This window comes from Salmo salar, chromosome 01 (assembly GCF_965601325.2).
Source record: "Salmo salar chromosome 01, fSalSal1, whole genome shotgun sequence".
In the NCBI taxonomy this organism is placed as follows: domain Eukaryota; kingdom Metazoa; phylum Chordata; class Actinopteri; order Salmoniformes; family Salmonidae; genus Salmo; species Salmo salar.
Window position 1 is genome coordinate 170,518,762 of NC_138291.1, and position 72,089 is coordinate 170,590,850.

Consider the following 72,089-nt stretch of genomic DNA (forward strand, 5'->3'; position numbering starts at 1 on the left):
GGCAGGGCTTACAAACCATTACACACTACAGATGTGTACTGCGAGCATGTGCTGCCCAACTGGAAAGTGTCTTCACTGACATTTTCAACCTCTCCCTGTCCGAGTCTGTAATACCAACATGTTTCAAGCAGATCACCATAGTTCCTGTGCCCAAGAACACTAAGGTAACCTGCCTAAATGACTACAGACCTGTAGGACTCACGTCTGTAGCCATGAATTGCTTTGAAAGGCTGGTCATTGCTCACATCAACACCACCATCCCAGAAACCCTAGACCCACTCCAATTTGCATACCGCCCCAACAGATCCACAGATGACGCAATCTCTATTGCACTCCACACTGGCCTTTCCCACCTGGACAAAAGGAACACCTATGTGAGAATGCTATTCATTGACTACAGCTCAGCGTTCAACACCATAGTGCCCTCAAAGCTCATCAATAAGCTAAGGACCCTGGGACTAAACACATCCCTCTGCAACTGGATCCTGGACTTCCTGACGGGCCACCCCCAGGTGGTAAGGGTAGGTAACAACACATCCTCAACACAAGGGCCCCTCAGGGGTGCGCGCTCAGTCCCCTCCTGTACTCCCTGTTCACTCATGACTGCACAGCCAGGCACGACTCCAACACCATCATTAAATTTGCAGATGACACAACAGTGTTGGCATAGCATGGGTCCTCAGATCCTCAAAAGGTCTACAGCTGCACCATCAAGAGCATCCTGATGGGTTGCATCACTGCCTGGTATTCAAAGTGCTTGGCCTCCGACCGCAAGGTACTACAGAGGGTAGTGCGAACGGCCCAGTACATCACTGGGGCTAAGCTTCCTGCCATCCAGGACCTCTATACCAGGCGGTGTCAGAGGAAGGCCCTAAAAACGGTCAAAGACTCCAGCTACCCTAGTCATAGACTTTTCTCTCTGCTACCGCACGGCAAGCGGTACTGGAGCGCCAAGTCTAGGTCCAAGAGGCTTCTAAACAGCTTCTACCCCCAAGCCATAAGACTCCTGAACATCTAGTCAAATGGCTCCCCAGACAATTTGCAGTGCCCCCCACCCCCTCTTTACACCACTGCTACTCTCTGTTGTCATCTATGCATAGTCACTTTATTAACTCTACCTACATGTACATACTACCTCAACTAACCAGTGCCCCTGCACATTGACTCTGTATCGGTACCCCTCTGTATATAGTCTCGCTATTGTTATTTTACTGCTGCTCTTTAATTACTTGTTACTTTTATCTCTTATTCTTATCCGTATTTTTTTTAAACTGCATTGTTGGTTAGGGGTTCGTAAGTAAGCATTTCACTGTTGTATTCGGTGCTTGTGACTAATACAATTTTGATTTGATTTGAAACAATTTGAAGTTTGTGGAAATGTGAAATTAATGTCGGAGAATTATAACATATTAGATCTGGTAATAGATAATGTAAAGAAAAAAACGTACGTCTAAAAAAAATTGTATCATCTTTGAAATGCAAGAGAAAGGCCATAATGTCTTATTCCAACCCAGGCGCAATTTAGACTTTGTCCACTAGATGGCAGCAGTGTGTGTGTGCAAAGTTTTAGACTGATCCAATGAACCATTGTATTTCTGTTAAACATTTCATATTAAGACTGCCCAAATGTGCCTAATTGGTTTATTAATAACTTTTCAATTTCAAAACTGTGCACTCTCCTCAAACAATAGCATGGTATTCTTTCACTGTAATGGCTACTGTAAATTGGACAGTGCAGTTAGATTAACAAGAATTGAAGCTTTCTGCCATATCAGATATGTCTATGTCCTGGGAAATGTTCTTGTTACTTACAACCTTATGCTAATAGCATTAGGCTACGTTAGCTTAACCGTCCCGTGAGGGACCCACCGATCCTGTAGAGGTTTTTACACCACTGGGAGAGAGAGAGACAGAGAGAGAGAGGATATGACAGAAAGAAACAGAGAGAAAGAGGGGCGAGACAGAGGGGAGACAGAAAGAAACCGAGAGAGAGGGGAGAGACAGAGAGAGACAGAGAGACAGAGGGGAGAGAAAATGAAAGACATAGAATGGAGCGATAGAGAAAAACAGAGAGAGAGAGGGGGGAGAGAAAGAAACAGAGAGAAAGAGGGTGTAGAGAAAGAGAGACAGGGAGAGAGAGAGGGGAGAGAGCGAGATGAGACCCGAGCTGTGTGTGTGTGTGTGTTTGTTGAGGGCCCCGTGCTGCAAATTGCATCTGTTCCTAATTACAGAGTGCTAATGAAGGCCTGTGTTCCTGGTGGGCCCACTGAGAGACAGCCTGGCCCCAGCCTCTGTGTCATAGCATAGAAGAGAGAGAGGAGAGGAGGGGGAGGGAAAGAAAGAGTGGTGGGGGAGAGAGAGGGGGGGAGAGAGAGAGGAGACAAGCAGGGGGAGAGAGAAAGAGGGGGCAGGGAGAGAGAGGGGGGAGAGAATACAACCCATATTTATGTTTATTTGTTTTTGTACTTTCACTATTTGCTCATCGTTACAACACTGTATATATACATAATATGACATTTGAAATGTCTTTATTATTTTGGAACTTCTGTGAGTGTAATGTTTACTGTTAATTGTTATTGTTTATTTCACTTTTGTTTATTATCTACTTCACTTTCTTTGGCAATGTTAACATATGTTTCCCATGCCAATAAAGCCCTTGAATTGAATTGAGAGAAAGGGGGGAGAGAGGGAGGGGGCAGGGAGAGAGAGAGTGGGGAGGGAGGGAGAGAAGGGGCAGGGAGAGAGAGAGAGAGAGGGGGCAGGAAGAGAGAGAGGGGGGAGAGAGAGGGAGACAAGGGTTGGCTAGTTAGCCTTTCACTAACAGAAAGATTGGTGAGTGATAGTTTGATTTGGTTAGATTGGTTTGGCTAGCATGGTTTGGTTAGCTTGGTTTGGGGTTGCAAGAATGTTGAATGTACACCACATACATGTAGTCAATTAAACACAACACACACTAGCTTACCCTCACAGTAGATGTGACCCGTGTCAAACAAGTTCTCATTTGCACTGTATGCCAGAGGTCTTAGGGCCTTGGCCCAGTGTGTGTGTGTGCGTGTGTGTGACCCTAATGAAAGCAGCAGGCGTAATTAGCAGGGATTTCTCAGCTAACGAGTTTTCTCCCCGCAGCCAGGGGAGTGGTGTTAGTGGGGTGGCCCGTGTACGACATTCCCACACCCTACTGAGAGGGCAGGTGGCCTCCACACTCACCCCATCCTCCCTCCCTCCCTCCCTCCTTCCATCCTCCCTTCCTTCCCCCCACCCTCCCTCCCTCCTCTTCTCATCCTCCCTCCCTCCTTCCACCCACCCTCCCTCCCTCCCTCTTCCCATCTTCCCTCCCTCCTTCCAACCTCCCTCCCTCCCCCTCTTCCCTCTCTTCCTCCTTCCCTCCTCCCTCCTTCCCTCCAGCCCAACATTTGTGAAAGGCTTTCAAAACCACTCCTTCCTTTGTCTCAGTTCCCTGATGTCTGCTACAAGTTTGCAAGATATTTGTTAGCAGCAAGTCACAAGAAATTAGATGTTGCTGGCAGTGGCTGGCAGGTCAGTGTTCATGAAAGAGAGGAAACAAGGAAAGGAAGCTATTTAGAGAAGCTTTTGCATTGATCAAACTACCTTCAATATATCTTCTACCCTCAATATACCCTCTCCATGTTCTTATTTACTGTAGTGTGTAATGGTTGTAAGATACTCAGCTAGATAGTGCCAAGACACTCCCCCTTTGGTCTACAAGGTTACACATATTCCGACCACTGTCATTCGCCAGCCTGTCTTCATTTCCCGGGACCCTCCGAGTACCAAACTGTCAATGCGACACATGCTCTGTGTAATGACGACAGTGTGTGTGACATACTGTGTCTCTCCCCCCACCCCCCTTTGACAAAGGGATCAGCCTGTATCTTATCCCCCCCCTCCCCTCCAATTACTTGGGGTAACTCGTGTAAACAGACCACCCCCCCCCCCTGTCCCTCCCTCCCCCTCTCCTCATACCCCTCCCGGGCTCAGCTGTCATGCTCCTTTGATCAGGGCCCCCGGCTCATTAATGCCCTTATCTTTAGCCTTAATTAGCGCCCAGGGTCACTATGGCCTCTAGAAACAGACGCGGGACCTGCTGCGCGGCGCGGCACGGCCGCCCCTCCGTTAGACTGTTAGACTCTGATCCCAGCCGATGGGGTCATTGACCTCGGGTTAGCGTGGTGGTGTGGGCTGTGGGTGGGTGTCATGTTGACAATAATGATGATGATGCGGTGGCCAACTGAGAAGCGTTTGGCTGAGAAGTGCAGAACTCCAAACTTCAAGTCAGGGTAGGTCATTGGTCATAATTCAAAAACTCTGCTTTGACTGGCTGTAAAAGGTCTTGCTTTAACTGATCCCATTACTTTTGTGATTGCTTCTGGGAAGGATGAATGGATGATGGATGGATAAAAATGGTTGGATGGGAGGGACACTGGAGGAATAACACTGTCAGACCCCAGCATGGCTCTCATAGACCACTAAAATTTTATTGGTCACATACACGTGATTAGCAGATGTTATTGCAGGTGTAGCGAAATGCTTGTGCTTCTAGTTCCGACAGGGCAGTAACATCTAACAAGTAATATCTAACAAATTACACAACATATACCCAATACACACAAATCTAAATAGGAATGAATTAAGACTATATAAATATGGACAAGCGATGTCAGAGCGGAACGGACTTAGATACGGTAGAATAGTATAGAAAACAGTATATACATATGAGATGAGTAATGCAAGATATGTAAATATTATTAAGTGAATGAGATACCGTAGAATAGTATAGAATACAGTATATACATATGAGATGAGTAATGCAAGATATGTAAACATTATTAAGTGAATGAGATACCGTAGAATAGTATAGAATACAGTATATACATATGAGATGAGTAATGCCAGATATGTAAACATTATTAAAGTGACTAGTGTTCCATTATTAAAGTGGCCAGTGATTTCTAGTCTATGCCTATAGGCAGCAGCCTCTAATGTGCTAGTGATGGCTGTTTAACAGTCTGATGGCCTTGAGATAGAAGCTGTTTTTCAGTCTCTCAGTCCCAGCTTTGATGCACCTGTACTGACCTCACCTTCTGGATGATAGCGGGATGAACAGCAGTGGCTCGGGTGGTTGATGTGCTTGGTTATCTTTTTGGCCTTCCTGTGACATTGGGTGGTGTAGGTGTCCTGGAGGGAAGGTAGTTTGCCCCCGGTAATGCGTTGGGCAGACCACACCACCCACTGGAGAGCCTTGCGGTTGTGGGTGGTGCAGTTGCCGTACCAGGCGGTGATACAGCCTGACAGGATGCTTTCAATTGTGCATCTGTAAAAATGTCTTTAGCCTCCTAAGGTTGAAGAGGCTCTGTTGTGCCTTCTTCGCCACACTGTCTGTGTGGGTGGTCCATTTCAGTTTGTCAGTGATGTGTACGCCAAGGAACTTGAAGCTTTCCACCTTCTCCACTGCGGTCCTGTCGATGTTGATAGAGGGCTGCACCTTCTGCTGTTTCCTGAAGTCTCTATTACTGTTGTGTCATCTGCAAACTTGATGATTGAGTTGGAGGTGTGCTTGGCCACGCAGTCTTGGGTGAACAGGGAGTACAGGAGGGGGCTGAGCACGCACCCTTGTGGGGCCCCAGGGTTGAGGATCAGCGGAGTGGAGGTGATGTTTCCTACCTTCACCACCTGGGGGCGGCCCGTCAGGAAGTCCAGGACACAGTTGCACAGGGCGGGGTTCAGACCCAGGGCCTCAAGCTTAATGATGAGCTTGGAGGTACTATGGTGTTGAATGCTGAGCTATAGTCTATAAACAGCATTCTTACATAGGTATTCCTCTTGTCCAGATGGGATAGGGAAGTGTGCAGAGTGATGGTGATTGCATCATCTGTGGATCTATTGGGGCGGTAAGCAAATTGAAGTGGGTCTAGGGTGGCAGGTAAGGTAGAGGTAATATGATATGATCCTTGACTAGTCTCTCAAAGCACTTCATGATGACAGAGGTGAGTGCTACGGGGCGATAGTCATTAAGTTTTGCCTTCTTCGGTACAGGACCAATGGTGGCCATCTTGAAGCATGTGGGGACAGCAGACTGGGATAGGGAGAGATTGAATATGCCCGTAAACACACTAGCCAGCTGGTCTGCGCATGCTCTGAGGACGCAGCTAGGGATGCCGTCTGGGTCGGCAGCCTTGCGAAGGTTAATACGTTTATATGTTTTACTCACATCCGCCATGGAGAAGGAGAGCCCACAGTCCTTGGTCCTTGGCCACGTCGGTGGCACTGTGTTATCCTCAAAGCGTGCGAAGAATGTGTTTAGCCTGTCTGGAAGCAAGACATCGGTCTCGGCGACATGGCTGGTTTTCCTTTTGTAGTCCGTGATTGTCTGTAGCCCCTGCCACATACTTCTCGTGTCTGAGCTGTTGAATTGCGACTCCACCTATCTCTATACTGAAGTTTAGCTTGTTTGATTGCCTTGCGACGTGAATAACTACACTGTTTATATTCTGCCATATTACCAGTCGCCTTGCCATGATTAAATGCGGTGGTTCGCACTTTCAGTTTCGTGCGAATGCTACCATCTATCCACGGTTTCTGGTTAGGGTAGGTTTTAATAGTCACAGTGGGTACTACATCTCCTATACACTTCCTTATGAACTCAGTCACCATATCCGTGTATGCGTCTAGATTATTTTTGCAAGCTACCCGAAACATATCCCAGTCCATGTGATCAAAACAATCCTGAAGCATGGATTCCGATTGGTCAGACCAGCGTTGAATAGTACGAAGCATGGGTACTTCCTGTTTGAGTTTCTGTCTATAGGATGGGAGGAGCAAGATGGAGTCGTGGTCAGATTTGCCGAAAGGAGGGCGGGGGAGGTCCTTGTAAGCATTCCGGAAGCAATGAATAGCAATGGTCGAGAGTCTTAGTAGCGCGAGTAGGACAGTCGATATGTTGATAGAACTTCGGCAGCCTAGTCCTCAGATTTGCTTTGTTAAAATCCCCAGCTACAATAAATGAAGCCTCAGGATATGTGGTTTCCAGTTTGCATAGAGTCCAGTGAAGTTCTTTGCGGGCCGTTGAGGTTTTGGCTTGAGGTGGGATGTAAACGGCTGTGGCGATGACGGAGGAGAATACTCTTGGGAGATAATATGGTCGGCATTTAATTGTGAGGTATTCTAGGTCGGGTGAACAAAATGACTTGAGTTCCTGTATGTTCCTAGAATTACACCATGAATCGTTAATCATGAAACATGCCCCTCTGCCCTTCTGCTTCCCGGAGAGATATTTATTCCTGTCTGCGTGATGTACTGAGAATCCTGCTGGCTTTACTGACTCCGACAGAGTATCCCGAGAGATCCATGTTTCCGTGAAACAAAGTATACAGGCCCCGATGTCTCTCTGGAAAGAAATCCTTGCTCTAAGCTCATCAACTTTGTTATCCAAAGACTGAACATTAGCGAGTAATATACTCAGAAGCGGTGGGTGGTGTGCGCGCGTCGTAAGTCGAACCAGCAGGCCGCCTCGAGTGCCTCTCCTCCGCCGGCGATGTTTTAAATCGGCCTCTGAAATAAGATCAATTGCTCTGGGGAGAGTGAACAAAGGATCTGCTCCAGGGAAGTCGTATTCCTGGTCGTAATGCTGGTAGTTCTGGTGAGTTACCGTCACTCTAATATCCAATAGTTCTTCCCGGCTGTATGTAATGACACAAAACATTTCCTGAGCTAGTAATGTAAAAAATAGTACATAAAAAAAAAAAATACTGCAAAGTTTTGTAAGAGCTAGTCGCTATGCTGCCATCTTCATTGGCAACTGACTCTGCTGTAACTTCAGGTCAATTCAATTCAAGCATAGATTAGGTCCTGAGAAAGGCCCCAGAGTCTTGCCTTGGAAGACAGAAGCATTGGAAGACCCACAGTTAGGGTCTTCGGTGGAAATATATTCAGTTTTCTCATTCATTAGTGATCGTGAAATAAAATAAACCAGGAAAGAAATGTTTTGTTGTTACAATGTATGGACCAGCCCGACACAACGGAAAGAGAAATGTAGAGATTCATACTCACTTTCTCTCCACCCCTTTCATTTTGTAACGTCACCAGAATCCAGAGACCTGAGTGAAGAACCAATTAATTTAATATGCAAATCACTCCCTTGTCAGTCCGTGCGATTTCTGTTAATTAGTTTCCAGGATCCCCAGATTGAGATGGAAAGGAAGGATAGGGGGCAGAAGGTTGGTTCCCTGGGGGGAGATTGGAGAGAAGTGGAGGTGGTGGATCCTGTGAAAGGAAAGGGGCCCAATGAGAGTATCAGAAACAACACATGTCAGGTCTAATTGGTACAGGTGTGTCCCAATAGTCTATAGTGGCATCCTCTCCTTGTCTTTTCTCCTTCGTGTGTACCTCATTTGAGGTCACAGGAAAGGGAGAGCCATTTGCTGGATGCATACCATGTTTTCCATACCCAAGCATGTTTCTATGTTTTCCATACCCAAGCAGATGAAGGAATGGAGACAAGGAGAGGAAGCCATTTTAGACTATTGATATGCACCCCTAGAAAAAATGTGATAGCATTAGCTAGTGAAGGAGAAAGGTCTTCACTCTCCTAGAACAAAGTAGGAAAGTCCGACGGGAGGGCAGACTGATTCTCACCAGACACACAGACAGACACATCCGTACCCCCGAACCATTTATCATACTCTCCAGTGAGTGTGCAGTGTTGCATCCTAGCATTTTTTAGGATACATTAGTAACTGCCAAAGCCCTCTGACAGTGTGTCAATAATGATTCATTTCATTAACAGCAAATGTGTTGGAATGGAAAGGTGTATGTGTGTATACAAGAGAGAGAGAATGAGGGTGTGTGTGTGTGGAGTTATTTGGGAAGAGTGCACTGTGTGGGAGGTGGGGTGTAAAAATCAAGCGGGGACCCTCAATGTTGCTAATTCATTTACAGATTTAATTAGATGGATGGAGCCCTTGCCGTTATTAAAACAGGGGGGAGAGAATGTTGCCAGCACTACAGCACTTTTTAATTACGACTCCACAGCCCCGCGTGCTGACGTCTGGGGAACCAGTTAATTAAAATGCTCATTATTTTACTTTTAATTAGTTCCCCCCTCTTTTGTTTCCTCCCGCCATATGGCCATGTTCCGTGGTCAAATCAACTTAATTGAGCTAATTAAGTTGATCAGTTTAATTATTCAAAGCGCTCTGATTGGATGGAATTGTTACCCCATACCCCCCTCGCTCCAAACCCCTCCCCACCACTCCCACCCCCTACCCATAAAGTTGACGGAGGAATATTGGTTTCTGTTGCTTACTGATAGTTTGGCGCATCTTATCGCCGCAGTGCATTCACGTATGGAAATAGAAACTTAATAAGTTCAGTCATATCTATTGAGCGCAAACAAAGCCCCTTCAGCCGAGAGGGCCCATTAAAATATGGGAGTTTTGGCCCACTGTCAACAAATCGAAAGGCAGCGGCCCCATAAGTTTTGTCCTTACCGCTGACCCTAAACAGTGCTGACATATGATACTCTTTATTGATCCTTCGCCAATGTTATTAGCTTAGCGCTACGCTGTCTTGCTGCCTGATGACTGAGGGCCCACTAGGCTAGCTGCATTCATTAAGCTGCTTTACAGGGTCAGTCTCTCCTCTGGCTAGGCTAATGACTCACGTTAATGAGAGCTGATTCATCCCAGTCTGTTGCCAACAACACCTCACAACTTTCCTCTCTCACCACCTCGTTTGTTTTTCCGTCTACAATAAAAAACATAATATGTATTTTTTAAATCCACCCTTTCTGAGCCCGGGACTTCCAACCACTTCCTCACAGCCCTGGACCGTGACCATTGGTGCGGTAACTACGGCAGCACCTACCATGGTAAGACTTCTCAACCCGGGCAACTTCAGAGTTCAGACAGACAGCCCTTACCACTCTCTATCTAGGTTCCTTGATTCTTCTTTTTCCATTTACCTTCCAATGTTTTTTCTTTCTTCTCTCTAGCCATAATTTCCCATCTTTCCATGTCTCTCGCTCTCTCTACTCATCTTTCCTAATCTTTCTCTCTACTCGTTCTTTCCCATCTCTTCTCCTCCCTCTCTCGCTCTGTGGCAGTCTTTGGCACGACCATTCATTTCCACTGTTGCGGCCTTGCGGGAGCCAAACAGCTGTGGGAAAGGGAATGAAAAGCCCAGCTGGTATACTACACTAGTAACACTGGTGTGAGGTGGGAGGTCTACACAGACTAGCCTCCATTTACCACGAATGAGTAGGGGGTTTTGAAACAGGGTGACACAGGGAGTTACTACTACTGAACTTGTCCAATAAGAACAAAGATTGTTTTCCATTATTAAAACGTTTTGCTGAAGATAACCCATGCTTCGCCTCACCTAGGACCCAAACAGACAGAGTAAAGGCTATGACTCCAGCATCTTGCAAGGTGTTATGTCATTAAGCAGGATGAATGATTGAACCGGCTAGCTTTCATACAGTGAACAAAAATATAAAGTGTTGGTCCCAGGGTGGCAGGTAGCCTAAGAGCGTTGGGCCAATAACCAAAAGGTTGATGGTTTGAATCCCTGAGCCGACTAGGTGAAAAATCTGTTGGTGTGCCCTTGAGCAAGGCACTTAACCCTAATTGCTCCTGTAAGTCGCTCTGTATAAGAGCATCTACTAAATGGCTAAAATGTAAATGATTCATGCGATGAAATCAAAGATCCCAGAAATGTTCCATATGCACAAAAAGCTAAGTTCTCTCAAATGTTGTGCACAGATTTGTTTACATCACTGTTAGTGAGCATTTCTCCTTTGCCAAGATAATCCATCCACCTGACAAGTGTGGCATATCAAGAAGCTGATTAAACAGCATGCTCATTACACAGGTGCACCTGGGGACAATAAAAGGCCACTCTAAAATGTGCAGTTTTGTCACGCTATACAATGCCACAGATGTCTCAAGTTTTGAGGGAGCATGTAATTGGCATGCTGACTGGAGGAATGTCCACCAGAGCTGTTGCCAGAGAATTTAATGATAAAACTGTCAGAAACCTTCTCAGGGAAGCTCATCTGTATGCTCGACGTCCTCATCAGGGTCTTGACCTGACTGCAGTTCGGTGTCGTAACCGACTTCAGTGTGCAAATCCTCACCTTCAGTGGCCACTGGCACGCTGGAGAAGTGTGCTCTTCACGGATGAATCCCGGTTTCAACTGTACTGGGCAGATGGCAGACAGCGTGTATGGCGTTGTGTGGGCGAGCAGTTTGCTGATGTCAACATTGTGAACTGCATTTTATCGATGGCAATTTGAATGCACAGAGATATCGTGATGATTCTGAGGCCCATTGTCGTGACATTCATCCGCCGCCATCACCTCATGTTTCAGCATGATAATGCACCACCCCACCTCACAAGGATCTGTACACAATTCCTTGAAGCTGAAAATGTCCCAGTTATTCCATGGCCTGCATACTCACCAGACCTCAATGTCACCCATTGAGCAAGTTTGGAATTCTCTGGATTGACGTGTTCAAGTTCCCGTCAATATACAGCAACTTCACACAGTCATTGAAGAGGAGTGGGACAACATTCCACAGGCCACAATCAACAGCCTGATCAATTAAATGCGAAGGAGATGTGTCGCGCTACCTGAGAAAAATGGTGTTCACACCAGATACTGACTGTTTTTCTTATCCGCGACCCTACTTTTTTAAAAAAGGTATCTGTGATCAATAGATGCATATCTGTATTCCCAGTCATGTGAAATCTGTAGATTAGGGCCTAATGAGTTTATTTAACTTGACTGATTTACTTACATGAAAATTGTTGCATGTTGTGTTTATATTTTTGTTCAGTGTAAATATTCTGAAATAACTGCCCATTTCAGAGTTTGTAAAGAGAGACTTGAGATAGGCATGGTGTAACGGACTCCACACCCCACATATAAACAGTGTAGTTATTCCCAACGCAAGGCAATCAAACAAGGTATAGGGACAAAGTGGAGTCGCAATTCAAGGGCTCAGACACGAGCCGTATGTGGCAGGGTCTACAGACAATCACGGACTACAAAAAGAAAACCAGCCACGTCACGGACACCGACGCCTTGCTTCCAGACAAACTAAACACCTTCTTTGCCCACTTTGAGGATAATACAATGCCACCGACGTGGCCCGCTACCAAGGACTGTGGGCCCCCCCTCTCCTCCGGGGCCGACGTGAGTAAGACATTTAAACGTGTTAACCGTCGCAAGGCTGCTGGCCCAGACAGCATCCCTAGCTGTGTCCTCAGAGCATGCGCAGACCAGCTGACTGGTGTGTTTACGGACATATTCAATCTTTCCCTATCCCAGTCTGCTGTCTCCACATGCTTCAAGATGGCCACCATTCTTCCTGTTCCCAAGAAGGCAAAGATAACTGAACTTGATGACTATTGCCCCGTATCACTCACTTCTGTCATCATGAAGTGCTTTGAGAGACTAGTCAAGGATCATATCACCTCCACTTTACCTACCACCCTAGACCCACTTCAATTTGCTTACCGCCCCAACAGGTCCACAGACATTGCAATCACCATCACACTGCACACTGCCCTATCCCATCTGGACAAGAGGAATAACAATGTAAGAATGCTGTTCATTGACTACAGCTCAGCATTCAACAACATAGTATCCTCCAAGCTCATTAAGCTTGAGGCCCTGGGTCTCAACCCCGCCCTGTGCAATTGGGATCTGGACTTTCTGACGGGCCGCCCCCAGGTGGTGAAGGTAGGAAACAACATCTCCACTTCGCTGATCCTCAACCCTGGGACCCCACAAGAGTGTGTGCTCATCCCCCTCCTGTACTCCCTGTTCACCCATGACTGCGTGGCTACACACTCCTTCAACTCAATCATCAAGTTTGCAGACGACACAACAGTAGTGGGCTTGATCACCAACAACGACGAGACAGCCTACAGGGAGGAGGTGAGGGCACACGGAGTGTGGTGTTAGGAAAATAATCTCTCACTCAACGTCAACAAAACAAAGGAGATGATTGTGGACTTCAGGAAACAGCAGAGGGAGCACCCCCCTATCCACATCGACGGGACAGTAGTGGAGAAAGAGGAAAGTTTTAAGTTCCTTGGCGTACACATCACGGACAAACTGAGATGGTCCACCCACACAGACAGTGTGGTGAAGAAGGCGCAACAGCACCTCAGGAGGCTGAATAAATTTGGCTTGTCACTTAAAACCCTCACAAACTTTTATAGATGAACAATTGAAAGCATCCTGTCGGGCTGTATCACCGCCTGGTATGGCAACTGCACCGCCCTCAACCTCAAGACTCTCCAAAGGGTGGTGCGGTCTGCACAACACATCACCGGGGGCAAACTACCTGCCCTCAAGGACACCTACAGCACCCAATGTCACAGGAAGGCCAAAAAGATCATCAAGGACAACAACCACCCGAGCCACTGCCTGTTCACCCCGCTACCATCCAGAAGGCGAGGTCAGTACAGGTGCATCATAGCTGGGACAGAGAGACTGAAAAAACGCTTCTATCTCAAGGCCATCAGACTGTTAAACAGCCATCACTAACACAGAGAGGCTGCTGCTTTCATACAGACTCAAAATCATTGGCCACTTTAATAAATGGATCACTAGTCACTTTAAATAATGCCACTTTAATAATGTTTACATATCTTACATTCCTCATCTCATATGTATATACTGTATTTTATACCATCTATTGTATCTTGCCTATGCCGCTCGGTCATCGCTCATCCATTATACATATATTCTTATTCCATCCCTTTAGATTTGTGTGTATTAGGTAGTTGTTATGGAATTGTTAGATTACTTGTTAGATATTACTGCACCGTCGGAACAGGAAGCACAAGCATTTCGCTTCACTCGCATTAACATCTGGTAAACCATGTGTATGTGACCAATAAAATTTGATTTGATTTTGATTTGATGATAATGAGTGGTTCTGCTTTGTGATGCACCCCTCTGCTGGCCTCAAATCAAGCCATTTCTCCAGGAACCTGGAGAATAGTTTGAATTTTTCGCAAGTGAGTTGGCCCTTTTGGGATAGGCACATTGCATAATTGACCAGAAGGGATGTTTCAGAGGTAGCGATTTCACGACAGAAAGATCACTGTTTGATGGCTTGTAAAAAATAGTCTCATACTAGACAGTCTACACAAAATCCAATTTACTTGACATCTTCACAGTTCATTATCTGCTATAAGCAAGTTCACAGTATCGAGCTAGTTACAGATTTTCACGCTTGCACCTCAATAGTTACCTAGCTATAGTTTTGTCTGTCACTGGCAATACCGTTGCATTATACCTAGAGCTACAGCTACTCCTGGACTCCAAATTGTATGTGCAGAATGGCAGAAAGCTCTGTGAGTTAGCTAGCATTGTGTCCTTGGTTAACCAAGGCGTCTGCAGGCAACAGGATGACAATGTCAGATACATTCATGATTTTACACCATGATATTGTTTAGCTAAGACAATACACGGCATTAGCCTTGACTGTCTGTGTGTTCAGATAGGAAAGGCATTGACGCTGTCAAGGAAATTGCATATGAGCTCTGTCATGTAGACAAAAGATGCTAGGAGCTGATATTTGGTTATTGCTCTACCTCTGAATAGCTTTTGTATAACTCCAAGGACACCATTCCTAATTAACAGGATGTTAAGAATCATACAGTGCCTTGAGAAAGTACTGACACCCCTTGACTTTTTCCACATTTTATTGTGTTACAGCCTGAATTTAAAATTGATTAAATTTAGATTTTGTCTTACTGGCCTAGACACAATAACCCATAATTTCAAAGTGGAATTATGTTTTTAACATTTTGTACAAATGAATACAAAATTAAAGGCTGAAATATTTAGAGTCAATAAGTATTCAGCCCCTTTGTTATGGCAAGCCTAAATAAGTACAAGAGTCAAAATTGCTTAATAAGTCACATAATAAATTCAATGGACTCACTGTGTGCAATAATAGCGCTTAACATTATATTTGAATGAATACCTCACCTCTGTACCCCACACATACCATTTTCTGTAAGGTCCCTCAGTCGAGTAATGAATTTCAAACACAAAGACCAAGGAGTTTTCCAATGCCTCGCAAAGAAGGGCACCTATTGGTAGATGGGTAAAAACAAAAAAAGCAGACATTGAATATCCCTTTGAGCATGGTGAAATTATGAATTACACTTTGGATGGTGTATCAATACACCCGACGCTGGGCCAATTGTACGCAATCCTATGGGACTCCTGATCACGGCCGATTGTGATACAGCCCGGGATCAAACCAGGGTCTGTAGTGATGCCTCTAGCACTGAGATGCAGTGCCTTAGACTGCTGCCCCACTCAGGAGCTCTAATACTAACATGTATTGACTCATGGGTGTGAATACTTATGTAAATTATTTATTTCTGGCTTTCATTTTAAATAAATTTGCAAACATTTCTAAAAACATGTTTTCCCTCTGTTATTATTGGGGATTGTGTGTAGATGGGTTAGAAAAAAACATATATTTAATACATTTTGAATTCAGGCTGTAACAACAAAATGTGGAATAAGGAGTTTGAATACTTTCTGAAGGCACCGTATGCCCTCATTTCCCAGTGTGCCATGTGAAGGCCGGGGCATTTGGTGCAAGGCTTAAATTGGTCTTAGAAATGTGAATTACATCCGACGGATTCCCTGATAAATTGAAGGGATGTCGTATTTAAACTCAGCAAAAAAAGAAACGTCCTCTCACTGTCAACTGTGTTTATTTTCAGCAAACTTAACATGTGTAAATATTTGTATGAACATAACAAGATTCAACAACTGAGACATAAACTAAACAAGTTCCACAGACATGTGACTAACAGAAATTGAATGATGTGTCCCTGTACAAAGTAACAGTCAGTATCTGGTGTGGCCACCAGCTGCAGTACTGCAGTGCATCTCCTCCTCATGGACTGCATCAGATTTGACAGTTCTTGCTGTGAGATGTTACTCCACTCTTCCACAAAGGCACCTGCAAGTTCCCGGACATTTCTGGGGGGAATGGCCCTAACCCACACCCTCCAATCCAACAAGTCCCAGACGTGCTCAATGGGATTGAGATCCAGGCTCTTCGCTGGCCATGGCAGAACACTGACATTCCTATCTTGCAGGAAATCACGCACAGAACGAGCAGTATGGCTGGTGGCATTGTCATGCTGGAGGGTCATGTGAAGATGAGCCTGCAGGAAGGGTACCACATGACGGAGCAGGATGTCTTCCCTGTAATGCACAGTGTTGAGGATGCCTGCAATAACAACAAGCTCAGTCTGATGATGCTGTGACACACCGCCCCAGACCATGACGGACCCTCCACCTCCAAATCGGTCCCACTCCAGAGTACAGGCCTCGGTGTAACGCTCATTCCTTCGACAATAAACGAGAATCCGACCATCACCTCCGGTGAGACAAAAATGTGACTCGTCAGTGAAGAGCACTTTTTGCCAGTCCTGTCTGGTCCAGCAACGGTGGGTTTGTGTCCATAGGAGACGTTGTTGCCGGTGATGTCTGGTGAGGACCTGCCTTACAACAGGTCTACAAGCCCTCAGTCCAGCCTCTCTCAGCCTATTGCGGACAGTCTGAGCACTGATGGAGGGATTGTGCGTTCCTGGTGTAACTCGGGCAGTTGTTGTTGCCATCCTGTACCTGTCCCGCAGGTGTGATGTTCAGATGTACCGATCCTGTGCAGGTGTTGTTACACGTGGTCTGTCACCGCGAGGATGATCAGCTGTCCGTCCTGTCTCCCTGTAGCGCTGTCTTATGCGTCTCACGTTGCGGACATTGCAATTTATTGCCCTGGCCACATCTGCAGTCCTCATGTCTCCTTGCAGCATGCCCAAGGCACGCTCACGCAGATGAGCAGGGACCCTGGGCATCTTTCTTTTGGTGTTTTTCAGAGTCAGTAGAAAGGCCTCTTTAGTGTCCTAAGTTTTCATAACTGTGACCTTAATTGCCTACCGTCTGTAAGCTGTTAGTGTCTTAACGACCGTTCCACAGGTGCATGTTCATTAATTGTTTATGGTTCATTGAACAAGCATGGGAAACAGTGTTTAAACTCTTTACAATGAAGATCGGTTAAGTTATTTGGATTTTTACGAATTATCTTTGAGAGACAGAGTCCTAAAAAAGGGAAGTTTCTTTTTTTGCTGAGTTTATGTATTGTAGGGATTGTGTTACAAATGCAGGAAAACATCTGCTGATAGGATTTGTTAAGAATGCACTTTGGAAGGTCAGCTTTCTATGGTATTGGGTCTCGCCTCCTCAAAATGCATTGTCTCCTCCCGGGGACCTTTTCTTAAATGTGTTTTGAAAAGGAGGCGAGGAGAGAGGACACGAGGAGAGAGGAATCGAGGAAAGGCAATTGAGGAAGAGCAAGGTGTTCCATCTGTGTGCTGTGTGGCTGATAGTGAGCCTGCAGGCCTCACACTCTGCTGGTGGCATCACCTCTCTCACCTGGTCCCTGCGGTGAGGGGCAGGTCTATGGGACATCTGTCTTTCTCTCTCTGGCATCAGGTAAAAATATCTTCGCTGTTCCATTGCTTCCCTGTTTTTTTCTTTCTTCACACAACATGAGGTGACGAAACAATGCAATTACACCAATTTGCATGTGTTAATTTGATTAATTAGTGAATTGAGGAAAGAGAAAAAAAAGTGAACTCTACTTCTCTCGAGGAAGGAACATTGCACATTGCAAAACTGTGCACCTGAAAACTTTTCTTGTTCCAGCTCAGCTCAAAAAGAAAAGCTGTGCAGCGGAGAAGCTATTTGAGAGACCCGTTAATTGGTTTTTGAATATGTTGAGCTAATTAGTTATATGCAGATTAGGCTTGATTGGTTTGAATGCAAAGTGTAACTTGCACCACAGAGGGGGATTGGTAGATTCCCTCCCCCCTTTTACTTATCAAGATATAGAGATAATTGCAATTAGGGTCATTTGCATACGTTAATGAATTTGTCTGATGCTTCTCAAAATCACAGACGTGGGATAAATAATTGATACCATATCAGCACTTCAGCACATGGGCTGGGGATGTCAAGCTGCCAACCTACAGAAGGGTGTGGAGCTACAAATAAAACCTTGCCTTCACTGACTGACTGACGATTGCTATTCATTATCTCTGGCAGATATATTGAGTCAAAGAATTGCAAATCAGCAAAAAGTGTTTATTTATGGAATCCCCTGTGAATAAGATACCCGATAATACAATTGCTTCAGTTTCTTGATCATTTTCAGTGTCTATCTTTAAACCTAAACTGAACAGTTAAGAGGAATTTTCTGATAAGTTTTCCCATGTATTTTCATGAGATGACTGGCCAAGTAATAGTCAAGCTATTGGATCAAATGGTATTTAGACTAGGTATACAAATGAAACATTGTGTGCCACATTGGTTAGAACAGGTATAGAGACGGTTTGTGTGGCTGTTATCAGTAAGTAATACTCCTACGTTTTAAAAATTAACAGATTTTAAAAAATCCACACTGATCTAAAATGACTGGATAGGTACCTCCAATGCAATAACAGGTTCTACAATATGTCAGATAGGTGCTTCTGTAGGTGTTCTTATATATATTGGGTATATTGCTTTCCCTTACGTAGTTCTTTCAGATCAGGTTTATTCTGGTTATTATGATTGAACTCCACTTGTGTCTATGGAAGTATGGGAGTCCAATTAGAAACAAACTGAAGAATGCCAAAAATACCTTGACAAAAACGGGTTTTTTTTTTTAAAGATTTGAAACTCATGCTCAGGTTTGGATTATGTTTGAAGAACCCGAGGAATGTGTTCATCCTTTAAAACCATTCTACATCATTACCAAAGAAATGCTGTGAAATCCGGCCATTGTTATTTTGAGTGTGAACCTAATTGGCTAACCCTAAAAGAGTAACTGCTGAGGCACCGACACACAGCACAATGCTTATGGTAGAGTTTTCTCTGGGAACATTCATTTGAAAAGTCACAGCTGGCTACTTCAGTGGTTTTTTTCTGTCTTCTTTGTAGGCCTATTGCATGCTTGGTTTTAATTTCTCTCTGTAGAAAAGTCACGGAATAAGAAATAAAAGAAGATCATAAAAGCTGACTGTGATTTCTAGGCCAAAGGTACCTATAAGATGGAAATTTAATTATCTAATTAAATAAACAAGATCTGAGGGGGTGTTTTCATGCCAAAAAACAATTCTGACATGCCCTTCAGTACTATATGTAGAGGCCCTATACCCTAATTTCCAAGTAAAGAACTCAACAAAGGAGTGAAAATGTCAAATTCATACGCAGTGAAGAAAGAAAAGTTATATGGAGTTAAAGGTAAGAGAAAAAGGGTTGGCTTATTTCTTTCAGTTTGTTGTTGCATTGTGAGCCCTGTAAAGTCAACAGCTGGACTGCTCTACTCAGCACCCACAGGAAAGGGGTCCCTCCCTTTAATTAGGCCAGCTCACCAGATTAGGCCTCATTAGACTCCGGCACAGGACTTCAGCTAAAGCCTGGGCCTCCAGCGTATCCCACTTTAATTGCTTCTGTAATGGCCCCAGCTCAAGCCTTTGAAATTCCATTCCTGAGGGTAATCGGCCATGTTTGTCTGAGTCCGGGAGCTTTACCTTTCGGTGTGAAAGCGCTATTTGTCACACCTCGCTACACACGCGCACACACAAACGGCAGGTAAATATTATCCAAACACTCATTACAGACACGACACAGGTGACTGGCAATATTATGATTATTATAGTTATTTAGAAAGTACTTTTTTTCTCCATATAGATGTTTTAGGCCACACAAAGACTCAATTCAACCATAGACCACAATACAATAATAGCACTAGAAAAGATATGTACAGTTATTACTTCTCTCCATCCCTATGCCGCTCCCGTCTTCCCTCAACCTGGGTCGTGTTCATTAGGTACCAAACGGAAGAAAACAGCCTGAAACAGCGAGGGACTACATGGCCTCTCCAATAACAAACACTTATTTTTGTTTTCTATCTACAGTGAGCCCTACTCAACACGACCCTGGTTATATGTGGACCAGTTAAACTTTGACCTTGTCCTCTTCAACCACCACACAACAACAATACATTTAAGACGTATAGAGCACTGCTGCAAAGTCATGTTGGAATAACAATTCTCACCGGCCACATTTTTTAAACAACAATTACAAATGCATATTTGTATGTTCCCATAAACAGGAGTACATTTACTAACCCCAGGAACCATCTTCACCTGAAAACATAACTAAATATCAAAGACAATCGAGAAACACAAGGCAACCACTTGCAGTAGAAAATAATCATGGGACTAAAAGGTATGTTTTGATGAATATTCTACAGGCATTCTTCATTTAGTACACAGAGAGTATATTTTTGAAAGTAGACAAGACATCCAGGCAGGTGTATTTGATCATTCCTCGTTCGGCCCAACTCGACAGTTCGAGTGAGCCAATGAGAGTTCAGGAATGAGAGTTCAGGAACGTCCAGGGGGCAAAAGCTATGGTCGCATAGCACTACAACCAAAGAATTTCCTGTTTCCCTCAATCCGACACATGAAAGGGCCTAGAGTCTGAGCTCAGAGAGTGTGTGTCTGTGTATTCATGTGGCGATCTTGTTTTGAACACACTCTTCGTGTTTTGGGAGTCATTAAACTGTAGCTTGGTTGAAACAGCTCCGGACGAGAACCAGTTTATATTTATTGGTCTGTGGCATCTTCCTCTCCCTGTAGTTTTATGTGCTGGCTAGGGAAAGGTGCTACATCAAGGATGGTCCATCACTGGAAATGCCATAGTCCTCTCAGGGCATTACAAGTCAGTCTTATGCAAGTCAGTCACCAATGGACTTACCGAAAACAGACACTGGTTTGACAGTATAAATCATCCTCTTCCATCATCAACAGTCTTTCCCTCCTCCGCATCTTCCCCTTGAAGCAGGAGACTTCAATTATGTCAAGGTTGAGAACATGATTCTCTATGACCAGAATAAACATTATTTTGGGGGAAATGCCGTGTTACTGGGAAAGATAATGGACACTGGCAGCAGTATCCGGAGTACGGATATGGGAATATCTGAACGATGGGATGGATGGTGCAGGACAAAGTTATTGGTGGAAAATGAAGAAGAGCAGATGGAGGAGGCGTGGGAGGAGAAGGCACATGTTGCTTTGTAGCCCATTCTTCTTCAGCAGACCTGAGATCAGGAGAAAGAGGTGATTATTGGTACACATTGATTATGCATAAATACAAGACTGCAAGAACAAAGACAGCAAGAAGACCACAGTCCAACACCACTTTGAACAGCATTTCTAAAAAAGCACTCTTGGAGACGTCAGAATGCACATTCATTAATTCAATCACATGGATTGGACTATCAACCAAGGGCTGTGTGGCTCTATCAGAACCCATCCCTTCACCTTCTGGTCGGGCATCATGCCGTTCCCCTGCAGCGAGGTCAGGTGACTGCTGAGCAGGGCGCCCCCTGGCCGGTCGTGCTCACAGAAGATGGTGCCATTGACATAGTGGAAGCGGTCGCCCGGCACCAGCCGGTTTCTACAGGTGGCACAGGTGAAACACTGCAGAAAGCGAGGGACATAAGGAACTTTAAGAAAGAGCAACAGAAACATGGGTTTATCGCTGAGTCATATCACTGTGTTATAAAGGGCCTCAATAAAATGTATGTGGCTTCTGTTGGCATCCCACTGGGCACAGACGTCAGTTCAACGACTAGTTTTCATTTACATTTGGTTGAGTTGTCAACTAACGTGAATTAAACCCCAAAAAATCCCCCATCATTGGATTTAGGTTAAAAGTTGGGTGAAAAAATGATAAAATTCCCTTACGTTGATGACTTTTTGCAAATCCAATCAGTTTTCCACGTTGACTCAACGTCATCACATACATTTTGTTGTTGTTGTTATGAAGTGGAAACAATGTTGATTCAACCAGTTTTTGCCCAGTGGAATGAGTCTTTACTTTTAGGCTGAAGTTCCTCTTACCTTGAGGTGGTACACATTGCCCTGTGCCCGCATCACCATCTCACTGGCAGGGATGGACTGACCACAAGCGCTGCATGCCCCGCTGTGCCCGAACAGCCTGTGGATGAACAACCCATGTCACACCACTGCAACCACTCACACCACAAACACTTCAACACATTACCCCTCTGGCCAAGTAACACCTCCTTTTCACAATGAAAGCAATGCTGTTGTTCAGCACCACACTTCTTATATCTGATTCTGAATCAGCTCACCCTTTTCCAATCCTAAATAGAAATATCTCGAGCAATAAAAGGAAATACGTCCCAGACCAGTGGTTGAAGTCATAAATAAAGTAAAGTATAGGTCTAGATTCTAACACAGGGCTGTCAAACTCATTCCATGGAGGGCCTAGTGTCTGCAGGTTTTTCCTGTTTTTCCTTTCAGTTAAGACTTAAGACAACCAGGTGAGGGGAGTGAAAACCCGCTGACACTCAGCCCTCAATGGAATGAGTTTGACACGTGTTCCAGCAGGACTGAATTGGAGGGATGCAGCATTGAATAGTGTTGGTGGTGGTGCTGAGACATGTGACTCAGGTCTTATGAGTGCTCAGCCGGCGGCCACAGATTCCATGTGGGGTTTGAGCTGCAGATGAAGTCCATGGCAGGCTACTGGGAGAGCCAGGAAATATGTTACAGCTGATACTGGTGAAGAACCCTGATGAAGGGCTTTTTCTCCACAAGTCACGGAATACCTTCTGTAGATGCTGGTGATGTCATTGTTTGGTGTGAAGCGTAAGACAAAGACTATGGTCCACTACAGGCCTTTTGGTGAAGCAGACATTGCGATGCTGATGTCGAACAGTTAACCTCATTGTTAGAGCGTGACCAGGTAAGTCCATTTTGTGAAACTTCCACACCACATTTAGTAGACTACCCAGATCACATTAGCCCATCCCTCAGAGAGCCTAGTGTGTAAACAGTTCAACTGTTCAGTCTTAATAGAAAGCCTCTCAACCGCTCTCACCTTTATTACACCCCCTCCTTGTGACACCTACCAGACTGGTTTGGCTGCTATACCCCCCCCCCTCCGGTTCCCTATCAGTGTCCCAGCTCTGACTGCACACTGTAATGAATTTTTGATCTTAATCCAAACAGTAATTTAATAAGCGAGCGCCCGAGAGGAACCCTGTTCTCCCTAATTAAGACTCCCTCTCTCTCTCCCTCCCCTCTCTCCCTCCTCCCCTCTCTCTCCCTCCCCTCTCTCTCCTCTCTCTCTCCCTCCCCTCTCTCTCCCTCCCTCCCCTCTCTCTCCTCTCTCCCTCCCCCTCTCTCTCCCCTCCCTCCCCTCTCTCTCTTTCCCCTCCCCTCTCTCCCTCCCTCCCCTCCCCTCACTCTTTCCCCCTCTTTCCCTCCCCTCTCTCTCTTTCCCCCTCTCTCTCTCCCTCCCCCCTCTCTCTCTCCCCTCTCTTTTCCTCTCCTCTCTCTTTCCCTCCCCTCTCTCTTTCCCTCCCCTCTCTCTCCCTCTCCCCTCTCTCTCCCCTCTCTCTCTCCCCCCCTCCCTTCTCTCTCCCCTCTCCCCCTCTCTCTCCCTCCCCTCTCTCTTTCCCTCCCCTCTCTCCCTCTCCCTCCACTCTCTCTCTCCCTCCACTCTCTCTCTCCCTCCACTCTCTCTCTCTCCCTCCACTCTCTCTCTCCCTCCCCTCTCTCCCTCCCTCCACTCTCTCTCTCCCTCCACTCTCTCTCTCTCCCTCCACTCTCTCTCTCCCTCCCCTCTCTCCCTCCCCTCCCCCCTCTCCCTCTCCGCCTTTATCGGACCTCAGCGGCACAGCGCCACTCGGCAATGAGAGCCTTGCCCTTTTCCACTAACTGTATTATACATTTGATAAGCTTCCGTACTGCATCCCGTTCTGCATTAGAAATATCTGCGAGGATGGACCTTGAGCGTACATGGACACAAGGTGCTGCACTATGTTAGACCATCGTTAAGCAGCAGTGCACAAGTACCATATACCCCTTAAAAAATATGAACGGTGTCATTCCATATTGCTGATTAATTAACAGAGCACTTTTTAGGGCAAAAACACCTTTATATTTTTCTTGTGCAATTCCCATTTATTCATGTTGGCTGCAAGCATTGTAATGAGGAGTTATTATTGGCACAGGCGTCAAGGTGATTTTTAAGCAATACATAGCTAGTAGGCCTACATTCAATTTTGCAACCATACATCTTTCGGTAGATCACATTGTAGGGAAGTAGAAGTGTGCTATTTATTCTGGAGGGAGTGGCTTTAAATCCTCTGTATTCTTACTGGGCTGATGTACAGTGCCCAGTGTCTCTGCTCTACCCAGCAGGCCTCCCTTCGTGCCGGCGCTCTTGGGCTGTGTGGGTTTCCAGACTACACCGGATCTGCCCCAGTGTTTGCCCTGGAGAGCACCGGGGCCTGAGAAGTGCCAACACAGGCACACACACAATCCCAGTCTGTGTTGGACCAGCCAGCCTCTTGCTCTCTCTCTCTCACACATAGTCCAGACTGGACAAGACATTATTAAGACAAACAGTGTAGGAGCAATGCTGTGGTGATGGAATTGGCTAATGTGCAGTCTTTTCCTGGTTTCCCCTCACCTTACGCAACTTCTTAGGTTTTGTCATTAAAATGTGCAAAAAGTAGTGAAATACAGAGTTGGTCATGTCTTGAGAGGATAGAGTAGCTTTCAGAATCTCCTTGTTCCCCCAGCCCCCTACCCTACCCTGCTGTGAGCATATACCTCTTTCATAACACCCTCCAGTCTCTGATGTCCTGCCTTCCTACCCTGCTGTGAGCATATACCTCTTTCATAACATCCTACCCTGCTGTGAGCATATACCTCTTTCATAACACCCTCCAGTCTCTGATGTCCTGCCCCACCCTACCCTGCTGTGAGCATATACCTCTTTCATAACACCCTCCAGTCTCTGATATCCTACCACACCCTACCCTGCTGTGAGCATATACCTCTTTCATAACACCCTCCAGTCTCTGATGTCCTGCCCCACCCTACCCTGCTGTGAGCATATACCTCTTTCATAACACCCTCCAGTCTCTGATGTCCTGCCACACCCTACCCTGCTGTGAGCATATACCTCTTTCATAACACCCTCCAGTCTCTGATGTCCTGCCACACCCAACCCTGCTGTGAGCATATACCTCTTTCATAACACCCCCCAGTCTCTGATATCCTACCACACCCTACCCTGCTGTGAGCATATACCTCTTTCATAACACCCTCCAGTCTCTGATGTCCTGCCACACCCAACCCTGCTGTGAGCATATACCTCTTTCATAACACCCTCCAGTCTCTGATATCCTACCACACCCTACCCTGCTGTGAGCATATACCTCTTTCATAACACCCTCCAGTCTCTGATGTCCTGCCACACCCAACCCTGCTGTGAGCATATACCTCTTTCATAACACCCTCCAGTCTCTGATGTCCTGCCCCACCCTACCCTGCTGTGAGCATATACCTCTTTCATAACACCCTCCAGTCTCTGATGTCCTGCCACACCCTACCCTGCTGTGAGCATATACCTCTTTCATAACACCCTCCAGTCTCTGATATCCTACCAAACCCTACCCTGCTGTGAGCATATACCTCTTTCATAACACCCTCCAGTCTCTGATGTCCTGCCACACCCAACCCTGCTGTGAGCATATACCTCTTTCATAACACCCCCCAGTCTCTGATATCCTGCCACACCCTACCCTGCTGTGAGCATATACCTCTTTCATAACACCCTCCAGTCTCTGATGTCCTGCCACACCCAACCCTGCTGTGAGCATATACCTCTTTCATAACACCCCCCAGTCTCTGATATCCTGCCACACCCTACCCTGCTGTGAGCATATACCTCTTTCATAACACCCTCCAGTCTCTGATGTCCTGCCACACCCAACCCTGCTGTGAGCATATACCTCTTTCATAACACCCTCCAGGTCCTCTGATATCCTACCACACCCTACCCTGCTGTGAGCATATACCTCTTTCATAACACCCTCCAGTCTCTGATGTCCTGCCCCACCCTACCCTGCTGTGAGCATATACCTCTTTCATAACACCCTCCAGTCTCTGATGTCCTGCCACACCCTACCTGACCGCATTCACACCCAAACACCTGGTTCCTTTATGCGTGCGTAGAACAAACAAAAAGAGAGAAAAAAGACTTGACAAATTCCTCCACTTCTCCAACTGCTTTCAGAGCTGTCTGTGCTTGTCTGGCCTAGCATTAACAGACCCATCAGGCGGGATCAGTTGTGGAAAGTGGATTTCCGTTGCACTTTCACTATTAACTCGTTATTGAAGGAGAAGCTCACTAAAATTGACTTTAGGTTGTAGGCTAACCATCTCTCAGCTGTTTTAGCTATCTTCAACCATTTTTGACCTGGGCTGTGTTGAACATTTAAAACACTTTAATTTCCACTTTGTCAACATAGCCTTGGTCCAAAATGGTTGATGTTACCTAAAACATTTGAGAGACCGTTAGCTTACAACCTATGGTAATTTCAGACTATATAACATAGGCAAATCATTTCCCCATGTAATTCCCCTTTCCCCACCCCTATGTCACTCTAGTATGGTAGTTTCCAATCAAATCTTTTTCCTCCATCTGCATGACCAATATGGAGGCAGACGCTACACCTGCCTACAAGAAGGTGAGGAGGACCATTATCATGCTGCATCCACCCCCCCACCCAGTGTCCTTTCTGATTTCAACGCTTCCTTCCCTGAAGCTCACCTGATGTAGTCGTTCTTGCAGAGGATCATGCCACCTTTGCTGTAGCAGGTGGTGCCAATCTCGCCCAGCTGGGCGTGGCAGCAGGAGCACTTGAGGCAGCGCGTGTGCCAGTAGCGCTCCATGGAGAAGAGCAGGAAGCGGTCGGCGATGCGCCCACCACAGCCCGCGCATGACCTGCCTGCCGAGCCACCGCCGCCCCCCGTCACCGCCACGGCTGATGCCTCCACCCGGCTGTTCACCATGGTTGGCCTGGAGAGAAGATATAATGTCGCCTTGAGTAAGGATGATAACAACAAGGCTGGGCGAATGGAAAAGTGTCTATTCAGCAGTACGAGAATGTTTGAGCTTAAAACATGGACAGATGGAATGATATTTCTGTTTTAAAGACATTAACAGTCCAGGAAATAACACCACTGACACTTTTATTAACAAGCTTTCTTTCAATTTAGGGTATTTGGTTGATGTTTACCACAGCTTCTACATTCTATTCCGGAAACCCACGGAACATTCAGGAAATCAAGCTTCCTCCCCGTCTTCCACGTTATCATGGTTACCCTAAATACATCTGTGCCATACCATACTGTACACCCACCTGGAACGTACCATACTGTACACCCACCTGGAACGTACCATACTGTACACCCACCTGGAACGTACCATACTGTACACCCACCTGGAACGTACCATACTGTACACCCACCTGGAACGTACCATACTGTACACCCACCTGGAACGTACCATACTGTACACACCACCTGGAACGTACCATACTGTACACCCACCTGGAACGTACCATACTGTACACCCACCTGGAACGTACCATACTGTACCCACCTGGAACGTACCATACTGTACACCCACCTGGAACGTACCATACTGTACAACCACCTGGAACGTACCATACTGTACACCCACCTGGAACGTACCATACTGTACACCCACCTGGAACGTACCATACTGGAACGTACCATACTGTACCCACCTGGAACGTACCATACTGTACAACCACCTGGAACGTACCATACTGTACCCACCTGGAACGTACCATACTGGAACATACCATACTGTACACCCACCTGGAACGTACCATACTGTACACCCACCTGGAACGTACCATACTGTACACCCACCTGGAACGTACCATACTGTACACCCACCTGGAACGTACCATACTGGAACGTACCATACTGTACACCCAACTAGAACGTACCATACTGGAACGTACCATACTGTACACCCACCTGGAACGTACCATACTGTACACACCAGGGGTAGGTAACTAGATTCAGAGCAGATGGTCGGGGGACCGAAACGTAATTATAATAATTTGTACACTGTAAATGAACCACAACCAAGCCCAAAAAGAGATTGTATTTGAAAATAACATAATATAATACCTTAATTAAATTGTGACACGATCACATACGTCTTGCTGGTGATTTTAGTATTTTTTTGGACAAAAACTAACACCCCCCCCCCCCCCCAAAAACTAATATTATGACTTTGAGGGGGGTCAAACAAAATACTTGTGGGCCGGTTTTGGCCCATGGTCCACCTTTAACCGACGTCCGGACTGTATATCCACCTGGAATGTCCAAACTGTACTGTACACCCACCTGGAATGTCCAAACTGTACTGTACACCCACCTGGAATGTCCAAACTGTATTGTACACCCACCTGGAATGTCCAAACTGTACTGTACACCCACCTGGAATGTCCAAACTGTACTGTACACCCACCTGGAATGTCCAAACTGTATTGTACACCCACCTGGAATGTCCAAACTGTACTGTACACCCACCTGGAATGTCCAAACTGTACTGTACACCCACCTGGAATGTCCAAACTGTACTGTACACCCACCTGGAATGTCCAAACTGTACTGTACACCCACCTGGAACTTGGGTGACGAGGAGAGAGAAGCCCCACAGACAGGAAAGAGCGAGGCCTCGGATTCCCAAATGTGAGTTTTGGCACGGCAACCAATCGGTTGGCTCTGGTACTTGTTGGCAAAGAGAGCTTAGGCCTATTCATTTAAGGGATATGGCGGAAGGGGGGGGTACAGTTTCCTGAAAAATATGCGCCTCTGAGGCGACTGGCACCCTGGAAAGCAGCTGTCCCACGACAACTTCCACACAAACCTCTTCTTACTAAACAAAGCCGCACTGTCTTTGAGCCGGCTGCAAATATAACCTCTCATTGCAACTTGATAATGTGTCTCAGAAGAGAGGTCTTTGATGTTGCAGAGTCCTGCTCATTGAATAATGTTGTTGGGTTGCACTGGGTGAGTAGACTAGTCGACAGAGGTTTTTTGAGTGATTACAAATTATGCAAAAACTTTGGTTAGGGTTACAGAGTTGACACTCTGCTATACCAGTATATAAACCTTCTCGTGGTGTAATGGAGAAGACATATGGAGTCCCATATCCTTTGAGACACCAGACAACCAATGGTAATCTACATGATGTCTCCACATTCCAAGTGTGCTGTTATCGGTTCATTTCTACTGTATATCAGAACTTCCCACTTTTACGTTTCAAAACTGAACTGATTTCATGCACAGCTGGGGATAATATTGCTTTCAAATCACACTAACAAGAACCATACCAGCGTGCAACTCAGCAATGAGTCAGCCATTGCTTTTCACCGGCTTCATGATTCATAATTATGGCCAACAACAACACTAAATAATTGCAGCGACGGATTTCATTTTCCAAATTAACAACAGCGTCCTAATTTGTCCTCCAGTGCTTCTAATTTAAATGAGGGCATGTTTTGCTTTACGAGTGCCCTTCCCACAAGACATTTCAGTCCGCCGCTGGTCCACCACAGTTATGCACTCTCGGCTTTGGACACCTGGCTCCAATCAAGGAGAGCTGAGCTCCATAAGAGAGGCCCAGGGCGATGCTGGACTGACCCCAACAAAGTGCCTTCACATGGGGCACCAACCCTGCACCTCAGGACCCATACAGAGGAACACGACAAAGAGCTGCGGGACCAAACCCTGGCGGTAAAGCTTTTTCCACAGTGCTACTCTACAGTATCTAGTTCAATAGATGCACGTAGCTGTTGTAACCAACCCATCTATTGGCATTTGGACAGGTGAGATATTTTTTATACATTCTTGACATAGGTCAGCACTTGACTTATCACAGGCTTATCAGTACGTGCAGTACATGCACACAGACAGACACACACAGACACACAGACACACAATATCAATCCGATCGTGAATATCGGCACAAGACATTTCTCCGTTTGATTGATGACCGTTACACTAGGCTGTTTCCACAAGCCCCTTTTAAAAAGGCTGCTGTCAATTTCTCTGTGGATTTGAAAGAGTCCCTGAACCAGGCAAGGCTGGTGGAAGAAAGGGTGAAAGCTTATACTGTTGCCTTAAATCCAAGGTATTGCACGAGGGGGAAAGAGAGCTTGGCGTCTGCATGTGGGGGATTGCCTGCCATCTGGGACTCTATCACATGTTATTTCCTCTAGCTGTTCTTCCACCGAGGTCAAGAGGCAACAGACAAGAGATGCCCTGGGGAGTTCAAAGGTCATCCACAGAGCTGCTCTGATTGGGGATGTCAATCAGGGGTTGGGGAGGTCCAAGTTGCCACAGGAAGGCAGTGTGACCCCTTCCTGGAGGGGGGCCATCCCGGGGCACATTTCAGCCTTTACCAGTCGGTTTCAAATGCCAGCTGGCAATGTGCTGTCTCACAGTCAGGGTCAAAGGCAACCCTGGCAAACTGGAGACCAGAGGCAGCAACTCCAGAAAAAAAAACTTAAAAAATACCTGGGGGCAACAACATGGTTTTCCAACTTACTCCTAGCAATGGGTCCCACAGCTGCATCCTAGGATGGGGAATTGAAATCAAATTGAAATGAAAACACTTGATGCCAGATTTGTTCCGGCAATGTGGGGCATCATAGTTGAGGGGATGGATTATCCCACCTAAGGAACAGTAAGGGAAACATTTAACAGTACTGGGCAGGGGGGCAGAACCTTCTGCAACTATCATAACGGCATATAGCTATAAACAATTATGCAATTAGTGCAATGAGGTCATTGTGTATGATGAATACACAGCTTGTCTAGTTAATTTACAGTTTGGAACACAAGACACCTTACATGGCCCACTTCTGCTTGCTGCTTTGCAGTCCGTTTCCTGTGTTCAGAGCCAGACTCCTCGGGCAGTGAATTACCAGCGTGAAATCAATTACTATACCCCGAAATACAAGAGCCTCCACCCTCGTGAAATAAAAAGAGGAATTCTGGTCAAATCTAGGAACAGAGGCGCCAGTGTGACCTCCCTTTCTCTTCCTCTCTCATAGACATGCACTTGAGTATGAGCTATACCCTGTTTTTCTCTTTTAAAAGAAGGACTTGGGTAAAGTGTCTATATGGTATGGAAACATTTCCTCTTGATTACAATATGTCAACAAGTCCTAAGCCTCAATGCTTTTTCTGGCCATCTGGCAATTTTCCTGTAGAACCAGTTAGTCTCCCTTGACTCCAAACAGATCATAACATGCACCGTAAAGCCACGGCAGACCAAGTCCAACCTAAGGGGAGAAGAGGCTACCCTTAAATCAATGATTATTTCCCTGTTTGTTTGCCTTCCTACTGAAGTCTCAGAAGAACTGCTGCAGTGCAGCTATGTGAAAGTCTCAAATGGGTGCAGAAATACTTCTCACTTTTTTTGCATTCCTCACCGTACCTGCGACAAGTTGCGGCAGCACAGCGAATGCAATCACACAGACACACACCTGCAGAAGCCTCAGCCGTAAGCGAAGACGAGCCAAAATAACCTCACCAAAAAAAACTCACTGATCTCATGAAAATGCAAATCCTACATTTAATCATCTTTCGCAGCACACGGCAAACTCTGAGACAATACCTGAGCCATGCCCTGGGGAATGTCATGAGCATCGGAGGGGGAGCCAGTGATATTTCAATGCAGAGCAAGCCCCAACAATTACATTACCCTAAACGGGACTTAGACAAGCTTATCCCCCCGCTGAACACAGTAGACACCCACCTATTTTGGAGGGCGTAAGGACTTAGTGTTCCTTCTTATCAACACCCTGCAGAACTTTGGAGAACGCCATATCTTCATAACGCTGATTTGTAACCAAAGCCTATCGCTAAAAACAAGCTAGGGCATTTCTCCTGGCAAAGGAGCATATTGGCTTTCTAAAAACAAAGAGAAAAGGGGGTTAGGAAAGTCTATGCAAGCCAGATAGATGAACGAGTGGCACACAATGAGGGCAAAGTTTAGAGGGGGTGACGGAAAGAGTTATTTTTGTTGAAATGAGTTTTGGAGTCCGCCCGAGTCTGTCCTTGACTAGGCTACTACTTACGCTCCTTCCATTGATAAACTGGAGTCCTTGTTGAGCGATAAGAGTCTGTGGGCTCTGATTTGTAATAAGCTCGGTCTCCACTGCTGCGTTTAATGATAAATGAATGATCAGGCAAAACAAAGGTTAGTGAGGAGGAGAGACAGCTGTGTTCCGCTCTGGTAATAGACTGATTGATGAAATAACCATTAAAAACAGAGGCTAATGAGGAGGAACACAATACCTTGGCTGTCTGAGGACAGACTGATGGATTGCATGTGGTTTCGGGTTGACAGAGCAAATAATGGTTCACTCGCCATTACCCAATTGCATTTGGCTCTTCTTCATTGAAATACTCACTTGTTGGTGATAAATACATTGTCAGCTCCCAATCATTTAGTCTTCTTGTATTGCTACGCTTCTTTTGGATAGGAACCTACATAGATAGCATAGGCCTAATAGGCTGAGTTTACACAGGCAGCCCAATTCAGATTTATTGCCCAATTTATAAGCAAAAGAGCTGATCTGATTTGTCCAAAAGACCAATTAGCGGGACAAAAGTCAGAATTGGGCTGCCTGTGTAAATGCAGCCTTATAACCTTATTTGTTCAACATATGGTGAATACTAAACTGTGTTTTTATAAGACCACTAGGCATTTTTAGGCTTGGGCATAGTTTCTTTATCTTGTTGATGTGCATCAACAAGTCCCATATCTCACCAAAGTGTCTCGGATCAAATTTCACATTACACCAGTCACTTTGTAGAGAAGTATTGCTCCCTGTGCCTTTGGTAAACCTACACTAATTAAAACCTGTCAAAGCCCAACGCCCATCCCCCCCAGTTTAAATGAACAAATAACCCCGCTCACACAAGCAAGGGGAAGTCGTTTGTAATTAAAATAAATAAGCCTGACTGCACCATTAACAGCCACTATAAATAGTACAAATAGTACAGTGAGCAATGGTCAGGCCCGCTTGGCACCAAGGCAGATTAGCAATATATCCTTCTCTTTTAATAATGCGCTCAGGGGCCATAACTACACGCATCGCTGTTTCATTAAAACGGGTCTCTTTTAATTAACACTACGGCCGGCGCACAACTCCCCATTGTACCAGGGCTGCCTTGATGCAGAGATGCAGTCAAGATACCGGAGAAGACCCCCCCCCCCCCCCCCCCCCACAACAAAAGCATGGACGAACGGTTAAGAAATGTGTGCTATGATAAGGGGTAAAAGTAAGTCATGTTCACCACCGGATAGTCAGAGGGAAATGTAGAATCACGGACGAATAGCTTGCGCTCAATAATTGTTCGAACATGACAGACAGAAAAGGGGACCAACATTTTCTGGCAATAATACCCTACCGTTCATTACTGTGTAATAATACATCTACTAGGCTGAAACTTTTAACGATATAGGACTATTAACAAATGTGTGGAAAATGTGACGCGCTGCGGTGCTCACCTTGCCGTCGTGGTAGTTTATGTGAAGTAACCGCGAGGAAATGATCACGATGTGGTGCGCGCTACCACGAGACGTGCGCAACTTCAACCAAGTCGTGGACTGCTGCTTGCAATGGTAAATTGTTGCAGTTCTCAAGATGTAACAACTTCAAACGGTTGTTATATATTCCGATTGGAGAGCTTGCAAACTAGTCCAGAAGTAGTCTAGGCTAAATCTTCCTCTTCTTGTAACCTTATTTTATACTGCGTTGGTCGACTTCATGGATTTCCTATAGACAGCTGAAACAGTAAACTTGGTGATGAAGTAATTCTCTCATATCAGATAGTCACAGCTCGGCTAAAGGAATTTGGTTCTTAGTTCTTGTTCATGGACATACAGCGCTACTATTTGTGAGAGGAAAGGCGGCTACTCCAGTTCAAAGCCAAGAGGGAATACACATTTAAATCACTCCTCCTATGACGCGTCGAGGTTCAGCCCCCGCAGCCATTGAACAGCAAGGGGGGTGTGGCATTTGACATAATGATGGATGTCTGTTTAAGGAACTTTTGCCTATTTGTGGCTGTTTTAAATAGGCCATAATCACCACCGCTGAGCAATGTTGAAAAAGCAATTCATTAATCCTTAACCCAGCCCCCAACCTCCCTAAGGCAGAAGACGTCCTGTTCCAATTTCTTTTAGGACTGCTCTGACTCAGGCATAACTGGACAGTGACCCTTTCTTAACTAATGAAACGCCTTACACTGTACTAGCCTTGCCTGTATGCCTACAGTTACAATTAATACATTCACATTTTGGTCATTAGCAGCGGTCTTATCCTAAAGCAATGTTTTACTTACGGGATGTTTATTTGCAGTAGCTATAGCAATGAATATAATATAATATCACATTTTGTAGGTTATTATATCTATATTATTAATTTACCAGGCAGAAAACACGAGTCATATATATATATATATATATATATATATATATATATTGTGTGTGTGTGTGTGTGTGTGTGTGTGTGTGGTGTGGTGTGGTGTGGTGTGGTGTGTGTGTGTGTGGTGTGTGTGTGTGTGTGTGTGTGTCTATATATATTATTCTTATTTGATTGATAATTTTTTGTTTGACACAGATGAACAATCCAATAATAATGAGGACAATTGACTTTGTTTCCCATGCCTACAGAGAACTGCTTCGATTGAAGTGAGAGTGAGGTAGTGACAAAATAAAATGCACCGGGAGGCCAACATTGAGGTATTGTGAGTGCCAGTGGTGCTAAATGCTGGGCAGCTCACTCAACATCAGGAACAACATCTGGCCGGGAGAAAGAGACAATTACTTATGTGTGGTAAACTCTAGTTTCACTCGACAATCAAAACAGCAGCATCATTTAACAATTACAGCATGGAGTGTATGGGTAATCACCGCATTCTCTTTGAATTGCACCCCCCATTATTGGTTAGTGAGATGAATTTTGGCATAACATGTGCGTGCTGCACATGTAGTGCTCTGAACTTTGGCACAGGACATGTAGTGACATATAGGCATGGTCAGCCTACATGTCACTACAATTTGGTTGTGCATCAGCAATTTTCCTTAAGTTATGACAGTCACTCAATTACATTTTTTAGGTTGGTAAATCAGTCTAGCCAGCTATCTAAACGTGCAGTAATCATGGCCACATTACCATCTGGGCTTAAAGGGCACGTGCCCAGGGGGCCCTGACCTCCAGGGGGCCCTGACCTCCAGGGGGCCCTGACCTCCAGGAGGCCCTGACCTCCAGGATGCCCTGACCCCCATCATTTTGTTAGCCACTCTCACTCAGATATCATTTTAACATGGCATAAGTCATGGAAAAATGTGTAGAATCAGGATATTAGCTTTAAAACTGCTAAAAATCTCTAGCTTTTTGGGCCCCCAAAAGGTTAGAGCCGGCTCTGCTTGTAGGACCTCATTGCTAAGAACAATGTGGGATTCAACTGGAACGAATAGCGGGTCCTGTGTGGACCCCTGTCAGCGCCTTTAATTACATGGTTATTTATATACCTGCTCCTTCTCCTGGCCCAACTAAAGCCCGTGCCACAGCCATACATCACAACACCTGCAGAGGCAAGTAATAACTACAGCAAATGTTTACTTTCTGTGAGAGTCCAGCTTGGGGACCGCGCGTCCGAATGGTTATTTGGTTATGTGTTATTTTTATAGGCTTATTAACCACATTTGCGAACTTATCCAATTCTCAATATGCCTTTTGTCAATTTTAAACATAACAGTGCGCAATTACACACAGACTTTCAATTGACCATGGGCCTAAACTGCTGTGTTGCCTGTCCCTTAATCAAATATGCTGTACCCTATGATGATTGTGACACACTGTACACTCACTTGCCTATGGATGAGTTCTTATTCTTGTTTAAAATGATTTCCCCTCAATTGATCCTTTTGTTTTATTGTGCTGATAATACATCTGTGGACATTTTTATGGTGACTCTGGAGGATGAGCAAAGTTATTAACATTTTCATTCCATAGCTTAATCCAAACATATTTCTTCAGACCAATTACCAGTTCATAAACTAACTCAGGTTTAGCTCTGTCGAGAGTCAGTCATTTGTATTGGGCGACACCTTGTGGATATATTGAATTCAAAGGGGTTTTATTGGCATGGGAAACATATTTACGTTGCCGAAGCAAGTCATAGAGATCTCACAAGTGCTCCTCCTAATTCAGCAATCCAATGACAAGATATAACATGTCAAATATTATACTAGCTCAATCACACAATCAAACACGTCTACAGTAAACATGTTGTCCCTCACGAATGATGTAGCGCTCCTCCTTGTCAACCAGTGAAGATTTTTCCAACGTATGTTGTGTGGAGTTATGAGAGAGAGAGAGAAATTAAATTACGTTTTTGCACTCCTCCTCTAGTAGTCCTCCATAGGAATGGGGAATTTTACGGTATTTTAATGTAATGTTTTGAGGACAATATTGCATCCATTTAAGTATTTATTTGTTGTAATGGGGACAGGAACATAAGTACTCCCAGAAATATTCAAAAATGTTTGCTGCGGGGACTTGCTTCCATTCAGCCACAAGAGCATTAGTGAGGTCGGGCACTGATGTTGGGCGATTAGGCCTGGCTCGCAGTTGGCTTTTCAATTCTGTGTAGGACAGTCAAGTTGTTCCACACCGATCTTGACAAACCATTTCTGTATGGACCTTGCTTCCTGCACGGGGGAATTGTTACACTGAAACAGGAAAGGGCCTTCCCCAAACTGTTGCCACAAAGTTGGAAGCACAGAATCATCTAGCATGTCATTGTATGCTGTAGCATTAAGATTTCCCTTCACTGGAACAAGAGGCCTAGCCTGAACCATGAAAAACAGCCCCAGACCATTATTCCTCCTCCACCAAACTTTACAGTTGGCACTATGCATTCGGGCAGGTAGTGTTCTCCTGGCATCCGCTAAATCCAGATTCGTCCGTCGGACAGCCAGATGGTGAAGTGTGATTCATCACTCCAGAAAACGTGTTTCCACTGATCCAGAGTCCAATGTTGGTGAGCTTAACACCACTCCAGCCGACACTTGGCATGGTGATCTTAGGGTTGTGTGTGGCTGCTGGGCCATGGAAACACATTTTATTGTTAAACAAACACAATGCTCTCAGTCAATCCAAAATGTTATTGAACCTCAAACCTGAATGTTTAACAAAAGAAAAGTGAGTTTTGTCTTTCTCAGGGAAATATACAAGTGTGCAGAACTATTAGGCAACTAAATTACAAAAATAATTTCTCCCAACTCACTTGACTATTCAATTTTTTTTGAGTAAGTGTAACCAATAAGTAACACAAAATGACAATTAAATAACATTTTTGGCCTTTCAAAAATATTCAGTGACCAATATAGCCACCCTTCTTTCAATAACTGCCATGAGCCTTCCATCCATGGAGTCAGTTTCTTGATCTGTTCAACCACAGCCTCCAAAATGCTGTTCAAAGAGGTGTATTGTCTTCCCTCTCTGTAAATCTCACATTTGAGAAGGGCCCACAAGTTCTCAATAGGATTTAAGTCAGGTGAGGAAGGGGGCCAGGTCATTATTCGGACATCTTTTAGGCCCTTGCTGGCTAGCCAAGCAGTGGAGTACTTGGATGCATGTGATGGAGTATTGTCCTGCATAAAGATCATGGCCTTCCTGAATGCTGAGGACTTCTTCCTGTACCACTGCTTGAAGAAAGAATGTTCCAGAAACTGGCAGTAGGTTTGGGAATTGAGTTTCAGTCCATCTTCAACCTGAAAAGGTCCAACTACCTCATCCTTAATGATAGCAGCCCATACGAGTACCCCTCCTCCACCTTGCTGGCGCCTGACTCAAAGTGGTGCCCTGTGTCCATTACTGATCTAGCCACGGGCCCATCCATCTGGTCCATCAAGAGTCACTCTCATTTCATCTGTCCATCAAACCTTTGAAAAATCTGTCTTCAGGTATTTCTTTGCCCAATCTTGACGCTTCAACTTGTGAATCTAGTTCAGTGGTGGACGTGTTTCAGCCTTCTTGGCCATGTCTCTGAACACTTGACACCTTGAACTTCTGGACACTCCAGGTAGGTTGCAGTTCTGGAATATGGTGGCACTGGAGGATAATGGGTTCCTGGTAGCTTGACGCTTAATTCTTATCAAGTCTTTTGCAGTTAATTTGTGCCTTTTCTTCTCCATGTGTTTTTTGCGCCCCAGTTGACTATTTGCAACAAAACGTTTGATTGTCCGGTGGTCACGCCTCAATACTTTAGCTATTGCAAGAGTGTTTCATCTGGCAAAACACTAGTCTCAATGTCAAAAGTGAAGATGCGACTCCAGGATGTTGACCTTCTAGGCAGAGTTCCTCTGTTCAGTGTCTGTGTTCTTTTGCCCATCTTAATCTTTTCTTTTTATTGGCCAGTCTGAGATATGGCTTTTCCTTTGCAACTCTGCCTAGAAGGCCAGCATCCTGGAGTCGCCTCTTCACTGTTGGCGTTGAGACTGGTATTTTCCGGGTACTATTTAATGAAGTTGCCAGTTGAGGACTTGTGAGGCGTCTGTTTCTCAAACTAGACACTGTAATGTACTTGTCCTCTTGCTCAGTTGTGCACAGGGGCTTCCCACTCCTCTTTCTATTCTGGTTAGAGCCAGTTTGTGCTGTTCTGTGAAAGGAGAGGAACACAGTGTTGTACGAGAGCTTCAGTTTCTTGGCAATTTATCACATGGAATAGCCTTCATTTCTCAGAACAAGAATAGACTGATGAGTTTCAGAAGAAAGGTCTTTGTTTCCGGCCATTTTGAGCCTGTAATTGAACCCACAAATGCTGATGCTCCAGATACTCAACTGGTCTAAAGAAGGCCAGTTTTATTGCTTCTTTAATCAGAACAACAGTTTTCAGCTGTGCTAACATAATTGCAAAATAGTTTTCTAATGATCAATTAGCCTTTTAAAATGATCAACTTGGATTAGCTAACACAATGTGCCATTGGAACACAGTGGTGATGGTTGCTGATAATTGGCCTCTGTACGCCAATGTAGATATTCCATAAAAAATCTGCTGTTTCCAGTTACAATAGTCATTTACAACAGTAACAATGTCTACACTTTATTTCGGATCAATTTGATGTTATTTTAATGGACAAAAAATGTGATTTTCTTTCAAAAACAAGGACATTTCTAAGTACCCCAAACTTTTGAACGGTAGTGTATATACTGTACCTTATACCATCTATTGCACCATGCCTATGCCACTCATCCATATATTTATATGTACATATTCTTATTCCTCGATTTAGATTTGTTTGTATTAGGTAGTTGTTGGGGAATTGTTGGATTACTTGTTAGATATTACTGCACTGTCGGAATTAGAAGCACAAGCATTTCGCTACACTCGCATTAACATCTGCTAATTATGTGTATGTGACCAATAAAATTTGATTTGATTTTAATGTTGCTGAGTGGCCTAGTTAGAGTTTTGACTTAAATCGTCTTGAAAATCTATGGCAAGACTTGCAAATGGCTGTCTAGCAATGATTAACAACCAACTTGACAGAGCTAGAAAAATATTGTACAATCCAGGTTTCGCAAAGCTCTTAGAGACTTAGCCAAAAAGACTCACAGCTGTGATCATTGCCAAAGGTGATTTTAACACTCAGGGGGTTGAATACAAATCAAAATATATTAGTGTTTTATTTTCTTTCTTTTTTAGAAATGTTCTTCCTCTTTGACATTAGAGTATTTTCTGTAGATTGTTGATAAATAATGACAATTACATTTATTTCAATCCCACTATGTAACATTAAAATGTGGAAAAAGTCAAGGGGTGTGAATACTTCCTGAAGGTACTGTTTGCGTCTTCAAAGTTTGGAATTTCAGTTGTTTACTATACCACCCCCCTTTGGCCAATCAGTGCAATTTTTTACATTTTGGAAATGCGGGATCTCTATGGTAAGTTGCATCATTTACCCAAGTTTAGTCAAAATCAGGCCAATACTGTCGAGATATCGCATGTGACGAATGTACGGAGACAGCTCCACAGTCCCCTCATCGATTTCATCGTGGGGGACAACTAACACCTACAATAATAAAACTGAAATGCAAATCCATTATCATTTGCATTCATCCAACAATAGAATGTCAAAGCAGGTTCAATGGTGTGTCAGAGAATCAAATAACATTTTAAATGTTTCTTCTTTCCAAAGTATAATAAACAGACGTTTAAGTGTGTAGAAACAATAATCAAACGCACAGGCATGTTAGTAGGCTCTTAAGTCATCTTATTGTCATTTCATGCTTGGTTTACTTTCCACGCCACTCCATGCACATGCAAGTATCTCCCGCTGGCTCCGGGCTTCTGCATCCATCCCATCATTAACATGTATATTACCTGCTCAGGGGTTATACCGTGGTCACCATGGACCCCTCTGAAACTCCCTTTCTCCCGTGTGTCAATGGTGTTGGTTTCAAAGAGGAAGACAGCAGTTTGTGATTGTATTAAAATCCCCTCCTGCGTACAAAGGCTTCAAACATGCCCTCACCCTTTCCCTCAAAGCCCCAAGGGTGATCACAACCAATCCCTCTTTGATGGGACACAAGAGAGTCCCCACCCCTCTCACTGACTGTCAGGATGAATGGAGGAGGGGTCCCCATTATTCTGATCTTTGATCCTCTTGAAGCTGATACCATTCCTGAGTTAGAGGAATAGTGACATGGGGAGGAAGACAGTTAAATGAGAGGGAGATAATTGCAAAATGTAAATGTAGAGGGTGTTCCCTGTGCCAATAAACAAAAAAAAGAGGAACAACTTGTGTCTGATGTGCAGGGAGCCCATCCAGTCTGTAGTGCTCACATATCTCAGCAAGAGCGCTAGGTTAAATTGTGTTTGAGAGCATTTTTTTTTACTCTACATGGTTAAAGTTGTGAGAAATGGATGCAATTGTTGCAATAATTTGTAAGTGGGCAACATAAACTAATATGAGAATCCTGCACCGAGTAGATCTGCCTCAGCATGGTAGCTAAATTGGCTAGCTTAGCTAGATACAATATTACCCTAAATACTAATATTACATGTTATGTTATTATGGAATAAATAATACAGAAAGTCTTTATGTGAAATGCTAGCTCAAACAATCAAAGATGTCAAAACAAGTTAGAATATCAAGCTAGCTAGTTACATTAAAAAAATCCATATGGGCTAGCTAGCTAGTTAATGGCTCACATGGGAAAAATGCTGAGCTGGCTATTAGTCCGCATGGAAAAATTAGGTGGCCTAGCTAGCATGGCATGGCTGGCTGGTTGTATTGGTCCATGGTGACAAAATGTGTGTGCTAGCTAGAGCCCTTCTTTTTTGTCATGGACCATAGCTAGCATGAAAATAAAAATCAATATGAATTTAAAGGGATACTTCAGGATTTTGGCAATGAGGCCTTTTATCTACTTCCACAGAGTCAGATTAACTTGTGAATACCATTTGCATGTCTCTGTATCCAGTATGAATGAAGTTGGAGGTAGTTTCACAAGCCAATGCTACCTAGCGTTAAGGCAATGACTGGAAGTCTATGGGTATCATGCTAGATGCAGTAAAGAGGTCAATCGAACTCAACCAAAACAATGGAATTTCCATGGAAATGCTTGGGGGAAAGCGCTGTGGGGGAAAGATCCCGAATATCCTCATTGCCCCCCAGCAAAATGTATTTACATTTAGGCTGTTGTTTATATGTGTATTTCACACTGTTGATGTAAGAATCGGAGTATAAAGCTTGTATGGTTGTCAACCCCATCACATGTTCATGTCATTGTCACCAATCAACTGCATAACAGATTAAAAACAACTTTGACTTCAGACTACCTCCACCGATTTCTGTATGCTAGCTATGCTAACCATCTTATACAAACGGGAGTTAACAGTTAGCAGTCACTTCTTCTAAACCTGAAAAGGGACAACTTCCAAATGTAATGCAGGAAAAACGGCTCAATATATCCAAAGTAACTACATTGTGGGCCCGTTACAATACATAAATCATGACGGATTTGACAAATATCCACTTTGTTAGACCAGATTTGTTGAATGTTACCGGATCTATAGCTAGGAAAGAACAGGGTAGGGCTCGAGATGGGACTGAAATTTTGCAGGTGGGGAGAGAGCAAGAAAGAATGGGGGAGAATGCTTGGAGCGCTGGGCATCTTGTTGTTATGACATGGATTATCTGAATTCTTCTTCTCGAATAAAAAAATCTCTCTCCCTAATTTCTGAATCCCATTTGTAACGCCAATAGGCTACTAGACTACACTTCGGTGGGGCTGGGGCAGGTTGCCTACACACACACTGACTGGCAGAGATTTTCAGCTGGCAGGCAGGCATACACTGGAAGTTTCTGAGTGACAGAGTGAGGGCTTTGCATAGGTGCTTTGTTTAGCATTTTTTTGTGGGGATGGAAAAAAATACCTGGAAGGTAAAAGAACATTATTTACCTGTTCATATAAAATAATGGTTCTGTTCTGGAACGGTATAGACATAGCCGCGGGAAGTAGGGGTGCTGAGAGTGCTGCAGCACCCCCTGATAAAACAAAACTGATAATTCCCCAAAATGTGTGAACTTGATCAGAAGGCCAGCATCCCGGAGTCGCCTTTTCACTGTTGACGATGAGACTGGTGTTTTGCGTGTACTATTTCATGAAGCTGCCAGTTGAGGACTTGTGAGGCGTCCGTTTCTCAAACTAGACTCTCTACTAATGTACTTGTCCTCTTGCTCAGTTGTGCACCGGTGTCACGTCCTGACCATAGTAAGATGTTATTCTCTATGGTAGAGTAGGTCAGGGCGTGACAAGGGGTGTTTTGTGTTTTTCTATGTTTTCTATTTCAATGTTCTTAGGTTCTAGTTTTTGTATTTCTATGTTGGCTTGTTTGGGATGATCTCCAATTGGAGGCAGCTGGTCCTTGTTGTCTCTAATTGGAGATCATATTTAAGTAGGGGTTTTTCTTCCTGGGTTTTGTGGGTGATTATTTTTGAGTAGTGTTTGTTCTTCTCTGCGTCACGGTTTGTTGTTTTTGTCTATTCAGTTATTTTGATGTATTGCATGAGTTTCACAGAGTAAATAAAATGTGGAACTACTCACACGCTGCACTTTGGTCCGCTACTCCTTTCGACAGCCGTGACAGAATCACCCACCACAAAAGGACCAAGCAGCATGCCCAGGAGGAGCAGGGATCCTGGGCTCGGGAGAAGAGAGAATGGAGGACGTCCTGGACCTGGGAGGAGGTAATGGCAGGGGACAAGACCCTGACATGGAAGCAGGTGGAGATGGCGCAAGCGGAATGGCGATGCTATGAGGAGCTAGCCCAACGACGGAAGCCAGAGAGGCACCCCCCCCCCCCCAAAAAAAATGGGGGGGGGGGGCACACGGGGAGTTTGGCAGAATCAGGGTGGAGACCTGAGCCAACTCCCCGTGCTTACCGTGGGGAGCGAGTGACGGGGCAAGCACCGTGTTATGCGGTGATGCGCACTGTGTCGCCAGTGCGCACTCACAGGCCGGTGCGATCTGTGCCCGCGCCTTGCAGTTGTCGAGCTGGGTTGAGCATCCAGCAAAGACGGGGTTGTGCCAGCCATAAGCTCCAGACCTCCAGTGCGCCTCCATGGCTCAGTATACCCTGTGCCTGCCCCACGTACCCGGCCTCCAGTGAGTCTATCAGCCTGGTACGTCCTGTGCCTGCTCCTCGCACTCGCCCTGAGTTGCGTGTTACCAGTCTGGCGCCACCTATGCCAGCCCCACGCATCAGGCCTCCAGTGCGCATTCCCAGTCCAGAGCTTCCGGCGACAGTTCCCAGTCCAGAGCATCCGGCGACAGTTCCCAGTCCACTTTGGTCCGCTACTCCTTTCAACAGCCGTGACAACCGGGGCCTCCCACTCCTCTTTCTATTCTGGTTTGTGAAGGCATTGTACCAGATCTTCAGTTTCTTGGCAATTTCTCACATTTCTCAGAACAAGAATAGACTGACGAGTTTCAAAAGAAAAGTCTTTGTTTATGGCCGTTTTGAGCCTGTAATCGAACCCAGAAATGCGTATTTTTTTTTTTTTTTTTATTGAACTAGGTAAGTCAGTTAAGAACAAATTCTTATTTACAATGACGGCCTACTAGGGAGCAGTGGTTGAACTGCCTTGTTCAGGAGCAGAATGACAGATTTTTACCTTGTCAGCTCGGGGATTCGATCCAGCACTAGGCTACCTAGGTTACCTACCTGCCGCCCCAGGATACTAAGCTACCTGATGCTGCAGATACTCAACTTGTCCAAATAAGGCCAGTTTTATTACTTCTTTAATCAGAACTACAGTTTTCAGCTGTGCTAACATAATTGCAAAAGGGTTTTCTAATGATCAATTAGCATTTTAAAATTATAAACTTGGATTAGCTAACACAACGTGCCATTGGAACACAGGAGTGATGGTTGCTGATAATGGGCCTCTGTACGCCTATGTAGATATTCCATAAAAAAATCAGCCGTTTCCAGCTACAATAGTAATTTACAACATTAACAACGTCTACACTGTATTTCTGATCAACTTGATGTTGATCACTCGAGTATCTTACCTAGTTATTTTCAGATGATCTCATTTTACAATCAGTTTGTCTCCCCTCTTCTCCCTCCTCTCCCTCACAATTCTTCAATTCCTCCTCTTCCCTCCCCTTTTTCTCCTTCCCTCTCCCTCCTCCCCTCTCCCTTCCCCCTTCACCCCTTTCCTGTCTGTCTATCTGTCTACCTCTCCATTTGTTTGTCAATCAGCCTCTTGTATATCTCTCTGTCTTTCTGTGCCAATCTGTTTGTCTCCTCCATGTTCTGTTTGACTGTTACAGCATACCGTTAATTTGAGAGGACTGTTAAAAAAGGAAGGACAAAAGGAAAATGCTGTTTGTTTTTTATCCAGACATTCGGCAGCTCACTCAAAAGTCTTGAGAATCTCTGGTTAAAAAGTAAAGTAAAACTGGATTCATGGAGAGCAGCTCAGTCCAGGATTTTGTGTATCTCTTTTCTTAAAACAGACAAAGAAAAGATACTGGTGGTTCATGGCATGTTTTAAGTGCCTGTGTTTAATAAAACAAAATGTTAATTTAGCATTGTTTTCATCAATTATTCCACTGAACAATCAGATAAACATAGTGTTATTGTATATCTAAAATAATTAGCTAAACAAAAGCTGATAGAACGTTTTACTGTTGTTAATGCAATTTCCCTTTGATTCAAATAGGGAAACACTGACTGACTAGTAAAAAAGAAAATACTGGTAGACTATCTGTTTGTGTAATATGTGCATTACCCTATTAACAATATTTTAATTTATTTTTACCTTTATTTTACCAGCATGTCATACTGAGACCAAATTCTCTTTTACAGATGAGCCCTGAGTACTAATTTACTTTCAGATATACAGAAAATACAATACATTCCCAATCATGGCATACAATGCACATACAGCCATTAGATCGAAGGTCAGCTTCACATTTCCCCCTCTAACGGGGAAATCGGGTTTGTGGATGGGTAAGATGGCCCTAGAGCTGTACGTAATGGGCAACTTTGATATGGAGAGTGTATAGCCATAGTTGCAATAATAAAGCCTATAAAGGAGACAGAAGTTCCACTAGGGACCAATTCCAAATCAACTTTTAGCCCTTAAACCCTATGTGTAAATTTGGCAGGTACAGACAGTACGCTGCTTATCACTGCAAAGTGGGGGGTTCTACTTAGCTATTTGGAATTGTTTTAAGAAGGTCATATCAAGGATCATTTTGCTATTTGATTTTGAATTTTAAGACCCCTTGAAGTATAACAAAAATATATGAAACAATTATTTGATGAAAAATGATTTTTGTCCTTACTGCTATTAGCCCATACAAATGCATTGAATAACAGATTCACTACATGGAACAACTGATAGTCCCCCCCCAAAAAATTTAAAGGAAGTTTGTTCTGAAGTGTCTGTCCTATATCAGGTAACACTATTATTTTTATTTTTATTTACATGTATTTAACCCTTTATTTTTGGCACAAAACAGTCCATATATTCTTCCATAAATGTTTTCAATGGGTACCGGGGGACCTTCACACTAGTCTTGTGCGACATGTGGGCGCCCTAGCGCAAAACAACCGACGTACAGTACCAGTCAAAAGTCTGGGCACACCTACTCATTCAAGGGTTTTTCTTCATTTTTATTATTTTCTACATTGTAGAATAATAGTGAAGACATCAAAAACAATCAAATAACCAAAAAAGTGTTAAATAAATCAAAATGTATTTTATATTTGAGATTCGTTAAAGTAGCCACCCTTTGTCTTGATGACAGCTTTGCACACTCTTGGCATTCTCTCTACCAGCTTCATGAGGTAGTCACCTGGAATGCATTTCAATAAACAGGTGTGCCTTATTAAAAGTTAATTTGTGGAATTTATTTCCTTCTTAATGCATTTGAGCCAATCAATTGTGTTGTGAAAAGGTAGAAGATAGGTTTATTTGGTAAAAGACCAAGTCCATATTATGGCAAGAATAGTTCAAATAAGCAAAGAGAAACGACATTCCATCATTACTTTAAGATATGAAGGTCAGTAAATGTAGAAAATTTCAAGAACTTTGAAAGTTTCTTCAAGTGCAGTTGCAAAAACTATCAAGCACTATAATGAAACTGGCGCTCATGAGGACCGCCATAGGAAAGGAAGACCCAGAGTTACCTCTGCTACAGAGGATAAGTTAATTAGAGATACCAGCCTCTATTTGACCGAGAAGGAGAGTGATGAAGAGCTGCATGAGATGACCTGGTCTCCACAATCACCTGACCTAAAACCAATTGAGATTGTTTGGCCTGAGTTGGACCGCTGAGTAAAGGAAAAGCAGCCAACAAGTGCTCAACATATGTGGGAACTCCTTCAAGACTGTTGGAAAAGTATTCCAGGTGAAGCTGGTTGAGAGAATGCCAAGAGTGTGCAAAGCTGTCATCAAGGCAAAGTGTGGCTACTTTGATGAATCTAAAAAATAAAATATATTTTTGTTTAATAATAGCTTTAGCTTTATTTGTGACCTATGTACAAATTAGAATCGTTTGATAGCAGAGCATAAGAGAGTTGCCACATCAATGTTACACTGAGTTAACTAGTTATTGTTAATGTTATATTCCAATGTTATTTAATGTTTTTAGTTATATTCCATTCCAATATTATATTCCAATTATTTAATTTTTTAATGAATTAAAAACAACTATTGAAAAGAACTTTAGTTCTCGGTTTTCAAGATTTTATTAACTAATCCACAACACACATCGCTGTTGTTTTTTATTGCCAGTAGAGGGTAGTATTTCCATTGCCTCCAAAGATCCAGGATTGGGTATGTGCAAAATTACTTTCTACAATACAGGCTGTTCTATTGTGGTTGTATTCTATGATTTCGTTCATGAAAATTCTGAAAACATCTGCCATAATCTATAAAACCTGGCATAAATTACCCGGATTTACTAGATTTATAAAAGTGGTATGCATGGTGCTTGTATCATATGAACATTTGTGTTTGATTACTCTGTGATCTCTCCCACCCCTTCCTTCCCCTGTCAATCCCGCCACATCCCACCTGCGAGACCCCAGGCTTCCGACATACAGTGTTTCCTGTTCCTCCGTCAGGGTCGTGCTAACACTCACAGCTCTCTGCGAGGCCACGCTACACCTGGGCCTTCCTGTCTGCTCTCACAGCCAATGTACACTCTGACAACGCAGCGCAAGACACTGGAAAATCCATTACTTACACACAATTCTACACATTATACCAACTCACACACCCACAAAGGATTCCAGCTGTACAATCCCACCCTTCTCCTTCCTCTTGTACTTTCTTTTCCTGAATTGCATGCCCCTGGCCTGCTAACAGCTTATAACATTCTTACCATTTTTTTTTATAAAGTTGATCATAATGAGGATAATAGTGCAATTTATTCATATGTATAGTGTTTTTCCAGGTCCCAAGGGCACAGAGAGGTCAGCATTAATGCATCACATTGATCATTGACATGAAAGTCAGTTGCAAATGTAAGACTTTCTACCTCAATATTGACAACATGAGTCTTGAACAAAGAAGGGAATGCCACCCTCGTATATATATAAAAAAACGAATCTGGTTTCTGTAAAAACATAAGTGCCTCTTCTCACAACACTTTAAGGTTAGACTAAGGTTTCCTGGTAAATATTTAATTTATTCATAGCAGTAGTGAATACCACCAAGATTTCTACGACCACTGCTACAATATTTTGTTGTTGTTGTTGCTCTTGTAGTATGGGTGGGTAGTACCATGCTAGTAATTGCAGCAGTGGTTGTGGAAATCATGGTGGTATTAGTGTCATGCAGTAGTAGTGGCAGCAGTAGAAGTAATCATCCTTGGCATCACGGCTGACATCAAGTATGCATCGGCATGGTGTGGGGAGGTCAGTGTGGATAGTTAGTCACAGAGCGCGGGGGAGAGTGGCGGGTCTGAGAAACAAGGATACAGTGTGTGGTATTTGTGAGACGGCTGCAATGTTTGCCATGTGAAACTGGGCCTGGACGCTGTGTACTAACCTACAGGAACTTGAACCGAGGCCTTAACCCTAGTCCACAGTTCCACAGCAAATAACACTGTCAGGTGGGTCTCTCCGTCCCACTAGTCTCTTATTGAAACCTTCCCCTGTCTTTCCCTCAGTCAGCTTCAGGGTGTTCCACCTGGCTCTCTTCTGGGTCTCATTATAAAAATCTGATTCACTGATTTGTGATTGACAATGGGGACTGTATCATATTTGTCCACAAATATCTAGTAATGATATCTATACAAAATAATACATTTTAGATTGTAGAGTAATCAAAACAAATCACAGACTAGGTGTGTGGGTGTGTGTACTGGTAAACAGAAAAGTGGGAAACAAATTATGGGTACAAAATATCACGTACATTTTGTTTTTGTAGAAATACATATATTTTCATGGCGTTTGTAATTTTTTTTACAAGAGGCACTTTCATTATAAGACATTTATTGAATATATTAATAAAAATAAAGTGATATAAATTAACATATTACATTCTCGGTCCACTATTGTTTATATTCTGTGCACCTCGAAAAAGGAGGTAATATCCAAAACATGTCACTCCATCGTTAAGTGAAGTCTGTACAGATAGAGACGATACGAAACAGACATATATACCTAATGACAAACAAATCAACATTGCCTAACTGTACAAAGTATAGTAAATACATATTTACAAGTCATCACTACAATAATTAAACATGAATAACTTACAAAGGTCCATTTAAAACCTCCGTGTCTATAACAATGATGATTCATATTTCAGAGTGTAAACCATGAACACCTGTGCATTTATATTCTTGCCCATCAAATTTGATAGGAGGTCCACTGACAGAGATCATTTGTAGAATGCACACAATCGCCAACAGATCTGTCACTTACTGAACACAAGCAAAACAGACAAGTGAAAAGGGCAGTAAGGCTATAAAGACGTTTGTCAGAAGGGATGCTACGCAAATGTCTCTGTGAGATTGCCTGTCTGATATTCAGTCTAACCTTTCTCATTGGGTAGTTATAAGTACAGTCCCACAGAGTACAATTCACCATTACAAACTACAGTAACACAGAAGCACCCCCAACTGTCTTTTAAATTCAGTCAGTCAGTCCATCACTGAAGTTATACGGAGGTGCTGATTTTTGGGTGTGAGTGAAGACCAAACCAAATCCATTGGATTATGGGGGGAGTTACCACCAGTGAGAGAATGAGAGAAAGTGTTGGGTACACAATTAGGCAGCTGTAAGAGTAAAACAGTTCACTACATCGCATCAGTGTCCTTCCCCCAGCTGATGGAGCCTTCCATCAGCTGGGGGAAGGCAGACTGGAGACAGGGCAAGTGGGAGTCCTGGGATAAAGGAACACAGACTGGAGACAGGGCAGGGGGGAGTCCTGGGGTAAAGGAACACAGACTGGAGACAGGGCAGGGGGGGAGTCCTGGGGTAAAGGAACACAGACTGGAGACAGGGCAAGGGGGAGTCCTGGGGTAAAGGAACACAGACTGGAGACAGGGCAAGTGGGAGTCCTGGGATAAAGGAACACAGACTGGAGACAGGGTAAGGGGGAGTCCTGGAGTAAAGGAACACAGACTGGAGACTGGGTAAGGGGGAGTCCTGGAGTAAAGGAACACAGACTGGAGACAGGGCAGGGGGGAGTCCTGGGGTAAAGGAACACAGACTGGAGACAGGGCAAGGGGGAGTCCTGGGGTAAAGGAACACAGACTGGAGACAGGGCAAGTGGGAGTCCTGGGATAAAGGAACACAGACTGGAGACAGGGTAAGGGGGAGTCCTGGAGTAAAGGAACACAGACTGGAGACTGGGTAAGGGGGAGTCCTGGAGTAAAGGAACACAGACTGGAGACAGGGCAGGGGGGAGTCCTGGGGTAAAGGAACACAGACTGGAGACAGGGCAAGGGGGAGTCCTGGGGTAAAGGAACACAGACTGGAGACAGGGCAAGGGGGAGTCCTGGGGTAAAGGAACACAGACTGGAGACAGGGCAGGGGGGAGTCCTGGGGTAAAGGAACACAGACTGGAGACTGGGTAAGGGGGAGTCCTGGAGTAAAGGAACACAGACTTGGGTAAAGAGGCTACGGCAGCAATAAACCCTGGGGTTAGGGAACAGGAAACGTTTTTGGAATGAGGGAAGGAGACAGTGAGATTAGGGCAAATGTGAACCCTGGAGTCGAGGGCCAGAGTCAGGTCAAGGGCATGTTCTTGTTGCGAGAAATGCTAGTGTTTAGGCATGGGGCTCAGTGGGTGAAGGTATGGATGTCATTAGGCAGACTGAGGGAGCCCGGGGAGGCAAGCCCTTGACTTTGGCAGCTCTGGCTACAGCGGCAACGCTGGATCCACATGACGCTACGGGTAAAGTCCTGCCTGTCTCCGGGACAGCGGAAGTGAAGGTTCACTGTGCGCGTCAGAGAAGGAGTGCAGCAGCTGCCGTCGGCACACAAGCCACAGGAACGAGGACGATACTGGCGCGCTGTAGAGCAGCCGGTGAACTTGATCCGGACAGGTTTGCGAGGACGTATTGTGCGTTGGCACTTCTTCCCTTTCTGTAAGAGAAATGGGGCCACAGGTCAAAATACATACACCCTGACAGCACAGGAGGTAGGTGGGACCTTAATTGTGGAGGATGGGCTCGTGGTAATGGCTGGAGCGGAATTAGTGGAATGGTATCAAATACATGGTTTCTATTTCATTAGCTCCGTTCCAGCCATTATTATGAGCTGTCCTCCCCTCAGCAGCCTCCACTGCTTGACAGGAGGATAGCTGTGAATTATACATGGTACAATTCCATAACTAGTCTAGTGGTCAATTTATAGTAGTGTAATTCCCATTTGATGATCCTGGACCATTGTGTTTCTTGTCATTGAAAAAGTGTGCCCACACGTAGTCCATGTTCTTACCTTGGGAGAAGGGGTGAGAGCCAGATCACACTGCCGGATCTGGCACAGTCGTGTCTCTCTGGCCAACCGACACTCAGCGTTGCTACTGGTTACTCGGCTGGACACGCCCATCCCACACGTGGCTGAGCAAGGCGACCAATCAGTGGTTTGCAGGAAGCAGGTTGAGGGAAGTAAGGCATGGGACTGGGGGGAGGAGATCCACTCTGTAAGAAGAGAGGGCCAAACATGGAGCCATGAGGAACACCATTCTCCTCTGACTGATACAAAACATTACAAATGTATATTTCATAACAAAAAGAGAGTATCATTAAGTACCTTGATATGACGCTCCAGCACTTGAGTCCCAGGGGGTGGGAGCCATGAGCAGCTCATTGCTGGCAAGATCAGGGTGCTGGGGTGGGGAAGGAGGTGGAGCGTGGTCAGCCTCTCTGGAGTCCTCCTTGATATGGTTGTCATCGTCACAAAGCCACTCCTCGCAGCAGCGTCCTGGTAGCCTGGCCAGCCGGGGCCGAGAGCAGGGCCAACCTGGTAGTGGTACCTGGTGTGGGCACAGGGGCATGCAGCCCACCACGCCGTCCATACAGCTGCACTGGTGCTGGCAGCTGGGCTGGAAGTCCTCCCCGTGTTGGTAGACCCGACCGTTCAGCTCACAGGGACGACCCATGGCCTCAGCTGGGACAGGAGCAATGCATTTTTGTACAATCATTGTCGCTTTTGTGTATATCATTATATTCATTAGAGTTAGCATTGTCGATAATATTATCAGTGCCAATCAGAAGGTGGATAGGAAATGTCAATCATAGCATAAGTATGTCCAGTCCCACCCTAGGCCATTTTGATGTCCATGCCCTTACCTCGACACAGTCCTGTCTCCGGGTCTCCTCCAGACCCTAGGTGGCAGTGCAGGCCCTTGATGTGGTCACAGGGCTGGCTAGGGCTGCAGTCCTGGTTGTACTGCCTGGCACACACCTTACAGCAGCCGCAGGAGTCTGTCACCCAGCTGACGCCCGGTGGGCATGAGGGCGGTGAGGTGGGGCACGAGCACTGCCGCGGGCATCCACCCTGCACCTGGGAAACACAGCGAGAGGATTGAGAGTTAGTGTGTATATGTGGGGGTGGGTCACTGCAGGGCACAGGAGAAGGGCACAGGGGAAGGGCATCCCTTTGGTGTTGGAAGCCCCCACAGAAGAGGGATTGTACAATGCTTGAGTAAATATCTGGAGGAGAAAAAATGGTGGAATCAAGTGTATACCTAGAATAAGGTTCCCCAAAGATCTAAAGTCCTCTTGGTTATCCACAAGCAAAAACTCTTACTGGTATTTCAGATACGTTCATTTACAGTATGCAGGTCAAATACCAGCTAACACTCAGCAGAAATTCCTCTCCAAATTCTCTGATTGTGTACCCAAATATCCTAATAATTAAACTGTGATTGTACAAAGGAATTTGATTTAGAACAATGCTTTCATTCAAACCGGCACCCTGTTCTAATCTTGTTAGGACACATTTATGCTTCTACCTTTCTAAGCATGATTGTTACACATCAGCCTGGAGCGACACAGACTAGATCATCAAGCTCAAAAGTATCCAACAAGCCCTAAATTCAAATGTATCTATGGAAATGAGTTTATTAATTTGTTCAAAGATCCCTGTCTCATTATTTCAGTCAATAGATGGACAATTTAATATGCATAATTTGAAATGAATTTGACCACAATATATACTTGCAATTTCTCAATTTGAATATTAAAGATGACATTGTATCATTTTGAAGAGCTTATGGTGAAGTATGTAGAACCCGATGATGTAAAGACACTCATTTGAATGGAGAGTGGTAAAAGCACACATATGAAACACTTTAAAAAGTACTTACCAGCATGACAGTGCAAGATAGAAACACCACTGAGGAGATGCTTGCTTGTCGCATCATTGTCCACAAAAAAAACGTGATTTTCATGGGTTCGGGAAAAAAAATTAATACAAAGTTTTCCCAATATGTCAGCTAGACTCTTCACTCTCAGGGCTAGCAGTGTCGAAAGACGCACTGATCAAACCAATGTGAAGAAGAGGAGCTGTTCACTACTTTCAAATGATATCTTCCTGTATCTTCTCATCTATCCGAAGGAGTTGTGGGTGAGCCTGTCTGGTTTTGTGTTTTCTAAGGAGAAAATTCAAGTCCAACTTGATCCGTTTCTATGGAGATGGAAGTAGTCAGCACAGCTCAGCTCAACTCAGGCTCTTCGCAACTTCATTAAGAGATTTTCACAGTGGCTCCCCCTTTTATAGAGGCCAGACGTCCCTGTGTGACATCATCACAAACCCTCTCTCAGATGCTAGAGAGGGCAAAGGGGGGCAGGGAGACGAGGACAGACGGAGAGACAGAGGGGGCAGGGAGGGAGATTAGGACAGACAGACAGACAGACAGACAGACAGACAGACAGACAGACAGACAGACAGACAGACAGACGGGAGCAGGGAGGAAGACGAGGGCAGACAGACAGAGGGGAACAGGGAGGGAGACGAGGGCAGACAGACAGACAGACAGGCAGACAGACAGACAGAGGGGAACAGGGAGGGAGACGAGGGCAGGCAGGCAGACAGAGGGGAACAGGGAGGGAGACGAGGGCAGACAGACAGACAGAGGGGAACAGGGAGGGAGACGAGGGCAGACAGACAGACAGACAGGCAGACAGACAGACAGAGGGGAACAGGGAGGGAGACGAGGGCAGGCAGGCAGGCAGGCAGGCAGACAGACAGACAGACAGACAGACAGACAGACAGACAGACAGACAGACAGACAGACAGACAGACAGACAGACAGAGAGAGACAGACAGACAGAGGGGGTCAGGGAGGGAGACGAGGGCAGACAGACAGACAGACAGAGGGGGGAGGGAGGTAGATGAGGACAGACAGACAGAGGGAGGGGTATAGGAGGGCAGACACAGACAGACAGACAGAGGGAGGGAGGGAGGGAGGGGTATAGGAGGACAGACAGACAGACAGACAGACAGACAGACAGACAGACAGACAGACAGACAGACAGACAGACAGACAGACAGACAGACAGACAGACAGACAGACAGACAGACGGACGGACGGACGGACGGACGGACGGACGGACGGACAGACGGACGGACGGAGGGACGGAGGGAGGGAGGGGTATAGGAGGACAGTCAGACAGACAGAGGGAGGGAGGGGTATAGGAGGACAGCCAGACAGACAGAGGGAGGGGTATAGGAGGACAGACAGACAGACAGAGGGAGGGGTATAGGAGGACAGTCAGACAGACAGAGGGAGGGAGGGGTATAGGAGGGCAGCCAGACAGACAGAGGGAGGGAGGGGTATAGGAGGACAGACAGACAGACAGACAGAGGGAGGGAGCGGTATAGGAGGACAGACAGACAGACAGAGGGAGGGAGCGGTATAGGAGGACAGCCAGACAGACAGAGGGAGGGGTATAGGAGGACAGACAGACAGACAGAGGGAGGGGTATAGGAGGACAGACAGACAGACAGACAGACAGACAGACAGACAGACAGACAGACAGACAGACAGACAGACAGACAGACAGACAGACAGACAGACAGACAGACAGAGGGAGGGAGGGAGGGAGGGGTATAGGAGGACAGTCAGACAGACAGAGGGAGGGAGGGGTATAGGAGGACAGGCAGACAGACAGAGGGAGGGAGGTGTATAGGAGGACAGGCAGACTGAGGACTTGGACAAATGAAATCAGAGGATGTGAAAAGAGCAAGGTGTAGTAAAGCAACAGGAAAAAGGCCATATTGAGATGATGGTATCCAAAAGGGTTCTATCTGGAACCAAAAAGAGTTCTTCTATTTACATTTTAGTCTTTTAGCTTACAGTAGTGAGTGAATACATTTTCATTAAAAACGATGTCAAACCAGTCCACAGTGGGAATGGAACCTGCAACCCTGGTGTTGCTCTACCAACTGAGCCACACAGAACCCACATCCCTGGTGTTGCTCTACCAACTGAGCCACACAGAACCCACAACCCTGGTGTTGCTCTACCAGCTCTACCAACTATCAATGGTTACAATGACTTTGGAAATGAGGAAAGGAAGCCAAGTATGTTCTGTATGTACACTGACACACAGCTATGCCCCCCCCCCCACACACACACACACGTTGCAGGAAACAAAGATTCCCTGGCCTTAAAGTCTGCTTGTTTACACAGGGCCAAAAGAACATCTCCATTGTCAAACCTGCGGGGACGTTACCTAAAAACGGCAAAAAAAAGTGTTTATGTTTGACTTTAGCAGGAAGTCCTAGCGTCAGTCAGAGCTTGGGTAGTCGCTGTTATGAAACACAGGAAATGTAATTTAGCACATCTCAGTCAGGAGAGCTGCTGAAAGGCAAGGTTGGTTCCTCTGACTAATGCCTCTCACCGTGGATGCAGACAGTCTGTCAGACTGGGCCCTCTCTCCAACAAACCACCGGGACATCACACACACATGGTACATATCTCCAGCTTGGGCCAGTGACACGCTCGGCCTGGGATCAAGCCTCAAAATATGAGAGCGGGGTCCTCGCGCTCAGCGAGAGTGAGAGGGAGAAGTTATGTTAGAAAAAAGGATGATAAATGTGTTGTGGTGTACATGACAAAATGAGGTCACAGTGGAAGCTAGTTGAGTGAATAATACCATGGTAGTACAGTACTTGTAAGGTAAGGGGTGAATATGAATCAATGATGTGGATAGATCTACACATGAAGGAAAATCATCACGTGCACCCCTTAACATCCAGCTGGATAGAAAAATGCAAGTGACTTGGCAAGTCTAAAAACCCTAAGTCTTGGGAAGGCGGAGGTGGATGTTAGACGTGTGGGTCAGATGCACAATCCATCACCCATAATCAATCCAAGCAGGAAAGGGGGGGGGGGGGGAGGTTCTGTTGGGTGTGTTTGAAAGACAGACCATGTGTTGCCAGTTCAACCAATGATATGTATTAACCTTAGATGAGTCCCAGGGGGCGCTGTTTTGAAGCCGCCACGCAGCCATTTTGGTACTTTGGATTTTGAATGCTATAGAAATGCATGTATTAATGTCTACATTCGTTTTTGAAAAGTATATTATATTAGAAACACCTTAACGCATACTTTAAATTATTAAAAAAATTAGAGTATATAAAAACCTATTCTTTAAAGTAATTTTTTTTTAGAGAGTACTAATTATACTCTCCTCACTTTAACAAATAAATACCTAAATACATGTAATGTTGTCTTAATTTTGTCATTTATTTGAAATACTGTAGAATTCCATTCATTGCTATGGAGGACTGCTCCTTCTGAGGAGTACCAATATGGCCGACCAGTGGCTTCAAAGCCTCTCATTGGACATTACATAACATCAGCAATCCAGGGTTTATATACATTATTGATTTCAACACACTCATACATTGTCAGCCGTCCAGACAGACATATCCAAGGTGACAGCCAGTCCAGGTCAGGAGGGTGGAATCCATACATCACCAAGAGTTTCATAAGCCTCACAGCTGAGAGATGAACCTCCTGCACAGTGTGAGGATCGAAGACCAGGTGGACGCATACCTGTGTGTGCGTGTGTGTAGACCTTTTTTAGTGCTTGCATACCGGTGTGTTCACATGTGTGTGTTTTATCTATCTACTTGTGGATAAAGGTTTGGGTGCAGCACACTAAATATCTACTGACTTTATTTCCTGGGCCACAATTTAACACCCTCGCAACGTTGTATCGCAACCACTTGTTTTCTATGTAAATGTTCCACCCCCACAAAAAGCTAATTCCTTCTCTGTTTTACATCACAATACAAGTACAACAACAAAACAAACGGGTGGGAAATTACCATGGAAACCACTGACTGACAAGTCTGGTCGGTGGTGCTACCAGTCAAAGGACGTATTTGTGACAGGCACAATAACACCCCTCCCCAAAAGAAACAAAAAACACCCTCAATCAAATGATTTCTACATGGATTGTGAGATGGAGCGGTTAGGAACCAGTCAGGAAACAGACTGTTATGTTTAGGATGTGGAAAAGAGGGCCTTTCAGTCTCCCTGATGCTGACCTTGGTTTGAGTGGCACTCTTCATGTGTAGATAAGGTACTGGAGTCTAACTGTGTAGATAAGGTATTGGGGCCTGAAAAACAGCGACCTGGCTCTACGTATTTTAATGGCTTGTGACTCACTGACATCGCCCCCAGTTAGAGAGGAATAAAGCAGCCCAAGAGTTAACACACACAGGAACTTTATTCACACTGAGGAAGATGAACATGGGATGTACACAGGGATGAACATTGGGAAAGTTAGTAGAATGATACTGGTTCTGTAATGGACAGAAACAGAGGTAATGAATCCACACATACTAAATGAATACACCAGGGAAAGAATGCACAGATACATAATCTTACATAATAAAGCAGAAATAGACTCAAATGACTGTATAGATTGCATATGCCACCTGCAGAGTATTACACAACACAGTAAACTCAGAGGGTCGACATACAATAGGCAATAGTAGTAACTAACTATGAAGAACAATATACAAATGTCACACAACTCACTTTGGGCACGCACACCATCCCACACGTCCAGAGATATGAGTGAGTCCAGTTGTTGATGGGCCGAGACAGAGATATTGCTCTCTGCCACTGCTTGAGGGTGACTGACAGTATTGTGTGACCTGCAGAGTCAAGAGGGCGGGCAGATGTCCGGCCCACTAGTAACCTCCCTAGCAACCTAGTGTATCAGGGCACAGGTCACACAGGTCAGGGAGAGTTTGAGAGGCAGGTTTATGGTTCCCCCCAGACTCTCAGGCTCCGGTCCTAGGGGATGGGCAGTGGAGTGTGCAGCTCAGGGTTGTGAGGTGCTGCTAACAGTCATAGGCAGGGAATTTGTAACAGCCACCCCCTAAAAGTGTTGGAGCTAGGAAAACAACATTTCACTACACCCGCAATAACATCTGCAAAATATGTGTATGCGACCACTGTGTCCATTTCCTGGGAGGAGACAGGAGAGCAGGCCCAGCGGCGGCAGATCCCCAACTGAGGCAGGCCAGGCCCCAGCAGTGGAGAGCAGGCACGGAGGCAGGCCAGGCCCCAGCAGTGGAGAGCAGGCACGGAGGCAGGCCAGGCCCCAGCAGTGGAGAGCAGGCACGGAGGCAGGCCAGGCCCCAGCAGTGGAGAGCAGGCACGGAGGCAGGCCAGGCCCCAGCAGTGGAGAGCAGGCACGGAGGCAGGCCAGGCCCCAGCAGTGGAGAGCAGGCACGGAGGCAGGCCAGGCCCCAGCAGTGGAGAGCAGGCACGGAGGCAGGCCAGGCCCCAGCAGTGGAGAGCAGGCACGGAGGCAGGCCAGGCCCCAGCAGTGGAGAGCAGGCACAGAGGCAGGCCAGGCCCCAGCAGTGGAGAGCAGGGTCCAGTCAGCAATATAGGCTCACTACCATGTGGCGATGCTGCAGGAATCTCATAGGCCGCCCGAGTTGGGTAGAGGGTTCCCCCAGACTCCTCAACAGCGGAGGGGGGGATCGGGAAAGATATCTGGTGTGGGCTCAGTCTCCGTAGCAGGCGACTCCTCAGGACCAGTGGGGGCCGAGGACTTGACGTGTCCCTGCCCGGTCTCAAACGCAGCCGTGTCTGACCAGGGTGCCGGGGCTGGATAGACAATATAGTCACACCCGATAGTCACAGTCACACCTGGCAACGGTTCCGGGGCAGAAGAGACAACTTCTTGCTGCTGTCCTTCATATGACTGTCCCATGCTCTCCACGGCAACCTGTTGGAGAGGGCTCCCCTGCCAGGAAGAATTCCAAGATCTGGTCTTCTGTTGCATAATGCCAAGAAGTACAACAATATAGTATCTAATGACCAGTAAGTAGTACAATAATAACAACAACAGGACTGTATCTAATGACCAGTAGTACAATAATAACAACAACAGGACTGTATCTAATGACCAGTAGTACAATAACAACAACAGGACTGTATCTAATGACCAGTAAGTAGTACAATAACAACAACAGGACTGTATCTAATGACCAGTAGTACAATAATAACAACAACAGGACTGTATCTAATGACCAGTAGTACAATAATAACAACAACAGGACTGTATCTAATGACCAGTAGTACAATAATAACAACAACAGGACTGTATCTAATGACCAGTAGTACAATAATAACAACAACAGGACTGTATCTAATGACCAGTAAGTAGTACAATAACAACAACAGGACTGTATCTAATGACCAGTAGTACAATAATAACAACAACAGGACTGTATCTAATGACCAGTAGTACAATAATAACAACAACAGGACTGTATCTAATGACCAGTAGTACAATAATAACAACAGGACTGTATCTAATGACCAGTAGTACAATAATAACAACAACAGGACTGTATCTAATGACCAGTAGTACAATAATAACAACAACAGGACTGTATCTAATGACCAGTAGTACAATAACAACAACAGGACTGTATCTAATGACCAGTAGTACAATAATAACAACAGGACTGTATCTAATGACCAGTAGTACAATAATAACAACAACAGGACTGTATCTAATGACCAGTAAGTAGTACAATAATAACAACAACAGGACTGTATCTAATGACCGAAGTAGTACAATAATAACAACAACAGGACTGTATCTAATGACCAGTAGTACAATAATAACAACAACAGGACTGTATCTAATGACCAGTAGTACAATAATAACAACAACAGGACTGTATCTAATGACCAGTAAGTAGTACAATAACAACAACAGGACTGTATCTAATGACCAGTAGTACAATAATAACAACAACAGGACTGTATCTAATGACCAGTAGTACAATAACAACAACAGGACTGTATCTAATGACCAGTAGTACAATAATAACAACAACAGGACTGTATCTAATGACCAGTAGTACAATAATAACAACAACAGGACTGTATCTAATGACCAGTAGTACAATAATAACAACAACAGGACTGTATCTAATGACCAGTAGTAGTACAATAATAACAACAACAGGACTGTATCTAATGACCAGTAGTACAATAATAACAACAACAGGACTGTATCTAATGACCAGTAGTACAATAATAACAACAACAGGACTGTATCTAATGACCAGTAGTACAATAATAACAACAACAGGACTGTATCTAATGACCAGTAGTACAATAATAACAACAACAGGACTGTATCTAATGACCAGTAAGTAGTACAATAATAACAACAACAGGACTGTATCTAATGACCAGTAAGTAGTACAATAACAACAACAGGACTGTATCTAATGACCAGTAAGTAGTACAATAATAACAACAACAGGACTGTATCTAATGACCAGTAGTACAATAATAACAACAACAGGACTGTATCTAATGACCAGTAGTACAATAATAACAACAACAGGACTGTATCTAATGACCAGTAGTACAATAATAACAACAACAGGACTGTATCTAATGACCAGTAGTACAATAATAACAACAACAGGACTGTATCTAATGACCAGTAAGTAGTACAATAATAACAACAACAGGACTGTATCTAATGACCAGTAGTACAATAATAACAACAACAGGACTGTATCTAATGACCAGTAGTACAATAATAACAACAACAGGACTGTATCTAATGACCAGTAGTACAATAACAACAACAGGACTGTATCTAATGACCAGTAAGTAGTACAATAATAACAACAACAGGACTGTATCTAATGACCAGTAAGTAGTACAATAACAACAACAACAGGACTGTATCTAATGACCAGTAAGTAGTACAATAACAACAACAGGACTGTATCTAATGACCAGTAGTACAATAATAACAACAACAGGACTGTATCTAATGACCAGTAGTACAATAATAACAACAACAGGACTGTATCTAATGACCAGTAGTACAATAATAACAACAACAGGACTGTATCTAATGACCAGTAGTACAATAATAACAACAACAGGACTGTATCTAATGACCAGTAAGTAGTACAATAATAACAACAACAGGACTGTATCTAATGACCAGTAGTACAATAACAACAACAACAGGACTGTATCTAATGACCAGTAGTACAATAATAACAACAACAGCACTGTATCTAATGACCAGTAGTACAATAATAACAACAGGACTGTATCTAATGACCAGTAGTACAATAATAACAACAACAGGACTGTATCTAATGACCAGTAGTACAATAATAACAACAACAGGACTGTATCTAATGACCAGTAGTACAATAACAACAACAGCACTGTATCTAATGACCAGTAGTACAATAATCAACAACAGGACTGTATCTAATGACCAGTAGTACAATAATAACAACAACAGGACTGTATCTAATGACCAGTAGTACAATAATAACAACAACAGGACTGTATCTAATGACCAGTAAGTAGTACAATAATAACAACAGGACTGTATCTAATGACCAGTAGTACAATAACAACAACAGGACTGTATCTAATGACCAGTAGTACAATAACAACAACAGGACTGTATCTAATGACCAGTAAGTAGTACAATAATCAACAACAGGACTGTATCTAATGACCAGTAGTACAATAATAACAACAACAGGACTGTATCTAATGACCAGTAGTACAATAACAACAACAGGACTGTATCTAATGACCAGTAGTACAATAACAACAACAGGACTGTATCTAATGACCAGTAGTACAATAATAACAACAACAGGACTGTATCTAATGACCAGTAAGTAGTACAATAATAACAACAACAGGACTGTATCTAATGACCAGTAAGTAGTACAATAATAACAACAACAGGACTGTATCTAATGACCAGTAGTACAATAATAACAACAACAGGACTGTATCTAATGACCAGTAGTACAATAATAACAACAACAGGACTGTATCTAATGACCAGTAGTACAATAATAACAACAACAGGACTGTATCTAATGACCAGTAGTACAATAATAACAACAACAGGACTGTATCTAATGACCAGTAGTACAATAATAACAACAGGACTGTATCTAATGACCAGTAGTACAATAATAACAACAACAGGACTGTATCTAATGACCAGTAGTACAATAATAACAACAGGACTGTATCTAATGACCAGTAGTACAATAATAACAACAACAGGACTGTATCTAATGACCAGTAGTACAATAATAACAACAGGACTGTATCTAATGACCAGTAGTACAATAATAACAACAACAGGACTGTATCTAATGACCAGTAGTACAATAATAACAACAACAGCACTGTATCTAATGACCAGTAGTACAATAACAACAACAGGACTGTATCTAATGACCAGTAAGTAGTACAATAACAACAACAGGACTGTATCTAATGACCAGTAGTACAATAATAACAACAACAGGACTGTATCTAATGACCAGTAGTACAATAATAACAACAACAGGACTGTATCTAATGACCAGTAGTACAATAATAACAACAACAGGACTGTATCTAATGACCAGTAGTACAATAATAACAACAACAGGACTGTATCTAATGACCAGTAAGTAGTACAATAACAACAACAGGACTGTATCTAATGACCAGTAGTACAATAATAACAACAACAGACTGTATCTAATGACCAGTAGTACAATAATAACAACAACAGGACTGTATCTAATGACCAGTAAGTAGTACAATAACAACAACAGGACTGTATCTAATGACCAGTAAGTAGTACAATAACAACAACAGGACTGTATCTAATGACCAGTAAGTAGTACAATAACAACAACAGGACTGTATCTAATGACCAGTAAGTAGTACAATAATAACAACAGGACTGTATCTAATGACCAGTAGTACAATAATAACAACAACAGGACTGTATCTAATGACCAGTAAGTAGTACAATAACAACAACAGGACTGTATCTAATGACCAGTAAGTAGTACAATAATAACAACAGGACTGTATCTAATGACCAGTAGTACAATAACAACAACAGGACTGTATCTAATGACCAGTAAGTAGTACAATAACAACAACAGGACTGTATCTAATGACCAGTAAGTAGTACAATAACAACAACAGGACTGTATCTAATGACCAGTAGTACAATAATAACAACAACAGGACTGTATCTAATGACCAGTAGTACAATAACAACAACAACAGGACTGTATCTAATGACCAGTAGTACAATAATAACAACAACAGGACTGTATCTAATGACCAGTAGTACAATAATAACAACAACAGGACTGTATCTAATGACCAGTAGTACAATAACAACAACAACAGGACTGTATCTAATGACCAGTAGTACAATAATAACAACAACAGGACTGTATCTAATGACCAGTAGTACAATAACAACAACAGGACTGTATCTAATGACCAGTAGTACAATAATAACAACAACAGGACTGTATCTAATGACCAGTAGTAGTACAATAACAACAACAGGACTGTATCTAATGACCAGTAAGTAGTACAATAACAACAACAGGACTGTATCTAATGACCAGTAGTACAATAATAACAACAACAGGACTGTATCTAATGACCAGTAGTACAATAATAACAACAACAGGACTGTATCTAATGACCAGTAGTACAATAACAACAACAGGACTGTATCTAATGACCAGTAAGTAGTACAATAATCAACAACAGGACTGTATAGTAGTACAATAATAACAACAACAGGACTGTATCTAATGACCAGTAAGTAGTACAATAATAACAACAACAGGACTGTATCTAATGACCAGTAAGTAGTACAATAACAACAACAGGACTGTATCTAATGACCAGTAAGTAGTACAATAACAACAACAGGACTGTATCTAATGACCAGTAGTACTACAATAACAACAACAGGACTGTATCTAATGACCAGTAGTACAATAATAACAACAACAGGACTGTATCTAATGACCAGTAGTACAATAATAACAACAACAGGACTGTATCTAATGACCAGTAGTACAATAATAACAACAACAGGACTGTATCTAATGACCAGTAGTACAATAATAACAACAACAGGACTGTATCTAATGACCAGTAGTACAATAATAACAACAACAGGACTGTATCTAATGACCAGTAGTACAATAACAACAACAGGACTGTATCTAATGACCAGTAGTACAATAATAACAACAACAGGACTGTATCTAATGACCAGTAAGTAGTACAATAACAACAACAGGACTGTATCTAATGACCAGTAAGTAGTACAATAACAACAACAGGACTGTATCTAATGACCAGTAGTACAATAATAACAACAACAGGACTGTATCTAATGACCAGTAGTACAATAACAACAACAACAGGACTGTATCTAATGACCAGTAGTACAATAATAACAACAACAGGACTGTATCTAATGACCAGTAAGTAGTACAATAATAACAACAACAGGACTGTATCTAATGACCAGTAGTACAATAATAACAACAACAGGACTGTATCTAATGACCAGTAGTACAATAATAACAACAACAGGACTGTATCTAATGACCAGTAGTACAATAATAACAACAACAGGACTGTATCTAATGACCAGTAGTACAATAATAACAACAACAGGACTGTATCTAATGACCAGTAGTACAATAATAACAACAGGACTGTATCTAATGACCAGTAGTACAATAATAACAACAACAGGACTGTATCTAATGACCAGTAGTACAATAATAACAACAACAGGACTGTATCTAATGACCAGTAAGTAGCAATAATAACAACAACAGGACTGTATCTAATGACCAGTAAGTAGTACAATAATAACAACAACAGGACTGTATCTAATGACCAGTAAGTAGTACAATAACAACAACAGGACTGTATCTAATGACCAGTAAGTAGTACAATAACAACAACAGGACTGTATCTAATGACCAGTAAGTAGTACAATAACAACAACAGGACTGTATCTAATGACCAGTAAGTAGTACAATAACAACAACAGGACTGTATCTAATGACCAGTAGTACAATAATAACAACAACAACACTGTATCTAATGACCAGTAGTACAATAATAACAACAACAGCACTGTATCTAATGACCAGTAGTACAATAATAACAACAACAGGACTGTATCTAATGACCAGTAGTACAATAATAACAACAACAGGACTGTATCTAATGACCAGTAGTACAATAACAACAACAACAGGACTGTATCTAATGACCAGTAGTACAATAATAACAACAACAGGACTGTATCTAATGACCAGTAAGTAGTACAATAATAACAACAACAGGACTGTATCTAATGACCAGTAGTACAATAACAACAACAGGACTGTATCTAATGACCAGTAGTACAATAATAACAACAACAGGACTGTATCTAATGACCAGTAGTACAATAATAACAACAACAGCACTGTATCTAATGACCAGTAGTACAATAACAACAACAGGACTGTATCTAATGACCAGTAGTATAATAATAACAACAACAGGACTGTATCTAATGACCAGTAGTACAATAATAACAACAACAGGACTGTATCTAATGACCAGTAAGTAGTACAATAATAACAACAACAGGACTGTATCTAATGACCAGTAGTACAATAATAACAACAACAGGACTGTATCTAATGACCAGTAGTACAATAATAACAACAACAGGACTGTATCTAATGACCAGTAGTACAATAATAACAACAACAGGACTGTATCTAATGACCAGTAAGTAGTACAATAACAACAACAGGACTGTATCTAATGACCAGTAGTACAATAATAACAACAACAGGACTGTATCTAATGACCAGTAAGTAGTACAATAACAACAACAGGACTGTATCTAATGACCAGTAGTACAATAATAACAACAACAGGACTGTATCTAATGACCAGTAGTACAATAACAACAACAGGACTGTATCTAATGACCAGTAAGTAGTACAATAATAACAACAGGACTGTATCTAATGACCAGTAGTACAATAACAACAACAGGACTGTATCTAATGACCAGTAGTACAATAATAACAACAACAGGACTGTATCTAATGACCAGTAAGTAGTACAATAACAACAACAGGACTGTATCTAATGACCAGTAAGTAGTACAATAACAACAACAGGACTGTATCTAATGACCAGTAGTACAATAATAACAACAACAGGACTGTATCTAATGACCAGTAGTACAATAACAACAACAACAGGACTGTATCTAATGACCAGTAGTACAATAACAACAACAGGACTGTATCTAATGACCAGTAAGTAGTACAATAATAACAACAACAGGACTGTATCTAATGACCAGTAGTACAATAATAACAACAACAGGACTGTATCTAATGACCAGTAGTACAATAACAACAACAACAGGACTGTATCTAATGACCAGTAGTACAATAATAACAACAACAGGACTGTATCTAATGACCAGTAGTACAATAATAACAACAACAGGACTGTATCTAATGACCAGTAAGTACAAGTACAATAACAACAACAGGACTGTATCTAATGACCAGTAAGTAGTACAATAACAACAACAGGACTGTATCTAATGACCAGTAGTACAATAATAACAACAACAGGACTGTATCTAATGACCAGTAGTACAATAACAACAACAACAGGACTGTATCTAATGACCAGTAGTACAATAATAACAACAACAGGACTGTATCTAATGACCAGTAGTACAATAATAACAACAACAGGACTGTATCTAATGACCAGTAGTACAATAATAACAACAACAGGACTGTATCTAATGACCAGTAGTACAATAATAACAACAACAGGACTGTATCTAATGACCAGTAGTACAATAATAACAACAACAGGACTGTATCTAATGACCAGTAGTACAATAATAACAACAACAGGACTGTATCTAATGACCAGTAAGTAGTACAATAATAACAACAACAGGACTGTATCTAATGACCAGTAAGTAGTACAATAACAACAACAGGACTGTATCTAATGACCAGTAAGTAGTACAATAACAACAACAGGACTGTATCTAATGACCAGTAAGTAGTACAATAACAACAACAGGACTGTATCTAATGACCAGTAAGTAGTACAATAACAACAACAGGACTGTATCTAATGACCAGTAGTACAATAATAACAACAACAACACTGTATCTAATGACCAGTAGTACAATAATAACAACAACAGCACTGTATCTAATGACCAGTAGTACAATAATAACAACAACAGGACTGTATCTAATGACCAGTAGTACAATAATAACAACAACAGGACTGTATCTAATGACCAGTAGTACAATAACAACAACAACAGGACTGTATCTAATGACCAGTAGTACAATAATAACAACAACAGGACTGTATCTAATGACCAGTAGTACAATAATAACAACAACAGGACTGTATCTAATGACCAGTAGTACAATAACAACAACAGGACTGTATCTAATGACCAGTAGTACAATAACAACAACAGGACTGTATCTAATGACCAGTAAGTAGTACAATAACAACAACAGGACTGTATCTAATGACCAGTAAGTACAATAATAACAACAACAGGACTGTATCTAATGACCAGTAGTACAATAATAACAACAACAGGACTGTATCTAATGACCAGTAAGTAGTACAATAACAACAACAGGACTGTATCTAATGACCAGTAAGTAGTACAATAACAACAACAGGACTGTATCTAATGACCAGTAGTACAATAATAACAACAACAGGACTGTATCTAATGACCAGTAGTACAATAATAACAACAACAGGACTGTATCTAATGACCAGTAGTACAATAATCAACAACAGGACTGTATCTAATGACCAGTAGTACAATAATAACAACAACAGGACTGTATCTAATGACCAGTAGTACAATAATAACAACAACAGGACTGTATCTAATGACCAGTAAGTAGTACAATAATAACAACAACAGGACTGTATCTAATGACCAGTAAGGACTGTATCTAATGACCAGTAGTACAATAATAACAACAACAGGACTGTATCTAATGACCAGTAGTACAATAATAACAACAACAGGACTGTATCTAATGACCAGTAGTACAATAATAACAACAACAGGACTGTATCTAATGACCAGTAAGTAGTACAATAACAACAACAGGACTGTATCTAATGACCAGTAGTACAATAATAACAACAACAGGACTGTATCTAATGACCAGTAAGTAGTACAATAACAACAACAGGACTGTATCTAATGACCAGTAGTACAATAATAACAACAACAGGACTGTATCTAATGACCAGTAAGTAGTACAATAACAACAACAGGACTGTATCTAATGACCAGTAAGTAGTACAATAACAACAACAGGACTGTATCTAATGACCAGTAAGTAGTACAATAACAACAACAGGACTGTATCTAATGACCAGTAGTACAATAATAACAACAACAGGACTGTATCTAATGACCAGTAGTACAATAACAACAACAACAGGACTGTATCTAATGACCAGTAGTACAATAATAACAACAACAGGACTGTATCTAATGACCAGTAAGTAGTACAATAATAACAACAACAGGACTGTATCTAATGACCAGTAGTACAATAATAACAACAACAGGACTGTATCTAATGACCAGTAAGTAGTACAATAATAACAACAACAGGACTGTATCTAATGACCAGTAGTACAATAATAACAACAACAGGACTGTATCTAATGACCAGTAGTACAATAATAACAACAACAGGACTGTATCTAATGACCAGTAAGTAGTACAATAACAACAACAGGACTGTATCTAATGACCAGTAAGTAGTACAATAACAACAACAGGACTGTATCTAATGACCAGTAGTACAATAATAACAACAGGACTGTATCTAATGACCAGTAGTACAATAATAACAACAACAGGACTGTATCTAATGACCAGTAAGTAGTACAATAATAACAACAGGACTGTATCTAATGACCAGTAGTACAATAATAACAACAACAGGACTGTATCTAATGACCAGTAGTACAATAATAACAACAACAGGACTGTATCTAATGACCAGTAGTACAATAATAACAACAACAGGACTGTATCTAATGACCAGTAGTACAATAACAACAACAACAGGACTGTATCTAATGACCAGTAGTACAATAATAACAACAACAGGACTGTATCTAATGACCAGTAGTACAATAATAACAACAACAGGACTGTATCTAATGACCAGTAGTACAATAACAACAACAACAGGACTGTATCTAATGACCAGTAGTACAATAATAACAACAACAGGACTGTATCTAATGACCAGTAGTACAATAATAACAACAACAGGACTGTATCTAATGACCAGTAGTACAATAATAACAACAACAGGACTGTATCTAATGACCAGTAGTACAATAATAACAACAACAGGACTGTATCTAATGACCAGTAGTACAATAATAACAACAACAGGACTGTATCTAATGACCAGTAGTACAATAATAACAACAACAGGACTGTATCTAATGACCAGTAGTACAATAATAACAACAACAGGACTGTATCTAATGACCAGTAGTACAATAATAACAACAACAGGACTGTATCTAATGACCAGTAGTACAATAATAACAACAACAGGACTGTATCTAATGACCAGTAGTACAATAATAACAACAACAGGACTGTATCTAATGACCAGTAGTACAATAATAACAACAACAGGACTGTATCTAATGACCAGTAGTACAATAATAACAACAACAGGACTGTATCTAATGACCAGTAGTACAATAATAACAACAGGACTGTATCTAATGACCAGTAGTACAATAATAACAACAACAGGACTGTATCTAATGACCAGTAAGTAGTACAATAATAACAACAACAGGACTGTATCTAATGACCAGTAAGTAGTACAATAACAACAACAGGACTGTATCTAATGACCAGTAAGTAGTACAATAACAACAACAGGACTGTATCTAATGACCAGTAGTACAATAATAACAACAACAGGACTGTATCTAATGACCAGTAGTACAATAATAACAACAACAGGACTGTATCTAATGACCAGTAGTACAATAATAACAACAACAGGACTGTATCTAATGACCAGTAGTACAATAATAACAACAACAGGACTGTATCTAATGACCAGTAGTACAATAATAACAACAGGACTGTATCTAATGACCAGTAGTACAATAACAACAACAGCACTGTATCTAATGACCAGTAGTACAATAATAACAACAACAGGACTGTATCTAATGACCAGTAGTACAATAATAACAACAGGACTGTATCTAATGACCAGTAGTACAATAACAACAACAGCACTGTATCTAATGACCAGTAGTACAATAACAACAACAGGACTGTATCTAATGACCAGTAGTACAATAATAACAACAACAGGACTGTATCTAATGACCAGTAGTACAATAATAACAACAGGACTGTATCTAATGACCAGTAGTACAATAATAACAACAACAGGACTGTATCTAATGACCAGTAGTACAATAACAACAACAGGACTGTATCTAATGACCAGTAAGTAGTACAATAACAACAACAGGACTGTATCTAATGACCAGTAGTACAATAACAACAGGACTGTATCTAATGACCAGTAGTACAATAATAACAACAGGACTGTATCTAATGACCAGTAGTACAATAACAACAACAGCACTGTATCTAATGACCAGTAGTACAATAACAACAACAGGACTGTATCTAATGACCAGTAGTACAATAATAACAACAACAGGACTGTATCTAATGACCAGTAGTACAATAATAACAACAACAGGACTGTATCTAATGACCAGTAAGTAGTACAATAATAACAACAACAGGACTGTATCTAATGACCAGTAAGTAGTACAATAACAACAACAACAGGACTGTATCTAATGACCAGTAGTACAATAACAACAGGACTGTATCTAATGACCAGTAGTACAATAACAACAGGACTGTATCTAATGACCAGTAGTACAATAATAACAACAGGACTGTATCTAATGACCAGTAGTACAATAACAACAACAGCACTGTATCTAATGACCAGTAGTACAATAACAACAACAGGACTGTATCTAATGACCAGTAGTACAATAATAACAACAACAGGACTGTATCTAATGACCAGTAGTACAATAACAACAACAACAGGACTGTATCTAATGACCAGTAGTACAATAATAACAACAACAGGAATACCATACAGTAAGGCTATACAAATGGGCAACATAAATTGCAATTATTACACATAGAAATTACACTAAAGGTAATAATAGCCAATACTAATAACAACTTCAGCATAGAACATTATAATAGCTACATAGTGAAATACAAAGCAAAGCTAAACAACAACTTACTTTGTGTTCACGCATCCCATGTACGTAACTCCACCCATGATCACACGTCAAGCTCAGGGGAATATTTATACACTTGAAAGAGCATTCAATGGTCCCGACTGGCCAGTGCTGAGCTAGATATGAGCATGTGACCAATCACAGGATGCATTGGCAAAGTGTGGGGTGCATGGGGACAGTCTGATTG

General features: G+C 43.2%; 2 protein-coding genes across 2 annotated transcripts; both read right to left on the reverse strand.

Moving 5' to 3' along the window:
• Nucleotides 1-19,745: 19,745 nt before the first annotated feature.
• lmo4la (LIM domain only 4-like a) lies at nucleotides 19,746-33,949 on the reverse strand. Its single transcript, NM_001139986.1, is given in 5 exon segments — nucleotides 19,746-21,218; nucleotides 21,442-21,600; nucleotides 22,024-22,120; nucleotides 26,780-27,028; nucleotides 33,581-33,949. Coding segments are annotated over 4 exon segments (507 nt in total). The 5' UTR covers nucleotides 27,022-27,028; nucleotides 33,581-33,949; the 3' UTR covers nucleotides 19,746-21,209.
• Nucleotides 33,950-49,093: 15,144 nt separating this feature from the next.
• ccn1l1 (cellular communication network factor 1, like 1) lies at nucleotides 49,094-53,809 on the reverse strand. Its single transcript, XM_014142530.3, has 5 exons — nucleotides 53,441-53,809; nucleotides 52,422-52,635; nucleotides 51,883-52,239; nucleotides 51,568-51,770; nucleotides 49,094-51,213 (listed from the first exon to the last, which is right to left on the reverse strand). Exons 1-5 carry the CDS (start codon nucleotides 53,522-53,524, stop codon nucleotides 50,908-50,910), a joined length of 1,164 nt encoding a protein of 387 aa, XP_013998005.1. The 5' UTR covers nucleotides 53,525-53,809; the 3' UTR covers nucleotides 49,094-50,907.
• Between the last annotated feature and the right edge of the window lie 18,280 nt (nucleotides 53,810-72,089).

Excerpts from the sequence above, each read along its gene's own strand:
- ccn1l1 (XM_014142530.3), bottom strand. The coding sequence starts at position 53,524 with ATGAAAATCACGTTTTTTTTGTGGACAATGATGCGACAAGCAAGCATC. Across the intron at positions 52,240-52,421 it reads GGAGACAGGACTGTGTCGAG|CTGAGGCCATGGGTCGTCCC; the intron begins GTAAGGGCATGG and ends CTCCTGTCCCAG. Across the intron at positions 51,214-51,567 it reads CTCTCACCCCTTCTCCCAAG|AAAGGGAAGAAGTGCCAACG; the intron begins GTAAGAACATGG and ends TTTCTCTTACAG.